The sequence below is a fragment of the Nelumbo nucifera genome, chromosome 5 (assembly GCF_055504915.1).
Source record: "Nelumbo nucifera cultivar China Antique chromosome 5, China Antique-T2T, whole genome shotgun sequence".
Classification (NCBI taxonomy): Eukaryota; Viridiplantae; Streptophyta; class Magnoliopsida; order Proteales; family Nelumbonaceae; genus Nelumbo; species Nelumbo nucifera.
Genome location: NC_142653.1, coordinates 10,012,464 through 10,084,552, shown reverse-complemented (window position 1 = coordinate 10,084,552; position 72,089 = coordinate 10,012,464). Strand labels below are relative to the sequence as shown.

At 37.6% G+C, this 72,089-nt stretch overlaps 2 protein-coding genes and 1 long non-coding RNA gene across 4 annotated transcripts; 1 reads left to right on the top strand and 2 right to left on the bottom strand.

Moving 5' to 3' along the window:
* Positions 1 to 3,314: 3,314 nt before the first annotated feature.
* Positions 3,315 to 5,030, bottom strand: LOC148791226 (uncharacterized). The gene is made up of 2 exons (XR_016076733.1): positions 4,180 to 5,030; positions 3,315 to 4,088 (listed from the first exon to the last, which is right to left on the bottom strand). It is a non-coding gene; the product is annotated as an uncharacterized LOC148791226 (long non-coding RNA).
* Positions 5,031 to 5,121: 91 nt separating this feature from the next.
* LOC104606930 (SUMO-conjugating enzyme SCE1) lies at positions 5,122 to 15,561 on the bottom strand. The gene is made up of 5 exons (XM_010272381.3): positions 15,368 to 15,561; positions 15,140 to 15,223; positions 5,824 to 5,976; positions 5,613 to 5,726; positions 5,122 to 5,508 (listed from the first exon to the last, which is right to left on the bottom strand). Exons 1-5 carry the CDS (start codon positions 15,434 to 15,436, stop codon positions 5,446 to 5,448), a joined length of 483 nt encoding a protein of 160 aa, XP_010270683.1. The 5' UTR covers positions 15,437 to 15,561; the 3' UTR covers positions 5,122 to 5,445.
* Positions 15,562 to 37,296: 21,735 nt separating this feature from the next.
* LOC104606939 (kinesin-like protein KIN-4A) lies at positions 37,297 to 66,004 on the top strand. Of its 2 annotated transcripts, none has more exons than XM_010272392.3 (26): positions 37,297 to 37,877; positions 40,842 to 40,988; positions 41,089 to 41,238; positions 43,266 to 43,519; positions 46,196 to 46,383; positions 46,473 to 46,597; positions 47,109 to 47,145; positions 48,218 to 48,309; positions 49,062 to 49,175; positions 49,279 to 49,392; positions 50,115 to 50,208; positions 50,387 to 50,502; positions 51,400 to 51,498; positions 51,597 to 51,710; positions 51,799 to 51,915; positions 52,010 to 52,090; positions 60,925 to 60,996; positions 61,875 to 61,968; positions 62,042 to 62,073; positions 62,172 to 62,269; positions 62,368 to 62,466; positions 62,661 to 62,882; positions 63,355 to 63,517; positions 64,032 to 64,187; positions 64,282 to 64,594; positions 65,536 to 66,004. In XM_010272392.3, the coding sequence occupies exons 1-25, from the start codon at positions 37,761 to 37,763 to the stop codon at positions 64,492 to 64,494; spliced, it is 3,108 nt and encodes a 1,035-aa protein (XP_010270694.1). In that variant the 5' UTR covers positions 37,297 to 37,760; the 3' UTR covers positions 64,495 to 64,594; positions 65,536 to 66,004. The 2 variants fall into 2 exon arrangements, with proteins under 2 accessions (XP_010270694.1, XP_010270691.1); XM_010272389.3 differs by having other exon boundaries at positions 50,384 to 50,502.
* The last annotated feature ends 6,085 nt before the right edge of the window (positions 66,005 to 72,089 follow it).

The window sequence follows — 72,089 nt, the reverse complement described above, 5'->3', positions numbered from 1 at the left end:
TTAAGATTTTATAAGATATAAATTAAATTTTGTTTATATGAATAAAAAAAAAATAAAGCATCTAATCTAATAGTATTCCTAAAAACTTTTTTAAATTGTGGGTTTATAGAATTATGTAATCATTTTTCAAGTTTAGTATCTTCAGCTAACATAAATGGTTGTTCAGCATGTACAATGTATTTTACTAATTCTTGTCTCTTTTTTTTTAGAATATTTAAAAATACCAACCCCCACCCAATTTGTGTTTATGTTGTTTCTCTCCCTTCTTCTTCTTCTTCTTCTTTCTCATGGGTGAGCAAATGTCTGTCCAAATGGCCAATACCACCTTCCTACAATAGCTAAAGTCATTCCTACATTTTTGGCAAACAACTCTTTTTCCCTTCCCCTGAACTTCATCTATTTTAAATATTTTCCAAACTGAGCTAATAAACTTAGTGGCCTTATTTTTCTTTCCCCTAGTATCAATACTAGGGGTGGAAGTTCCACCAATATCAATAGCATCCATATCGGTACTAATACTACCATGCTATGATTGAATATCGTCGACGTTGAACATGTTGGGGAATTGGTTTTGTGAGGAGCCAGCATTTTTTCAATTTAAAAAAATAAAAATTAATTTAATTGCACTTACTTGGATTACCGGTTCGGAATCTCAATTTAATTTCAACGATTAAAGCCTTTCAACTCCAAGAGTCCAAGCCTCCCAAATTGCTAACTTGAGAGTTGAGATAGTTAAGCAGTTGAGCAAGCCTTCTTGTTGAAATTTCAATAAAGTTGAGAATTAGAGAATCAGAGAATGTATGAGAAATTGAGAGATTGAGACTTGAGAGAGTATGTGAACTAAAGAAGGAATTAAGAGAATTGTTAAATTGGAAAATGGTGGAGGATAGGGTTATTTATAGGAATTAAAAATAATTAAATTGCCTAAAATACCCTAAAACTAGCCATTTTTTAGTTGTTGGGAGGGGTATTTTGGTTATTGTAAAATTATTTATCACTTTACCCAAAATGCCCCCCAAACTAGTTGTTATATAACTACTGGGGGCATTTATGTCATTCTTTCTCCCCCAAAACTAAAATACATAAATACCCCCTATATAGCTATTGAGGGTATTTTTGTAAAAAAAAAGGTCCAAAAGCTGAAACTAGCCATTGGGGATCCCCTGCGGCAATCGTGCCATGAGATACCAGCCCATGGACCTGAAACCGCAGGCCCAACATGACTTGGACCATTGCATCAGACCTAGCATGCCCCACATGCCATTGTGCCATGCCAGGCTACGAGTGACACATCCCGATTTACACCTCTAGACCAGATCACCCGATCCGACTTTCGACCCATGGATTCAATTGCAGTTGGGCATCGAGGTCATTCATAAATTTGTAAACACTTAGGCCCAAATCTTATACCTATCTTGGAGAATTTGTGAAGATGCCTTTTTTTTCAATTTTATTTTTTGCAGTATTATATATATTTTGGAAGCTAAAATAAAAAAAAAAAGTGTTTCATAGGCTTAGAGAGGGATATTAAAGGGTAGAGAACTTCTAAAAAAAGGAATTGGTTGGGAGATTAGCAATGGTAGATCAGTGAACTTCTTGGAAAGATGGATTGGAGAAAAGGTAATAACCAAATTGATGCCACAAGAAACTATTGTTAATGAGGAGCTCTTAATTAGTGATGTTATTGATCAAGAAAGGAAGGTGTGGAGGAGGGAGAAAATATGTAGTCTTGTTCAAAACAATGTTTGGTTGAAAATCAAGGCTACATTCATCCCATCAAACCAAAAAAGAAGATAAGTTGATTTGGTGGTTTAATTCTAATGGCAAGTTTTCTTCCAAATCTGCATACAGTTTGAAGTGTAACCATTTATCAAATCCCACGAGTGGTTACAATTGGAATAATATTGTTTGGAATCTCAAATGCTCTCCAAAACTACAAGTTTCATGTACCTTCTACTGAATATTAGACTTCCCACAAAGTCTCTTCCAAGATTTAGAGAGACTAATATTTGTGGGAAGAGGATGTGAATCATATTTTTAGAGGTTGCTCCTTGAAGAATTGTTGGTCGATTATTAATCTAGCTATCCAAGGTTTGGATGATTTGATGCATTGCATTTAGAAGGGGGTATATGCACCATTGCTATGTTAGCTAGGAACCATCTTGGTGAGGTGTTGGATTTCAAAGCCTATAAACTAGAGAATGGTTTAGCTGAATGCTTTGACTGTTTAGCGGGCTGTGAAACCATTGATAAGGTTCCACGCCAGTAATAAAATACATGGGGCTTGCACCTTTCACAATGAGGTCCATGAATTTATTACTGGCGTGGAACCTCATCATTGGTCCCACAACCAGTTGAACAACCAAAGCGTTCGGATAATCTGAATTCTAAAAACTGGACCTTGCTTCTATTAATAAAGCTGAAGTCTGGGCTGCTTGGGAAGCCCACAATTTGGCATTGAATTTCAAGAATTATCCTATCATTGTAGAAGGGGACTCTAAGATTATGATCTCATGCCTTAATCGTGTGATGCCTTGCCAATGGAACCTGTGAAACGTCATCCATGATTGCTGGGAGTTGAAGGAGAGGTACAAGAAGGGAATCATCTACAAACATGTCTACTGTGAGGCGAATCAGGCTGTAGATTGATTAGCCAACCATGCACATGAAGTCCAGACGTTAGTTCATGGTTTCGATTCTTTAAATCTTTGTAAGCTTCATTGGTTTTTTGCTTTTATTTGTTCCAGTGATTTGTGGGGATATGTTACTCCCATCGTGTGTAACCCCTTCTAGTCTTATAAAAATAAGAAAAAAAAAAAGAGAAAAAGATATCTTTTGAATTGATTGGATCTTGGACGAGGTTAAAAACATCAATATATCGGGCATCCATTCTTCCTTTTTTGGGTTCTATGTTAAAGCAAAGCCTTAAAGCTTGTTCCAGTAAACAGGACGGGGAAATTGCATGCTAGAGCCGTACCATAATTCCGATTAACATTGGTAAATTGCAGTAATGCCCCTAGATGACCATATATGATGCTCTATTCAAATCATAATAAGATTTGGCAAAGTGCCAACTGACTGGTTGTAGCGGAGGCTTGGGTTCCATCGAATCCCCACCAGTACCACAGTACCAGGGTTGAGAGGGATCATGGTTATGGATTGAGGATGGGGCGGAGATCACATTTCCTGCAACCCACATCGTACGTCAACCCCGAGACCCTCCAGTCATTTTTGAATACCAGTGCTTGATGAAAAAGATAAAATGTCACATCAAATTAGTGTTTGATTAAAGGGTTTTTAGCGGGCAAGGCAACTTTTTATCTTGAATATCAATAAAACATAATATTTTTATAAAATAAGGTAATTTTTTTTGAAAAATATCAAGGAAGGGCAATGGCTTCATCGTCTTCCTCTGCCTCTATGATTGTTTTTAATAGGTGGTTGAACAATACACGCTGCCAGGTGCAGAGCTAGTGTGTGATAAAGCGGTGACAAGCCAAGATGCGATGGCAAAGCTAGTGCGATACAAGTCAGAATGTGACGGCGATCAGAGTGATTCGGATGAATATAGAGGCCACCCATCCCTTCCTTCTCTTATCCGTGCAAAACATAAAATGGATTCACCAAGGCTTTAAATCCAGTGTATTCGGATGAATACAAAGGTAGAGGAAGACGATGAACAATTCCCCCTTCGTTCTTTGCTCTCTCGCACTCAATTATCTCCCTTTCCAACTGCTGAGCGATAGAAGAGCCTTTGCTTGAAAAGGTCGCTCTAAAGAATCTTCAACTTCATTTTACGTTGAAGGAATCCCGATTCTTGAATTCTCTATAGCCGACCGAACATTTGATGAAGTAGTTGAGCTCTGGTGATGGAGGCCGGAGTTCCCTCAAATTTTACTTACCTGACGGAGCTTTGGTGATCTGAGCATCGATGATTCATCTTTAGCTTCCAATGACTGCAACAGCGATCGGGTGAATTCCTGACCACCTCCGCGCATAGCTGTCGCCTCCTGCTGACTTGCGCTTTTGAGAATTCTGATGATCTGATTCATCAACTTGCCTCCAATCTCGAATTGGGCTTGCTAGACCTGCAGAAGCAGAAAGCCATGGAGCTTAGACTCCTCGCCAAGAACAAGTAGGAAAACCACCTCAAGATTGCTCGTGTTGGGGTTGTAAGACCTCTTATCTCTCTTATCTCCTCTTCCGATGCTCAACTTCAAGAGAACGGTGTCACCACGATTCTGAATCTCTCCTTATGCGACGAATACAAGGACCTAATTACCTCCTCGGGAGCAATTAAACCCCTAGTGAGAGCTCTCAAGACCAGAACAACAACTGCGAACGAGAACGCCACCCATGCCCTACTCCGACTCTTGCATGCACAGTGTATTCGGATGAATACAGAGGCAGAGGAAAAAGATTAATAGTGACATTACTCCTGGTATTTAAAAAAAAATTATTTTATTTTTATCATTTTATAAAAATATTATCTTTTATTGATATTCAGGGCAAAAAAGTTGCCCTTATCGGCTAGAAACCCTTGATTATTAAAACACTGACATGTTCAAAACTCACTCGCGGTCTCGGGGATTGTAATGTGATCTTACCATTGTGTAACCCCCTTTAAGCACAACAGTCAACAAAACATAAGAATTCATGGTTCGATTGGATAATTTGGATTAACTAAAGAAAATGCTAGAAAAAAAAATGGTTGAATTAAAACAGAATTTAGTATATTTGTACTTTTATTGTCAACAAACCAGCTATTAGCAATTTAGCATGGCAATTCCCATGCGAGTAGTCGACTACTGTCATTCCTTTTTTTTTTTTTTTTTTTGGAGGGAGGGGTGGTAAAAACTGAAAAAAAAAACCGAAAAATATAATCATCAATCAAAAGAAAGTTAAAAAAACTCTCTCCTTCCAACTTCATGGGTTGGCTATCAAGTTGAAAAAAATTGGAGCCTTAAAGCTAGTTACGTGTCCATCAGAGAGCTTGGAAGGAGAAATATAACTCCAAATGACAAAAGAGTTTCAAGTCATAACATGCAAGGGTATACAAGGTTTTGATGTCCTACCTGTTAAATAGTGCAGCAGTTCTATAAGCAGTCAAAGACATTGGGATTTGATAGAATAAATCATCTTTCATGAAAGGGTTAACTGTTAGAGATCAACCATGGTAATCATGAGAGGCAGGAGTTTTTTTTCAGACCACAAGAGATAGAAGAGTTCACAAACCACAATAACAATGGGAGAACAGGAGATTTGGTCTCCCTTCTAAAATGAACACCAATTAAACCTTTTTCTTTACCCTAATGTCAATATAGTTTGTCCACTGAGCTTTTCATATACCCAAAAACAAAGCCTATAATGCAGCCTTCAGATACATTACACGCAACCGACAGAATGTAGATAATCTTTAATGAGCAAAAGTCAGCTGCAACGGCACTAGACAAGAGGTGGATACTGCTTTGCCTGTTGTCGGACCCTTCTCTTGTACTCAGCTGGTTCCTGCAAATATAACCAGAGTCGATTAGCGAAAGGAGTAGTTCTCTCACGTAGTTTTAACAGAAATTGAAGCAAGAGGAAAGAATTTTGAATTTGGTGTAAAATACCTGGATGAAGAGGTGATATCCATCTGTTTGGGCAGGATCAGCAGGATTTGGCTGGTCCAGCAAATCTTGTATGCCCACAAGAATTTGCTTCACTGTGATAGCTGGTCTCCACCCCTAGACACAATACATAAATGTGTCAGCAAATGACAAGTTGATTGCTTCCTACCATATAAATAAACAATGGTAAATATGTGAGACTTTGGTTACTTACACTGTCTTCGTTGAGAATTGATAGGCAAACAGTTCCAGAAGGGTAGACGTTAGGGTGAAAGAAACCTTGAGGGAACTTGCACTTTGGTGGTTTACTAGGGTAGTCTTCACTAAATTGAAGCGAAATTGGAAAGTAGCCACCTTCCCAGTCAGTCTGGCATTCAGTAAAGCAGTGTTGTTGATGCCACACAAAACCAAAGGAAAAAGGCATTTACAGATATAATTATGGAAGGAAAAAATAAATTGAATGAGGCATAGTAATAAATATATCCATTAAAAACGTGTATCCTCAAACATGTCTTATTATATATGCTTTCCATGAGAGAATACAAAAAGAGACCGCATTGTCTTCAGGTAAAAAAAAAATGAAAGAATGGGAACAACGTTCACCCACTAAGACAGATAAGAGAAAATGACACTTCAGGCAGATTTTAGCCAAATTTAGATATTTACCCAGGGAACCATCAAGCAACCCATTCCGTTCATTGAAGAAAAGAAATGGAAGAATGGTTCCAATATCTAACTCATTGAGCTAACAATGTAGTCAACAGGACTAAGTAAAAAATAACCCCTGTTTCGATTGGCCAAAAGATTTAAAAAAAAAAAAAGAAGCAAAAAAATCCTGAACCAGTAATGTTATTTAAGAGCGAACCAGCAAAGATACAACACAAACAGCCTCATGTGAAGATTGAAAAAAAAAATTACTGCATCTTGCATAATAACAACATTTTCTTGTTTACCCAACCACGATTTGGGCAAAAAAACAACTTTTTGGGTTACAACAGCTTACCTCAATGTTCAGAGAACTGTACCAGACATAGAACCAGAGAAGGGAGAGGTGGGTCAGAGGTTCAACCGAGGTCGAACCATGATGACATGGCATATGCATATACATACATACATATATATATACAAGTCATATAAATATTATATAATATATTTTACAACTTTTAATATACTTAAATATGGTGCTTAATTTTTAAAACAAATAAGGTTCAAGTCTCATAATTTACATTTTCTTTAAAATACATGCATAATAAAGTAACATGTATAATAAAGAATCATTAATTAACACAAGAGGTGGACTAATGGTAATTAAGCGATATATGAAAATAAGAGGCCATGGGTTCAAATCTTGTTAAACACATTTTAAAACTTCATTTGCTTAAAAGAAATTAAAAAAAGGTTAAAGACCTGGGGTGGTTTCATTAAACCGAGACCGATTCACCAGTTTTCTGGTTAAATGGATTGGTTAGTCGGTTTTCACTGTTTTTCTAACAAAAGCAGTTATTGGGGTAAGACCGAACCTAGGGCTGTCAATGGGTCGGGTCAGACACAATGGAACCGGACCAATTGGGGTGGTTCTGGTTCCAGAACCTGTCCCGATGGGTCTGTTCCGGTTCTTTAAAAAACTCGATTACTATTGGGTCGGAACCGGGTCCACCTTGTCCCAAACCGATATGAACCTGACCTGACCCAGCCCCTATATATATAAATATAAATATGTATATACACACACTGTATACATTATTATTGTTTTTTATCAGTTTCCTTTTCAGCAGTTTTTTTTTTTTAAGCAGGGTTTTCATTGTATTTTAGGTTTTTATAGGGGTTTTATTGCATTTTTAGCAAGGGCATTATTAGCACACATATCAAAATCAGGTCCATTGAGTTGGACCCGATTGTCCCAAGAACCAATTGGTTTGGTTCTGGGTCCAGAATTATAGACCCTATAGGGTCTGGGTCGGTTCCGGGTCCACGAGTTCTCCTATTGGTTCCAGGACTGGTTCTACTTGGTTCCGACCCGTTGACAGCCCTAACCAAACCAGCCCAAGGGCCCGGGTTACGACTCAACCAGTCCAACTGGCCAGCCCGATCCGGTTTCCTAAACATTGGCTTACCTTGCTCCAACAAGTGGAACCTTCATATTTGAAACAAATTTATCAGTAGAACTGCTTTCTCTAGTGCCACCGATATATTTATATAGATTTTTATTTACAACCAAGGCTAAAAAAATAACACGTATTGGCCCGTATCGGCTGATACGTATTGTATCAGAAGCTTCCTGATACGCCACTACAGAGGGTGTATCAAGGTTTTGACCGGTTCAGGGGGTGGACGGACCTTAACTCGGCCCCTCTGAACCGGATTTGAAAAAAAAAAAAACTAATCGGCATATCGGGCGTATCGATATTTTGAACCTTGTTTACAACTATGTTAAAGCTTAAAGCAAACAAAAAAACATATGATGCATGCTGACTAGACCTGTTCAAGGGCCGGCCTGGCCCCTGGACGGGCTTGAACAAGTATATGGGCCCGTGGGCTTAACCTCGGGCCAAAAAGCCCGGCCCGCAATAAATTCAAGCCGGGCTGGGGATTTGCCAAAATAGCCCGGCCCGACCTATAAATAAACCTAAAAACCCTAGTCGAATACCCCTCTTTTTTTCACCTCTTTCCCTTATTTTTCCAACTGAACCCTTCTTCTCCACATCCTTTTTCCCTTCTTTATATTCTTTTTTTAATGTAAATAAAATTTGAATTTATATTCTTTTTTTAATGTAAATAAATTCTAATTTATATTGATTATTGAATAGGGAAAAATTCTAATTTTTTTTATTAGGTCGAGCTTCGGGCTCGGGCTCGGGCTTCGGGCTTTTTATCAGGGCCGGGCTCGGGCCCAAGTTGTAGGCCCATTGGTCGGATCGGGCTCGGGCCTAACATATTTTCATTAATGAAGAGTAAAAGCCTGGCCCGGCCCGGCCCATGAACAGGTCTAATGCTGACCAGGCACAACTTAGACATGGGGCTCAAATTGCTATTTCATCAACATACAAAAGTTAATCAAGAGAGGATCCTCAGTCATGCAAGTGTAGATTGGACCCAAAAGTCGGTAACTCAAGCAGTTAGACAAAGGCCCTATTTGATGATTAAGTACTTGTTAAAAGAAGTACTTGCTACTATTTTAACAACGCAAGTACTTCTTAGAAGTACTTATTTTAACAACCACTTAAGGCTGTTTGGTAACCCACTTTTCAAGTCACTTATTATGTTTTTAAGCACTTATTGGGGTGGGGATGTTTGGTAAGCTACTTTCCCCATAAGTGCCTATATTGATGCAAATGACAATTTTACCCTCCACTGTAGATTACTCAGATCTCTCCCTCTCCCTCTCATTTTCTTCACTGGAACTGTCGGAACCGCCAGAACTGTAGATTGGACAACAGAAAGACTCCTCCAATTAACAACCTTCACAAAATTCTTGGATTCCCATTTCTGCCTCCCGAGTCTCTCTTGACTCCCTTTCCTTCTTCCGTTGTCTTCTAGCTTTATCCCCAGCTAGTCTGTTTGATATCTTAGCATCTGGTTTGCCTCCAACTTCATGCCTGGGAGGATTCCGTTGCTTCCAACTGATACCTTACAAGGTCCAACTCCCGGTGCTCAAACCCAGAACCATGGATTTTGTTGTCATTCAACCAGAATCATTTTCGTATTTTAGAGGAAAATGGAGGATTTTGTTGTCTCCGGTTGATATCTTACAAGTCTCGGTGCTCAAACCCAAGACCATGGAAGCTTTAGTAGAGAAAATCTTAAAAAAAAAAAAAAAATGTTGTTTTTGTGAGCAATCAAAGAATTTTGATAAGGGTTTTGTAGAGGACCATGAATCCGACCTGCCCATTTCCCCATTTTTTAATGTTGGTATTGGAGCCCCTTCCTACAGCCGTTCTTACATGTATTGTAAGAACCTCCACCGCTTTTCCCTTCCTATACTGAGAATGGGGTTGGTTGTTGTCGTACCTCCTCTCATCTGAAAATGAGCATTTTCAGGGTAATTCTCTCACAATCTCTCAGTTTCTTTCCCATAAATTGTAGCTTCAGATTTTCTTTATTTACTTTTTTCTTTTTTTTTTTTTTTTTGCAGTTGGGTTGAAGGAAATTTTCTGGTTTCAATAGTGTTTTGAATTTTTCAGCTTTTGTGTTAGTGTTGATCTGTTCACTGCTTACAGGACCTATAAGAATGGCTGTAGGAAGAGAAAAGCGGTGGTCCTGTAAGAACGACTGTATTAACTATACACCCAACTCCGCCGGCTGGCTTTTGCTCACCGTGGAATGTTGCCGGTGGACCTGCAACCAAACACCACCGCTGCCTGTTGTTGTAGGGTTTCGAATGGAAGATGATAAACTCGAGTGGGGGTAGTTTTGTCATTAAAGAAAAAAACAGGGACAGGCTTGTCCCGTTCAAATGAAGCACTTCTTCAAAAAGTGCTGAAAAAAAAGCCACATCCATGTCACTTTTTTAAAAAGTACTTTTTTAATAATAAGTACTTCTTACCCTCTTTTTTACAAAACACCCATAAGTACTTAAAAACCACTTAATGTGTGGTCCCATGTGTTAAAAGAAGTATTTCTTTTAAGTGTTCTCAAACACTACCAAAGCCCAATAGAACAGGTCAAAATAATAGGAATACATTCACCATCCTACTATTTGTATGCAACAGAAAATGAATATCAATGTAGCAAAATAAACAAAAATTAGCCAATGACTCCAATCCAATAAGAAAATTTATTTGCAAGATACAGGAGTAGAAGTGATCTTCAGAATTTAATTATGACGTCCAAAGATATAGTTTTTTTCAGTAATAATGCTTTTTGAGTAGAATTATGATGTCCAAAGATATAGTTTTTTCAGTAATAATGCTTTTTGAGTAGAATTATGGTGTCCAAATTCTAGGACCTAGGCAAGGCGCATACCCTAAAATGCGCCTCGCCTGTGCGCCTAGGCGTGCCTTTTAAATCACTGGTTTGTTGTGCTCTTTCCATATGCTCCAACAGACAGGTTTAAAGCCTCTCACTGGCCAGGATGCAATCAGCATGGACAGGTCTTTAGAAGTAACCCAACACCTTCCAAACAGAAAAATGAAGTGGACGCAGGCCGAAAGGACAAAGAATGAAGAGGCGTGTGTGTGTGTATAACAAATAGCTACATGAACTTGTTTCTTTAGTAGCATTCCTTTGTACTAATTCGTGATTTTAAATTTCTTATATTTTCTCATCATAACATTAACTAAATTTCTCATATGACTGCTCAGCATGGAAAGACATTGAAAGAACTTACTTGAATTTACGAAGGGGATAAGATACAGCCTAGGTAATGATTTTAGGGTGAGGTTTTGGAGGAACACTTGGTGCAGCAACCACCCTCTGATGGAGGAGTCCCTGTACTGTTCCTGGTAGCTAGAAACAGGAATTCTCTGGTTGCTAATTGCTTGGAGATTCATAGTGGACAGACTTATCAAACCCCAGACTGAGAAGAAAACTGAATATTGGGAAATAGACAGCATGACGGAGAGGATGAACTGTTAACCAACCAATGACAGCTCAGTGATACCAGAATATGAGAATGGGACAGCCTGGGGTCTTTTCCTCAAGATCCTTTTTCAGATGGGTCAATCATATAGCATTCAATGACTTCCCATGCTACAGAGTATGGGCCTCTCACACCCCCTCAAAGATTTCTTTCCTAGTATAGAGAACAGTCTAAGGAAAGTGCCTAACAAGAGATAGCCTAATCAGAAGAGGATTACAGATTGACAATGATCAGTCTGTGATGTGTGGGGTAGCAAGAGAGTTGGCAAACTACATGTTCATATTATTGCAAGGTGGCAGGATCATTATTCCAGCAGCGATCCTATGGAATATTTGAAGAGAAAGAAAATCACACAACTTAAATACAAAAAAGATTTCATTGGGGTTTCATACAGTTCACTATTGGTCTTTGAAAATATGTTCAGAGATCATAATAAATGGTACTGAGACTATTATTTCTACATCCCATTGTACACAACTTTTTGAATGCAGGTTCCATACTTTTTGTTAGTTGTTTCTTATAAATCAAATATTCTTTGCCTTTTTTCCAAAAAAAGATTCTTATAGTTCAATTATGTGTAATTTTTTTGATAAATAAAATAAGTCCGATTATATGTAATAGGTTGTTGTTTATGGAATATTTAAATTTTATAATTAAAAGTGATATTTTAGCCAAGGTTCAAAATATCGATACGCCGGTAGAGGCGTATCGGTTGTTTTATTAGTTTTTTCCAAATCCGGTTCAGAGGGGGCAGTTTAAGGTCCGTCCACCCCCTGAACCGGTCAAAACCCTGATACACCCTCTGTAGGGGCGTATCGGGAAGCTTCCAATACGATACGTATCAGCCGATACGTGTCGGTTTTTTTAACCTTGATTTTAGCATATCTTGGTATTTAAATTCATTATTTTTTATGGGCAATATTAAAAATTTATTAGCTTTCTGTTAGTATTTTTTCAAGAGAAGATAAATAAAAAAATGTAAATGTTGTACACGTCAACATGGTATCATGTCCGATAAGTTATAGGCTGTATTTTCAAAAAATCACTGCCTCACTAGTGCCTACATGGCACTTAGATACCCAACTAGGCATGTTCAGGCAATGCAATACGCTGTTGCCTACTCTAGAATTGCCTCCCAAATAAGTGATAATTGAGAAAGGAGATTAATAAAGATGTTGATAATATCATAACCAGATTAGGAAGCAGGATCATTAGCCTTAAATTTCAAAACCTTCTTTTGCTTGGGTCCTCATATCAGTAAATATTGTCTGATGCCCTTGCTAAGGGTTGAGTAAATCAACATTTTTTGTATAGGTGTGGACTGAACGGACAATTTTTATCACCAACATTAGAAATGATTCTTTATATGTGGAGATGGTGCATGCCGGAGGAAAGTAACAGTTGGGACTAGCTTTTACTTGTTCTTTTGACAAGGTTCAATTGAGTTATGGACTCGCCTTTTCTTTTACATCTTCTTTTATTCATTTTAATAAATCTCCTCTGATCGGTTATAAAAAAAAATCACATCAAAAGGAGCACCAAGCAATCCACTTAGAAATTCCATGGGTTCCCCTCCAAGTTACATCATGATCAATGATAAGCAGAAGTTATTAACTATTATACCCCAGAGATTATGAAGATTTTTCAAGTGGTTGTCTTCATCATTTTCCGAAGGGAAAAATTCAGGTCCATATATTCCTTATCCACCTCATCCTCATGTTGATAAATGCTTCATCAAATAGACTAAGGATCTGCACCTTCTTGCTGTAAACTACTTCTTTGTGCCAAAACCTAAACTCTTAAAACCATATTCAGAAAATCAACAAATTCCCTTGGCCATTGGTTTGATCTGAAATCAGGTATTTCACAGTAGGCATTGTCATCTAAACTTGTCCAAACTATATGGTATCGTCCATAAGAATCCTGTTCTGCCATTCCATTCTGTTACTGCCATATCCATTGTTAAATTAACCCCAAGTAGATGTCACCAGGCCTATTGAGAAACCAAATAAACCCATAAATGATAAATATGCACTTTTCCCCAACAGACTCATTTCATGGAGTACACTCTCAGGAGTCATAATCAACAAGTTAGAAGTCTAACTATTCATACTCCCAAATCATTAAACAACTAAGGTTGCATTTGGATAAGCTTCAAGGTTTGTGCTTTAAAATCCCAAAAGCACAAATCCCCAATTTTAGGCATTGTGCTTTGGGACTTAAAAGTATTTTGGCTTTGGACTATAATGTTTTTAAGATCAATTCTTATCAAACACTTTTGGTCCAATTTTGTCTTTCACAGCCTAAAGATCAAAAGCAAAAGCTTATCCAAATGGAGCCTAAATCTCTGCATAATGGACTGTACTTGCCTTGTTCCATCTTGGGCTCCATGCAAAAGTTCAACATGTTATGCTTTTCCAAAAATTTTCAGTTCCACCAATAGAATTGGCATGTTCACATATTTATAAGGGGCATGGACACACATATACACACAAACAAACAAAACAGGTGGGTGCAAAGATGACGATACAAAGAATGACATGTAGGACCCTTACAGTTAAAATACACATTACTCAATTCAAATACAATCAGAGATAAGAAACAGTTTTCTATTAGCAAAAATAAAGGGTTCAACACAAAACCACCTGACACCATTAAATGATTTTTTATTATCCACCTCCTGGAAATACTATGAACCGCTTTTCAGGTCCATAGTAACACCTTAATATCTTGAGTTCATTTTATGCAGTCTAACCAGGAGAGGTTTGTCTTATATGGTCCAAACATAAGACACCCTTCTTAATTTATTGAAACTTACAATTCTTAAAGATTGAAAATTAGTATGTCCTACATACCATATATAGAAAGGTTATAAAAAATAGTTATTAGTTAGAGGTACAAACAGGGCCATGTTGGCTTGGGTTGAGGTGAGATCATCAACCCAAGTCCAGGCTGATGTGTCAAAATCTCAACCTAACCTTCACCCACCCTGTTGACTTCTGACTGCAACTCAAAGTTCAGAACCCTAATCCATCCCAACTTTATATCAGATTGGCATTTTCTGACCTAACTCTAACCCAATTCAACCAAGCCAACCAAATTTTGGGGTTGGGTTGGGCTGGATTTAGGTTAGCCCAGCCCAAGTTGCACCCCCTATAAATAGTCAGTTGTCCCTCAACATAATGGAAAACAAGGAAGGAACTCGAGTAAATAAGCATATCACACATCTCTTTGTTTATCTAATTAGTGGCTACTGATTCTGCTCTTTCTTCATAGTTCAAACTCTAATTAGTGGCTACTGATTCTCACTCAAACTGCTTTTTTTGCACATAAATTTGATAGTCATGATGATTTTTCCCCACCAATTATCATGATTTTGATAGAATATGGGATTTCCTAATCTAATGAAGGCAAGAGCTGAACTATCATAATTTTGTACACCATACTGGATGTAAACAAGGCAACAGTGCAACACAAGGGTGACAAAAAATGGCATGAGTTGGAAACCCAATCTTGTCAAAGGAGTGGAAAATGCTTCCTTGCATTGTCTAACCATAACAGGAACCAACAACCTTAAAGGGGGCAAAAAATCCAACAAAACACTCCCTAGTATTTAATTTAAAAAGCTTTTGGCATGTCATTGAAACCGGTACATTCAACTCTATATATCCTTCAAGATGTGGCAGATACTGTCCACCCAACTCCAACCCACCCACCCACCCACCCACCCCCAAAAAAAAAAAAAAACGAATGGCTCAAGCTCGTAGGCCCTAAGGGAACATCAGTAACAACTCAACACAAAAGCAATTCTGGCAATCGTAAAACAAGTAAAAGAGATATGTATAGACAGGTCGAAAAAAAGTGAAATCAACGATAATGAAACAGCACCTTAAAAAGTTAAATAAATGGAAGTTCCAGGAGACAAGAGAAATAGAGAGGGATGACAACTTACCCCAGGCTTACCAGGGATTGTGCAATGCCATACCATCAAATTAACAGTACCATCTGGTAAAGTCTCTGGCTTGGCAACGAAACCCTAGAAAGAAATTCATAAACAAAAACAATGAACAAACAAAATCAGTAAAGAAAATCCAAAATATTCAAAAGAAATGCATACGATACAATTAAATTAAAAAAAAAAAAAGAACAGAGGTCCTTGATGAGAGAGAAATATACGGACATGAGGATGATTCTTACGCCAGGCTTTTCGCTCCTCGGCTAGACGGCCACGCGCTATACCTCCCGACATGTTGGCGCTATATTTATTTCTCAGTCTCCCTACCTCGCTATCGGACTTCTGCGTGCTCTCGATGGATGGTGAATGCTTAAAACCTCCCGGCTCCCATTCCCCCTTTAAGTTTTATCTGCCCTTCCACAATTTGGTAATTTCCCACCTCTCTCTTATCTATTCATCTTGATTTTACTATTTGATATAGGCCTATAGAATTCAGAATTATGAGGTGGAGTGCAGTGTAAAAATCGGGTTTATTTCCTTCCCCGCGAAATTACAAAGCAATGGCCACGCCCACGGGCCCACCGCAAACGAACATTATCATACATCTTGGATTATTATTATATGAAAGGAACCTAATTATAATATATTTTTTCATTGATTTCTGATCAAAAAGTCAATCGCATCTTGAGCGTGAGAATCACGCTACCATACCATCTGTCCCTAGATGTGACGGACGGTTTGCGACCCTTGTGCAGCTTTACGAATTACGATTTCTGGAACACAGCACAAACGGACTGTCCGGTGCCGCTCCAAACTGAGATCGTATTGACGCCTTACATTAGGAATATCTTCCGTATTTATCATGGGAGATGTTCTCAATATACGGGTGGGAGGAGCGGCCGCTTGTGGGGCGCCAATCTGATCTCCTCGAAAGTACAAGCGCGAATCTTCTTATAACCGCGAAGTCCTGCTACCAATCGGAAGGTCAAGAATGAGAATCACTTTTCAGTTTTTTGTTAAGATTCCGACTGTTATAATTACTACAATGCCCTTTCAGTCTCATTAATGAAGCTGAATTTTCCCACCGACCGTGGAGCGTGTAAGGCGCCTGCGAGGCGCCAGGTGTGAGGAGCAGATCCGGTCTCACCAGCTCCAGTATCAGTTGACATGGCATTTCGTAATTGGCCCCCTATCCTCCCATTTGTACAGAGGATTCTTGGACACTTTTTATTCGCCACTTCCCCACAAGTGGCAAGTATAACTGTAGGACGCAGTTTCCCCAGTTATTCTGGACCGAGAGTGGATAGAGCGAGGTTCAAAACAAGTTTCATTGGAATTGGTCATGTGAAGGGATGATCAGTTTTATTTTTAGCCCGGTCCACCTCGGCCCAGGCAATGTGCTATTTATATTATATAAATTTTATAATATAATATTTTATATTATATAAATTAAAAGATATGCTCATACGTATATATTCACCTAATATAAAATATTATATGGTTAACTTAATATGTTTAAAGTTTTAGGCCTGAAAGCCCAGCCCAACCTGGGCCCATGTAAAGCTGGGGACGAACTAACAAGGGTATGGGCCGGATTGGACTGATGACTTGATGAGTCCTGGTTCTTCACTCTCCATCCTGGAACACTTTTTACATGTTAGTTTCAAAATTTCAATAGCAACGATAAACGTCCCACACCTGATTTCGAGAAACCACTTACTAAAATAAAAAGCATCACCTTTCGAAATAAAAATATAGAAAACATGCTTTTGATAGTGTAATTTACCAAAAATAAAAAATAAAAAGTAAAAAAAAAAAACTATTGTTTTCTCTACTTAAAACAGAAACACTTTTGAATAAACCATGTTTGATAGTACGTTTCATTTACAGCTCTATTGTCCTAACAAGGACCTAACTAAATGCAACCGAGAACTCTCATGTTCATTACAATTGCCACATGTACAAAATTATCAACAAAAAAATGTTAAAAACATTGATGATTCAACATTAGTATCTCTCTCTCATTCCAATGAACTAAATAATTTAATATCCTAAAATTTCTCATAAACAAACTCCCTCACTATCCCCAACTTCCTCCCAAATAATCTCTAATTTAGTAGAGAGTTTCTCTCATAAATTTATCTCTAATTCTTATTTATCTTCTCCCCTACTTTTTATCTACATCTACCTAAAGAAAGTTTGAATTAAAAAAAATAAGAATTATTTAAATATTCTAACAAAATTATATAATAACTTTAAAGTATTTATTAAAAAGATAAAAAAATAGTTATAATCTATTTAATAATATTCATATTATTAATAATTATATATTTTTACAAAATTTATCACGAAATTATGTACAAACAATATAAATTAAGATTTTCTAGATTATTCAATCTAAATGTTATTCAAATAATAAAAATATAACATTAAAAATGAAATATTATTTAAATATTTCAATAACTAAATATTTTAAATAAAAATTTATTAAAATTAATAATTAAAATCAATTAATAATATATTTTCAATAGTTACTGAATAACTTTCAAGTATAATAAATAGATTAAGATTTTAAATATTTAGTTAAATAACAAAATATTTAACATAACTAGATTTTAAATAGTTAAAATAACAAAATTATATATTAATAGTACTATAATTTTATGGATTATTAAATTCAACATGTAATTAATATTTAAAATTTTAAATAATGATATTATTTCAGTAAATAAATAATATTATAAATAACTAATTTCATTTATACCAATTAATAATTATAGAAAATAACTTTCAAAAAAAAATGTTTATTAATAATAATTTTAAAAGCTTAATCTATATATACTAAAATTAATATTTAGTGTACTTCAGTAATTAATTATTGTTTTTGTGATAAATACATTTTCAATAATTATGTATAAATCTATTTTTATTTTATTGTTTAATAGAAATTTTTCAATAATTATTGGAGTTTAAACTACTGTTATTTAGCTTTTTAAATTTAATTTAGTGTGTATTTTCGCTATAAAATTTTAATAATATTGAATATTAAACTATTGTTCACGGTTTGGTTCGGTTTAGTTGTAGGTTGTTTGGCCAACCAAATTGACCTGGTCAAGTTGGGGAGTTGGTCACTTAGGTTATATCAGTTTGGGTCAATTTTCGGTTTGGTCGGTTCAAAAGATTTAAACTTAAAAAATTAAATTTAAAAATTAAGTTAAAGTTTTAAAAAAAAATTACAATGGAATTATTAAAAATTAAATTTAAAAATTAAATTTATGATATAAAATATTTTAGCCTAAGAAATATTGGAATTTTCCACTTTATTGTATTAAAAAATATATTTAAAATTAGGTCATTCGATTTTAGTCAATTTACAAATGGCCAAAGTGAAACTGATCCAACCCAATTGGGTTGTGAAGTTATTGAATCAAAGACGACTAGAAATACTAGAAATCAGCTTGGTCAGTTTCATTAGCTTAATTAGGAATGGCAACGGGGTGGGGTAGGGACGAGGAGCCTCTCCCCATCCCCGTCTCCATGGGGATCTCCACTCCCCGTGATTCTTTATAATGTCAACCATTATGTTTTTATTTTTTATTTTATTTAAAAATAAAAAATAAAATAATTAAAATTTATAATCCTATTAGAAAAATTCGAACATGTTCAACCATATTTTTAAAACTATTAACATATAGACACATGTATACATATATACATATATAAACATATGCGTATATATACATTTATATTAGTGGGAATCCTATGGGGTGGGGATCAAGGTCCCCGCGGGTGTAGGGAGTGCTCTCCTCGTCCCCGCATTGTCCTCGCCAACAGGGATGAAAATTTTCCCATCTCCGTCCCTATGGGAGGAAAATCATCCCCTTCCCTACCCCATTTAGGGCAAATCCCCATGGGGATCGAGGAAATGGGGAAAATTGCCATCCCTAAGTTTGACAAACAACCCTATCTAAAATTAATTATTGTTAATTTTTTATTATAAAAAATATTAAAAGTAGTATATAAAATATAAATGATTATTAATTATTATATAAAATAATTGTATATTCTTACATGTTTCTATTGTTTATATTTAATTTAACAAATCTTGTGCATCACATGGGTCCCCGCTAGTAAGTTTATATAGTCAATAATGTACAATGCATTTATATTCATCCAAGTTGATGATTACCTTCTCCTTTTCCCTTTTTTTGTGACAAATGATGAACTGAATTTAGAAAATGAATAATTCTCTCTGTTATTGCAAAAAATGGTTGAATATACATGTATATATATTTTTACAATGTCGACAATACACACCAGTTGTCAACTTGCCTTCCACATGGCAAGATTAGTTATAACAAACTATCAGCTAACACCACCCCCCTTCAAGTTGAAGCATGGGTAATGTCCAACTTGCCCAAAAGAAAAAAGAATTGGTCAGCCCCAAGGGCTTTAGTTAACAGATCAACAGGTTGTGACATGGTGGGGACATGACAAAGTTCTATAGCCTTGGATTGAACATTCTCACGAACAAAATGACAGTCGATGTTGATGTGCTTGGTGCGTTCATGAAATACCAAGTTGGTGTCAATGTGAATTGTTGCTGCTTGGTTGTCATAGAATAGATGAACTGGTTGAGAGCAAGGTAGATCGAGGTCACGAAGAACATGCCATAACCATAAGACTTCACTGGTGGTAAGGGCCATGGCGTGGTATTCTACCTCCGCAGAAGACCAAGCAACAGTAACTTGTTTCTTTGTTTTCCATGAAATGAGTGAGTGATCCAGCATAGTGACATAGCCAATTGTTGATCTTCTTGTGGTGGGGCAGGAGACCCAATCAGAATCACAATAGGCCCTTAATGTAAGATCATTTTGAATAGAAAAAATATACCATGACGAGGGGGCCCCTTTATATATCAAATGACTCATTTGGCGGCCTGCATGTCTTCTTCACGTCGAGCACTAAGGTGTCGAGTGAGAACATGAACAGGGTAGCTTAATTCAAGCCAAGTGATAGTCAAGTAAAAAAATCGGCCGACAAGTCTTCTATATCGAGTGGCATTAGCAAGTGGTGAGCTTGAGTCATCAATGAAGTGACTTGTTCCATAGGGTGGGGGACTAGTTTGCATTCAATTATGCATGTTTCAGCTATGATATTAGCATCATACTTGTATTGATTAACATAAATTCTAGAAGAAGTCCTTGTGATCTCTATTCCAAGGAAATAATGAAGATGGCCTAGGTCTTTAAGTCAAAAACATCCATCAAGATATGAATTGAGAGCTTGAATTAGTAAAGGATCATTACTAGTAATGACCAAGTCATCAACATAGACAATAATGGCCACAAAGGAGTTTCCCTGAGTTGATGTAAAAAGAGGGAAATCAGCAATAGACTATACAAATCTAATTCCTTTAAGGGCAAATGCAAACTTTTCAAACCAGCAACGAGAAGCCTGCTTTAGGCCATATAATGACTTTTGTAGCTTGTAGACTTTGTTTTTCTCTTGTTTGGGAAATCTCGAAGGAATGGTCATATAAACTTCTTCGGATAAGTCTCTATGTAGAAATGCATTGTTAACATCAAGTTGGTGTAGTTCCCATCCTTGTACAACAGCTATAGATAGTATGCACCGAAGAGTGACAAGTTTTTCCACGGGTGCATAAGTATCATGATAATTATAGCCTCCAATTTGCGTATAGCCTTTGGCTACAAGGCATGCCTTATAGCGTTTGATTGTGCCATCAGCTTTATACTTAATTTTGTATACCCATCTACAACCAATTGGGTGCTTGCCAGGTGGGAGGTCAACAATAGACAATGTGTTATTTTGTTCCAAAGCAGTAATTTCTTCTTACATGGCATGACACCAATTTGGGTCACGAGAGGCCTAGCTATATGAGGTAGGTTCCACATGGGCTTGCGGGCTAGAGATGGAAGTAGGTCCATGGCATATGTAGTCATGGAGATGAACTGGTGGGCGTCGAATCCGTTGAGGTCTAGGTAGAGAAGTGGATTGGTGATTTAATGGATTTGATGTTGTGGTTGGCCTAGACTCAATTGTGTCGATCTCAATAATGATAGGCTCATGTTCAATAGGTCGATTTGGCTCATCTTGAGCTGGCCCATGGTTGAGCCCATTATCCCTATGAGGAGTGGAAATGAAATTAGGCCCATTGTTGTCATGAACATAAGGATTAAGGCTATCACCGTGTTGAGGAAGAGGGACTACAATATTAGGACCAAGTTTGGGTTCTTGGTTTGCTGTTTGGGAGGCATAAGGAAATATCTTCTCATAAAAGGTGACATCATATGAAGTAAATAGACATTCTGTAGTCAAGTTATATACCCGATATCCTTTTTGGCCATATGGGTAACCAACAAACAAGCAACTGACTGCTCTAAGGGCAAACTTGTCACTGGAAATAAGAAGTTATTGGGAATAACACAAACACCCAAATGTATGTAGATGGTCATATGTGACTGGTATACCAAATAATGGCTCAAAAGGGGTTTTGCCATTCAAGGGTTTAGATGGAAGGTAGTTGAGTATATATGCAGCAATTAGTACACACTCTCCCCAAAATAAAATAGGTAAGGAAGCATGAAATCGAAGTACCTGAGCAACCTCTAGATGGTGACGGTGCTTCCTTTCAAAAATTCCATTTTGTTGAGGGGAATCAACACAAGAGTGTTGTTGAATGGTTCCATTGGAAGAGAAAAATTGTTGTAAGGGGATAGAAAAAAAAATCCTTTTTATTATCTGACAGAACAACCTTGATTCTTTGGCCAAATTAGACATGAACCGTCTTGTAAAATGATACAAGTAATTGATAAGTTTATGATTTATGCTTCATGAGATAAAACCAGGTGCAATGGCTAAAATCACCAACAATGGTGAGAAAGAACCTGGTGCCATGGATCGAAGGAACACGATATGCTCCCCATATGTCGTAGTGAATGAGATCAAAAGCTTATTTTTGTTCGATTTACCCTTCTCCCAACCTTCTAGGTAGCTAATTAATTCATAGCAACGATCTTTGGTGTGGCCTTACTTCTTGCAATGGTCACACTTGTATTTTGATTCCTGATTGTTCGTTGAATAGAGGTCTTGAAGGCAGTTGCTTTGGAGTGAAAGAGCTTTTCTATAAAAGCAACGCTTGATGCTTCTCTTCTTAGATGATTAAAGCATAAGCTTGGTTCACACTGGAAAGAGGATTAGATGCAAGTATGTTTGAACAAACATTGTTGAAATTGTCGTGAAGCCCCACTAAGAATTGATTCAACTTGTCTCTTTCATGGTCGGCGAGTATTTCTTTAGTAGCCCCGCAAGTACATTCAGGGACCGATGCTAAAATTGCAAGTTGAAGACCTTTTAATCTTGTGAAATAAGAAGCCATTGAGAGATTACCTTGATGCAAGAGAGAAATATCTCATTTTAACTCATAAATTCGTGGCACGTTGCTTTGAGCGAACCATTCTTGAAGATCACACCAGATGTCTCTCGTATACTGCACTTTCATATAATTCTCGAGCAAGGGAATTAAAAATCCAAGAAACGACCATAGAATTACATTTAGACCATGACCGTTTCTCTGTTGAAGTAGGAGTAGGTCGTGGAAATGTCCCATCAACGAAGCTATATTTGTTCTTGGCATTCAAGGCATTTCGCATAGCCCATTGCCATGTGAAATAGTTTTCTCCTATTAATGGACATGAGACCAAGATCGTCCCTGGGTTATCGGATGGATGAAGGAAATATGGTGAGCTTTGATCATGATCTATCATGATGTGAACTGTTGGAAAGAGAAAATGTCACAAAGAAATAGAGCAAGGATGTGAAAAATCTGCCAAGAAAAATTGCAGTGGCAAGAACCACCAAACAATGGCGACTGAATCGGCAAGAACCACCAAAATAAGGATTTGCAAAGTCAAGTTCCGATGAAAAGACAATGAGAAGTGGTGATTAAAGCTTCGCTCGTATGGGCTTTGATACCATGAAAAATGGCGAATTGAATTCAGAAAATGAATAATTCTCTATGTTATTGTGAAAAACGATTGAATATGCATGTATATATAATTTTACAATGTTGGTGGTACACACCAGTTGTCAACTTGCCTTTAACGTGGCAAGATTAGTTATAACAAACTATCAACCAACATTTTTTACATGTGTATATATACAAATTTTAACTCATTTAGCGAGGTGCCAACTCGCTGGTGGGTAAGGTCTCCTGGTAGTAAAAAAAAAAGGATTTGTTTCATGATTTGAAGTAATTCGATCAGTTTGATATGCTTTTATTGAGAACCTTTGTTAAATCTCTTAACATCATCCACTTATTCACTCATTTACATTATTATTTTATTTAGAGACAAAAATGAAGCTTATAATTCCATTTATTTTTCTTGTTTAATTTCTTCTAAACTGTTCTCCAAACATCATATTTTTGCTAACATGGTAGACCTTTTAATTTTCATGCTACTTATATTTCATTTGGGGGGGGGGGGGTGCAAGGGGGACTTCTTTCAATGTGATAGGATTTTGTTGATTCCAAAACAAGGTTTCTTTAATTTGAAGTTATTTCTTTGTAGAGTAAATTGGAGGCATCCCAATTTGTATAGAGGGGGCAAACCTGTGATCACAAGATAACAAGTGCACGCAAAAGCACTCCATGTTTTTCCAGAAATAGTAGCTTATTTGTCTCTTCACTAAATATCAGCCCCCTCTTCCCTTTTCCTTACAAAACCATAAAAAAAAGGTGCAAGAATGCCAATTGTGAACTGCCTATCAATATGCCATGTTGCCTAATTTTCTACCTTATTTTATGCCTAAAGGAAAATTCATTATGAGTGCTCATGTTACAATGTAGAAAAAATCAATAACAAGAAAGTAAAAAATACAATTGCAAAACCAGACTAAACTTGTTAAGACAAAAGCAAGTAATTGAGAGTACCAGAACAAAAACAACTCAAGAAATCTCTATAAACGGCACAAACTCAAGAAAACACCAAAAAATCTGGTTATGTGCCCCCAAGTCCCAACAAAGATGAAATCAACAAGTTTGTCTCCTTATATATGTTTGGATGAGTCTCTTTAGATGTCAAATTGTCAGGGCTAGTTATATGTCCCCAACAAAGATAAATCAGCAAGTGTGTCTCCCTATAGATGTTTGGATGAGTCTCTTTAAATGCCAAATTGTCAGGGCTAGTTATATGCCCCCAACAAAGATAAATCAGCAAGTGTGTCTCCCTATAGATGTTTGGATGAGTCTCTTTAGATGCCAAATTGTCAGGTCACTCCTCCCTCCCTCGCAATTCCAAGCTAGGATTTTCATGAGACCTATGGTGGCATATTGTGGCCTGCCACCTTAGCCCCTGTGTATAAGTCCCCACCACCTCACAATTGAGTCTTGTTGCATAATCTAGCACATTTCTTAAAGCTAAGTTTGACATCAAAATCACCACAGTTATGACTACTAGATGCCAAATTGCCATGTCACTCCCCCTTGGCAATTCCAAGATAAGATTTTCATAGGACCTATAGTGGCATATTGTGGCCTGTCACCTTAGCACCTATGAAGTATATGTCCCAGCCACCTCACAATTGATTCTTGTTACATAATATGGCCTATTTCTTGAACCTAAGTTTGCATTAGAGTTGCCGCAGTTGTGACCACTAGAGACCTATCCCATCTTATAAAATATTTTAATTCCTGATAGAGATAGCTAAAATAAAGAAGAAGTCATCTCAACCTGAGCAATGGATTTGGATATGCTAACCACAAAATACCAGCCACATCATGTGCACAAGTACAATTAGAACGCGGTATTAGGCTAAACCCTGTCCTCCCCAACCTCATATATAATAATATTTTGAATTTTATATGAATGATAATTGATAATTTGTGTTTTTCATGTGTTTTAATCAAATAATTAGAAATTTTGATGTTTGTTCGTATTAGTTTATTTATCTATTGCTTATATATAATAGGATTTTTTTTTTGCAAAAATAAGCAACCTTGTATTAATTAGAATGATCTTACATGAGAAGTGCATGATATATCATAGTGCAGTGATAGATGGCCCTTACATGAGATGTATGCAAAAAGATGGGCCACTTGATTGTAGTTCCTATTTATATGTACAAGCCGAATAAAAGTAAAAGAAGATATTAGTCTTCGTAAATGATATATGTGGAGCTGATCTATCCATTGGGTTGAGTTGTTTGTGTTTGCAAACTCCAGTAAGGCTGCGCTATCCAAAAATACCAAAAAGATAATCTATACCATGAGATAATGCTGCATCCAAACCTCCTAGGAGAGCTCTAGCTTCAGCATCATAACTGTTAATGGCTCAACATGGTTTGCCTTCTGCAATGGAGAGCTGGCGTTGGCAACCCTCGTCCTGCATGACCTGTGTTAGGATCAAAGGAGCCATCGATGTGAAGGGTTGGCAGGTTTTGTGGTGATGAAGATGGAAATTAGATATGGGGTCTGGACCCAACCTGTGAACCAAATTCACCCTGCCCTCAAATGCCAGGAAAGCAGGCTCAAGGAAGGTTTTGCATGTTCATGTATAGTGAAGGTTTGGATTATGAAAATCCAACCTGCTACAAATTTTAGGTAAGGTAAGAGTTGGGAGGTATAGAGAGGCAAAGAGGGTTTATAATTTACAAAAATCTCCCCAAACCCACACCCCATTGCCATCCCTATGTGTGTCTCTAAGGTCTTGCCCACAAGGCTTTGTGGTCAGCAAGTCTGGACTCCTAAGCAATTATTACCCATAGCAATTGTCATTCTTAATAGCAATTTAGAAAGGGAAAACGTTTAGCATTCTACGTCCATAGGGCTCTCCCGATGTGACATGTAAGGCCCCATTTGGTTCAATGGAAAAGGGGCCTGGAATCAGAATCGGAATGGGTCATTCCAATTCCAACTGTTTGGTTGGGCGGAATTGGAATCCCATTCCCATTCTTGCTGGGATGGCATTCCCCCATTTGAGGGAATGGCCATTTCCTGCCCCTCCCTTTGGAATGAAATCTCATTCCTACTGATTCTAATTCCCATCCCCATTCTTGTTTGAACCAAACAGACTATGGGAATGGACCACTCTGATTCTGATTATAAACCAAACGGGCCCTAAATTCATATGAACTCCATGAATCATGTGAATAGCATAATGTGGACAACCAAATTTTCTCATTTGAAGAATTGTATACAAATACTTGCCGAAAAAGATAATAGAATTATTCATCTTTTATCAATTAAGTGGTGCTCTTTATAGCAAATAGAATGTTGTTCTTGCAATAAATAAGTCACAATAAATGTTTTTTTTTTCTCAAAAAGAAATTTGTATTATATAAATGGGATACTTATATATGCTCTATATATTTGAGAATTACTTATATATACCCCCAACTTTTAAAAACAACTTATATGTGCATTATTGACCTTTCCAAGGTTAAATTTAACAAATCAAATGTAAAAGACAAAAATAATGATGCAAACACCACTACTAATACACTATATACCTAGTTTGGCTGCCGATAACATGTGTGTCTAAAAAAAGTCCCCGAATGCACAGACCGGTTACAAGATTGAAGATGTTTTGTGTAAATCTAAATGTACTTACTAATTGGATAGACACATGTTTGAAAAATCCTGAAATATATGAAACACCACTATAGTATATTGTGTACCTGGTTTGGCCGCCATAACCCAAAAATTTCAAAACAATTTTGACACTTTTGGCGTTTCACTAAGATAAAGGAGTTTGACTTGGGGACGAGAATCAAAGAAGCAGGAGTTTGGTGACATAACAAATGGTTAGGGATGATTTTTAGTGTTCAATCCACTTCAGAATTGGGAAATTGTTTTCCTAAATGTATTTATGCCTAGCTCCCCCTATAAATATCATCCCCCATTGAATTTAAAAGAGTGAGCTGTTAATGGTATATAAGTAATTAACCCTATATAAATTTAAAAGAGTGTCATAGGCTTAGTTTGTTTGCATTGCATTGATGCAAATGCATGGGGTGTAATGGGCTGAGTGTGAATTCTGGTTTACTTTTGCTTCAGATTTGATTTGTGAAAAGTCAAATAGGAAGTAAAACAATGTGGTTCCCACCTTATATGAAATAGAATGGAGGTAGGAAGAGAGTTATTTTATTTGGGAGTGAAGATGATGTGTTCCCAATTTTATATGAAAAAGAATTGATATGGGAGGAAGGAGATGCAAAATTTGCATTAGTTTCTGAGATACAAATTTTATACCGTCAGTGCAAATCATAGATACAAACAAACAAATATAGAAGTGAACCAATGCAAAATTTGTAAAGGAATATAGGATTCAGACTTTCCCTGCAAATAAAATTTTTATCTACAAAGAGAACATAAATAATTATCTTCTGCTGAATACAATTAATAAGCCCAACCACATTTTGTTGACTCGATCTGGAGATCATCCCAGTCTTTACATGTGGAATTGGAAACTGTTGGATGTTATTTAATAGGCAAATTGATCCACTATGTTATAAACCATCTCCATCCACATATGAACTATGTAAACGGATTTGTCTTAGCCAATTTGGTAATAAAGAAAGTGCTTACCTACAAATTATGAATGTATTATATAAGATGATCATTTGATCAAACAACCTCATTGATGGAGGATGGGGTGAGTAAGAAAGGGAAATACTCTGAAGAGGGAGGAGGGAGAATAAAGAGAAGCCACTTTGCGGCATATATCCTTTATTTATCAAGTAGTCACATCCTGTGGAAAATGGTTCCTTGGTACAGGAAAAGAATCAATAGATGGAGTGTGTTCTTTTTTTGCAATTGACCAACAGTTAGGAGTATGGTCGCTTTGTAATAAAAGGGGTTATGCTCCAATTATTCCAACAGGAAATAAAGGGGAAAGCTCCATATTAAAGGTTTAAATGGTTGTATCGTTTATTATGACAGTAGCTGATAAGCTTTATTATCAAATGTTAACAGAAATTGTTTTAGCAATAGTAAAATATGATTAGGCATGCAAAGTTTATAGATAGTGTGCACGTTTTCAACTATATGCTTACTCTTTTTTTCTTAATAATTCTAGTACAAGGTTTCAGGATTTAGATAAATAAGGAAGGGTTCCACAGAAACCCCACCCTACGGTGGGTGGGTTCAAAAAACAGATAAGTTTCATGTGATACACTCGTATATGTATTGATGCTTTCAATTTTTAGGATGTGTTTGGCTTTCTTTCTCTTTTTCTTTTAAATCAAACATAGCCTTAGGTTATGATGAGGATGGATTTGGCCCTTCAGTGACATTGTGACACATGGCTCTACAAAATTGCCAAACGCAAATTCAGCACCATGTAAGTAGACTTTGGAAGCACGACAGACATCTTGCCCATGTCGTAGACTCCTCAGCCTCACCTCGATAGGTCGACTTGCAGTTAGATCGGACGATGTCAGGTCAGCATAAGAGGCGACTTGTCTTCGCCGACCTGGTAGTGACTCAGTGGTTTGTGTGATGTGACAAGCGAGCTCCTCCTTGAGTGATCTGTTGCCTCCAATTTCCTCGAGATCATGACGCCACGTCGGAGGAGCTGATTACCGCCCCGCCCGCTTCGGGCATGACTAGATAGGCACTACCCGCTTACACGAAGTTCACTTTTGAGTGTGAAACCACCTCCGAACCAAATGGGCAGGCCGGAGATCTCGGACGCGCTTCGTGAAGCTCACTGTTGATGGTCCATATAAAGGCATTCCCTTTCACAGAAAAGGTACGCACGATTTAGCTCTCTAGTTCTTATACAATCAAATACCATTTTGCTGACTTAAGCATTGGAGTGCCCACCTTGGGTCAGGCAACCTGAACACTTTGATCTATTCTTCTTGCAGCTCGACCAGACAACCTCACTAGCTCGACAATCGAGTTGTTTGCCAATAGGGAGCACCGGATCACGCACAATCATGTTCTATTTGTTTATAATGCCCTGAATTTGATACAAATTTTGTTTCCAGTTCAGTTTTGAATCAGCTTGTTTGTAATTATGACTTGTACTCCTACTTGATAGGAATTTTGTATTTTGTATCTCATTTGCACTTCTCACCTCAATTCTCTTTCATATAAAATAGAGATTACATAATCTTGCTTGCTACAAAACTCCCAAACAAACTCTCTTTCATATAATTAAGCAGGAATCATTTCATTTTGCTTCCCATTTTACTTTTCACAAACAAGTAATACAAATCAAATATAAAGTAAGGGTAAATCAGAATTTACACTCAGTTTATTTGTAATCCCATACATTTACATCAGGTACCCTTTCTTTCAAACCAAACACAGTCTAAGGGTAATATAAATTTCATATCTTGTTCTATTATTTCAAACGCACTGAAAGAAGTTGAGATCATACCTATCAAATAAAAAATAAAAAAGGAGAAAGGTTGCGAGTACAAAAGAATCTACTTGGTCAGTTTCACACATATTCTAGGTGAAGACCAAAGAAAATGTACACAAGAAGTCAAGAAAAAAGATTAAGAGTCCACTTCAAAATAGCTGAATAGGCTGAACTATATGACTTATTGACTTGTTCTTTTGGTAAATAAATCTTAAGTAGGTTGTGAGATCCTTAAGGGTTGAGAGGCATGCCGAGTAGATTATTATACCCATATTTTTTAATTTATATGTTTATTATTTCATCCACCGAAAAGCACAGCAATAAGTTATGCAGTTCAATCACTTCAACTTCAACTGGTATCAAATGGCTATGGAAGCAAGTTTATATGTTTGTCTTCCTCTCTCTAAATCAACTTCTTTGGCATATTTCATCTCTATATAATTGCAGGCTCTTTCGTAGTAATGCCAATGCATGTCATGTGCAGCCCACCTGCCTCCAATCCCTTAGTCCTTGTAATGTGTACTATGTAATATAAAAAAAAAGTTAATCTAAGTGCCAAATTTGTATTGTAAACAAACAAAACCTATTGATACAATTAGGGGGCATTCTTTTTTTGGATCTTGAGAGGGGGGAAGTTGGTCAATGAGATTTTGATTCCCATTGACTAAGAAATTCATGTTCTTTTTTCACGTTTATGTGGAGACTAAGGAAAGTTTATTTTCCTAGGTGTCACTTATTCGGGTAAGTGATATCCATCTCGTAAGTGGATAAATAACTTTCTCACCTGGGGAAGAGTTGTCAACACTTGAATGGGACAAAAATACCCCTTTTAATAATTGAATTTTATGGCTAAAATGGTCATTGCCTTATTTACATGGGAAAAAATAATTTACCGAAAAGCGAACGGGGCCTTAAAGGATTCATACATAGGTGATGGATGAATTATGAGCAAAGTTCAAAATTTTGATATGTATTGGGCCGTATCGGCCGATATATATCGTATTAGGAAATTCTCAATACACTTCTATAAGGGGTGTTTTGGGGTCTTGACCGGTTCAGAGGATGGACAGACCTTAAACTGACCCCTCTGAACTAGATTTGAAAAAAAAATAAAAAAAAAAGTATCGATATTACCTGATATGTCTCTACCTGCCTATTGAGTGTATCAATATTTTGAACCTTGATTAGGAGGTAAAACATGAAATTCTTTGAACCTAATACTAATAATATCAACATTATATTGATTATTAAGATAACCCATCAAAGTTACTATATTATTTAATTTAAAGTTCTCAATTCATAATTAATTTATTATTGCTGTGATAGGGATGCAGATGGGGAAGCCAACTCAGTGAGTAAGGCTTATTAACCTTTGGCCCGGTTAAGGTTTGGTTTATAGGTTAGGCAAAACATTGATTTTGGAATGTTATTTGTCTCTACTTCTTACATTGATGAATTTGTTATTGGATTGCATATACATTCATTCCCCAAATACAATTGAGCCTTGGATGAGAAATTTATAACCAACAAAGTTAAAGATATTAAGTTGAGGGAAAATTTTGTATGTATAAAAAATGCTTGTCATACACCCTTCGGTTCGGTTAATGACTTAAGTGACTACGCCGGCCGTTTGGATTTACTTTATGCTGGTTTCCTTACCTTATTAACCTTTGGCCGTCTGGGGCCTCTGTAATTTGCCACCTCTCTAAATGTTTCAAGACAGTTTGGAATGATGACTCTTAACCAACTGGTAAGCATTACTTGTTTTTTGGGTAAAAGGGTTTCCAATCCATTAGAAGTAGAACCACAGAAGAAAGAACAAAAAGGACACAACAAAGATCGACACGCAAGAAAGAAAGAGAAAAATAAAGGAACTACTAAAACAACTACCCAACAATAAATTCAGCATTACTTAAGTTATGGTAAAACTACTTTTTGACTTTACGGAGAAACTTCTCCGAAGCACCCATTTAAATCCAGTAATATTAGAGAAATAGCGTTGTATTGCAAGCCAAATTTTGGTTGAGGTGATGAGTGGTGTCTATCTGCTGGTGATTCTGGATCTCTGACGTTTGAAACATAGGATAGGTGGCAAGTTATGGGAGCTTGTGACATGTATATAGTTCCAGGGTCCCCAGTCCTCGCGCGGTTCAACCTTTACCAATTATTGAGACTTGAGAGAGCCCATTTAGCATGGCTGGAGATTTGAGAAACCATTAAAGGAAACTTCAGGCTTTCAGCGGAAAGCCATATCTTGGTTGTAACTTGTAAGAAAGTTATTTTGGGCTTTCTGGGGGTTTTCACACAACATTGCTTATGGGCTGGCTGTCTGAGTGAGGCCCACCTCACGAAACCAGAAGCTGCTAAGTGAGATGCCTCTCAATGCACCAAGCAGATTTGTATAAGCTTAGGACTTTACACCAAATGAAAATTGTTTGCAAATTATCATACGTAATCAATTGATGGTATCCGACATAAAGAAGATTGAATCAAAATCACAACCCTTAAAGACAGCACAACATTGACAACTCATCACCATCAAAGAAGATTGTACCGTAGACTGGTTGTAGCCTTTGTAGGCGAAAATTCTTTTGTTTGGCAAAGAGCATGCTTTCATGGTGTACAGCTAAAGTATTACTCATGCCTATGTCTCCACTAATTTTCTTTTCTTCTCCGCTAGCTCCCCCCCTCTCCTTTATACTTGAGCTCCAAACAAGGAAGAGAAAAAGACTAAAGGTAGTGCAGTTTTTATCCAGGACGCATATGATATCATATGGAGGACAAAAATAAAGTGGCGTTTCAATTGCTTTGGTATGGCAAAGGACCACAATGATAATTGAACCACGTATGAAGGGGGGGGGGGATCATTCATTCTCTCTTTTCTTAAATGTTTGCTACCTCTATTTAATGAGGGGACTGATCAAGGAAACTGCATTTCATGTCTGTAATAATCTTTGAATGAAATGAAATCACAAAAAAGAGTTTATGCGCGAACCTTACAATCTCCATTGGACCACATGAAGAGTTTTTAACTCAGTCATTATAAATATGTACTTTTATAATATAGATTTAATGAAGGGAATAGGAAGTAGCTTAAATTGTGTGGAATGATCGGATGACAAGGGACAGAAAGAGGATGAAAAGAAGGATGGAATAATATGGAATGTAAAGGAGGTGGGAGCATGCATGTGAGATAAAGGGATCGCATGGGTCGTTGAAAGCTCATGGAAAGGAGGAGAGGAATAATTAATTACAACTAGCACTTGCCTGGAACTCTTTGGAAAAAAGCTTATCCCGGCTATTGAAAATGATTTTTTTTTTTTTTTTATTATTATTATCTTCAACATGTGACTTCTCCTGCTCTATATTCTCATGAATGGACTATTTTTGTTGATTGTCCAGTAATGATGATCAATACATATCAATCGCCCATGTCGGTTTCAATGCATGGCCAGCTATAGTAGAGGAATAAGCAATTAAATTAAGAACAATCTTCCTGTTCCATCTGAGATTTTATGAATAACAGAAGAGAGAGAAAACCTTTTGTCTTTGGGGGATTAAAAGGAAGAATGGGGCTTTAAATCAATAGAGGGTGCTTAGCATATTATCCCAAGTCTGGATTAGCTGAATTTGTAACAAATAAATAACACTTCAATATGAGAGCTATATATATATATATATATGGTCCACAACAATTCAATCTCTCACTTTGCATGTATGGCTGACATGGGCCAGGGGTGAGTCAGGTTCGTATGGAGGCTAAATTCTAATAAACATAAAATTTGGGGGGTGGGGGGGGGGGCAAAAATATAAATGGGATATCAATGGGGTTGTAGGAATTTTCAAGGCATAAGGAGCCATGGCTCCCCTCAGCCACGAGTCCGGCTTTGGTCAATGCAATGCTCGCTAGAACAGTCTTACATTGAGAATATTTTCATACTTATATTTAATGGAGAGATATTCCTAATACAAAATTGCAAGAAGCTGTTTCAATGGTGTGAACATGGGCTTACACTCACCAAGCCAAACTCCTCCACCGCTGGACATGGGGCATTATTATTGGTTACATTAGCTACTAACACAGCCGGCCAACAAGTTCAGTTCATCCACCCTCTATGTATATATAATTGAAATTAATTAGAAGATCCTAGCTAGCTAGCTAGCATCATCTTTCTTTATGGGAAATTCATGATGAAATGAAGGCTCCGGCCGTGTCAAACATATTAATGGCTATGGTCCGCAGTTGTAATCATTTTGATCATATCAGTTGGTCACCTCTCCAAGGGACCAGTTAAAACAAAATAAGACTACGCAGACACATAAATTAAATGATGAACGGGCTACTGCTTCCTTCAATGCAATTGAGTTCTATGGTCAACCAAGTTTTAAAACCACTACTAAGATTGGGTGTTTAATATATCTACAGGGACGTTCTTGTTGGATGCATGTCTCATCCAAAGGTGTTGCACCAAAAAAGCGGTTTAGATCGACTGAGGGTGCTTTAAATTGCAGCTTCTGTCGTATTTATTTAGCGTTAGTTGTGGCTGATGCTGACTTATACTGGTGTGATTTGGCTTTCTGTATATATAAAAAATGAAAAATTTGTTCCAACCAGCCATCACATGGGTCTCTCTCTCTCTCCCTCTCCCTCTCCCTCTCCCTCCCTTTCTCTCTTCACAATGCAATCTATATTTGCTTTCAATTATGATCATCTTAGATTTCAGATCGGTGAGAGAGCTCTACGTACCGTCCAAGTCTTGTAAATAAAGCTACCACAAAATACTCAGACAGTACTTTCAAGGAATAAGTAAATAACCGAAAGTGTTCCCTTCCTACTAGTAGTAGGATCAATATATATACCCTCTCTTTAGAATTAGTGCTCTTCTGTGGCACCCATTATATTCCTTCAGAAATCAAATTGGTTATTCCAAACGCCCACTCAAATTAATTCATCACAAACCTTGTAATACATATCTTGATGTATTTGTAAGTGATTTCTAATAACCTTTTCTGAGACTTCACCAATCATAGTCACGTTGAGTGTTTAAGATTTCTTTTGCTTCCAAAGGACCTTCCGGAAAAAAAGTCTAAAGTTGAAATGAAGCGACATCAAACTAACAATGAAATGACACAACAAACACGCACTATGAAGTGATTAAGCAGTATCATCCTTACAAAAATATTTTTATTCTATTGGTAGGTAAGTTGGGATGAAGATGTCAAATGACCCCTGAACATACTAAAGAGCAAGATCAACAGATATGAGATTTTTCATGTTTTTGTATATGTCTATACCAACATAGTTCTCTTAATTAATTAGACCATCATCATTTAATTCTTTTCCTAATTATATGGGATTGGCTACATGAATCCTGTTTATATATATATATATAATTGTGTTTAAATCATTTCTTATTGGTCCCTTAATTAAATACTATAGTCTATGTCACACGATATCTATAAATTGTTCGAAAATGGGTCTATCTTAATTGTATTGTTAGAAGGTCTGAATCCTCGCTAACGGTAGACTTGGGAGAACCCAAAGAGAAAGAGGTTGGTAGGAGAAAAGAAAATTGGGGTTCATATCATTTTGTCCTCTCTTTCTCTCTTACTTTCTTCCTTCCAGATAAAGAAGAGCAGGAAGAGATAATAGTCGGGGTGGGGGGTGGAGGTTTGCTTAGCTTGCATGCTACCGCATTACAAGGAAACGTTGAAACATGAGAGACATGTGGGGGCATACATCAATGAATACCATCATCTCTCTATATATAAATATATATATATATATATATTTCACACTTGTTGCCAAAATAAATAAGCTTTATAAGTAAGCGTCGTCTTTACCCTGCATTAAAAAGGACAAAAGATAAAAAGTCGGAAAAAGAAATATTTTGTAGTTGATAATAGCGGAAGAACCAAAACGATAAAAAGAAAACTGAGAGCTTTGTGTTGTAGACTTGTTGTGTGGCAGCTGCCTCAGCTTGTAGAAAAAACTTCCAAGATATCATATATGGGCCCAACGCCCCAACCCCCAACCCTTGGTTAAGCTCATGCTCATAGATCCCAAGATCAATTCGTTCCTTTCCTTGCATCAAGCCATCAACTGATTTTTTTTTAGTTTCAGGTCCAACGCGAGGCGAGGTCCTAAGCAAAGATGGTGGGCCGATGGTACCATGTGATCTTTTGATGGTCTACCATAGAGAGATAATTGCAATCCAGGAGTGGGACCACGTGTATGGCCAGATTCAATTATGTAGGCCCCAAAATTTAACCGTTACTCACGGCGTTGCTGCCGGAGAAAAGATGGTCCGCATTAACGGCAGATAACGGCGGTCATCGAGGCTGGAGGGTGTGTTAGGCCAATCCCGTGTGGTTAAGTTAAATAACAGAAGGCATGTGAGACAGGTAATGTGATGAGTCATGAGACCTTTTATTTTAGAGAGCGAAAAAAAAAAAGAAATAAAGATTAAAAGTAATAGAACATGCACGACGACAGCAACGGAATAAAGGAGCTACTCCAGATTGGATAACTGCTTCTTTCTTTTTCAGTTTTTCTTGGTGGCACTTCACTTGCGGAAAAAAAAATAATAAAAACCGTCGATTATTATAAAATTAAGAAAAAAAAAATATTAGGAAGAGGAAGAGGAAGACTGGAGGAGGCCTCCAGTGCCCAGTGGAGGATTGGGCTCCGGGGGCACAGAAATACTACAAAGAAGGAGGTAAGACTCGGAATCGGGAGTGGTGAAGATGAAGGAGAATGTGAGGGGGGGGGTCCACTTGGGTAAGAAGAGACTGAAAAACGAGAGCATGTGAGGGGGGAGCCCACCGACTGTTTGTTGTTGTGGCGAAGGGTGGGGCTTGCTTTTCGGACCTCTCGCTTTACTAGTTTCCTTACCTCCCGTCGCTATCCAAACTTGCTGGGACGCTCCTCCCCTCACTCCCATCTCTCTCTCTCTCTCCCAGCCCCTCATCCCAATCCCAATCCCAACCCCAGTCCCCGGATCCCGGCAACTAGCGAGCGTCTTCTTTATAAAGTGGAGCTCATGGTGTTTATATGCCTAGGAATCCATCCCTGCCATCTGACATATTTACCACAATTGACACCCTCCTGCCGTAACTAATTTCTTCTTCTTTATTAAAGTTTAAAGCATTCGCATTCCGTAATCGGTATCTTGAGAATACTACGATATACGAGTACATAAATAGCAGTCAGCAATCTGCCATCATACTCTGTAATTCATGATCCATCGACCATCATCACTATTGTACGTATATACCAAATACCATCATTTCACTCTCCCTTCCCTGTACAGTGTACAACACTTCCATTTAAAGCCATATATTGTTTATATTCATATAATGAGGCAGGAAGCTTACTAGATTCCGAACCATGTGGCTTGTCTTTTACTTCATCCCCCATTTTTTAATTTATTTAATTTAATGCTGCATTAAAAGGTTCTATTTTTTTTTTCTTCATTTTGCATAAACAATAACAACAGCAATAACACTGCATTTCAGTCCAGTTTGAAACAGAAAGGAAGTGCTTAAAAAAAAGGACTTTGGCCAATAAAAAAAAGCTTTGTTATGTACTATAAATTATACATGTATATGTTGATCATCTCTACAGTAAAAGTTGAGAAATTGAGAGAGAGAGAAGACGGATGGAGGTAGTGGAAGGTGGTATGTGTTGGGGTGGGGGAGCAGTAAAAGCGTAAAAACAGTGTTACAGTAATAATGGGGGAATGGAGGGAGGAGGGAAGGGGAGGGGATGGGAGGGTCAGAGGTCACTTTAATATTTTTTAATTGTTTTAATTGGGAGGAGGGAGGAGCTTCTTGGGTAGTGCAGAGTGCAGTTGAGAGGTAAGAGGGCATTTTGGGAAAGAGTGTTGAAAAAGTTTGAGCACCAGAATGAAGACTACCACCAGCGCCACCAAGTCAGGCTGGCTGACGGGTGTGCAGTGAAGACCAAGGAAAATGATAGTGGTTGTTGTCGTTGCAGTTACTCGCCTCTTCTTCCTCTCTCATTAACTTTAACTTTTGATGAGCTCCATACCACCCTCTCGCTCTCACCCAACTTCTCTCTTCATCGTTTTCTTCTCCTTGTATCTCTGATTTTCCGGACAATGGGACTTATTTTCTAGGCGTAGTACTATAGTGTTTCAGTCTCTACTCCCTTTCTTTCTCTGCTTGTCCCTCTCTGTTGTACACTGGTGGTACTACCTATGGATACTGCGGAGGATTGCTGCGTCAAGGTCGCCGTTCACATCCGTCCGCTCATCGGTGATGAACGGCTTCAAGGATGTAAAGATTGTGTCACCATCGTTCCCGGCAAGCCCCAGGTACTCACATTTGCTCGAATGTGTGTGTGTGTGTGTTCACACTCTGCTTTTCTCCTTTCCCTCGGTTGGAGCCTTGTTAGATCGGGAGAGTTGCATTCCTCGGAAGACACAAGGAATTGAAGGCATAATAAAATCCTTGGCTTATGGTTTGGTCTCCTCTGGAAATTTATGTGTCTTTCTCATGGCGCTGCGGATCAGCAATGTTTAAGGAGATCTGGATCCGAGGAAGCATAAAGACATTAAGAATTCTGAAATTTTTTTCTTTTCTTGTCTCGGAAAACTACATTCCCCTTATAGCAAACTGACAGTCCTAATTTTTGACTCACCCGTGCTTTAGTGCCCCGTACATGAATGCTTGCTTGCTTGCTTTGCTACAATGATCCTATGTTTACACCCAATTAAGCCCGTCTTGTGTTATTGCATGCTCTGATTCTCGGGATGCAATTAAACCTCGTTCCTTCCACTCTCTCCTCTCTGCGGATGTTTGCCTGGAACTGTTTGAAAATTCGTACGGTTTTCTGGTTTTTTTCTTTCTTAATTTCGCAATGTATCAATTTGCAAACTCATAAAATTTCCTTTTCTTTTTGAACGTTGTATTTGTGCTTTTTTTTTGGGGGGGGGGGGGAAGGAATCGGAAAATCAAAACTCGTTGCGTTACTGTCCTTCGTTTTTTATAAGTATTTTGGGTTAATCAGTTAATAGTTTCCATTCTGAGTGCACTCTGTTACCTCCCGGTTGTTTGTATCTCTTTTCATCTTTCTTTTCCTTCTTCAGTGGATCCTGGCTTGAATTTTTGGCCTTCAGATTTCTGCTATTTCTAGCCACAATTTGTGTTCCATGTAGGTTCTGGCAGTTCTCTTCCGAATCAATTTCAGGCCTCCTTGTTTGTTTAGCCCTCCGTCAACTTGTTTGGCATACTAGAAACCTTGACAAACATGCTATCTGTTCCTAGCTATCACATTGAAAAACTACAAACAATACATCAAAGCCCTCTAACAGTTCTGAACCCTTGTTGAGAATCTAGGGCCTCCACCTTGTTGAAATTATAGATGTCCATACAGCCCTGAAAACCTATTTCATCCCCCATCGCTATAAAACATTGCCAAACATTTAATTAGAGAAATTGTGGTGGGCTATATGGATAATTTCATTGCTATTGGTGTTATAATTAAATTAATCTTGACGGATGATGGGGATTAGTTTCTTAGCCACTTGGTCAAGTAAGAATTCTATGCTGCTTTGTTGTATGGGCGTTGTGAAAGGTATTGGTTTGAATTAGTGAATGAAGACAAAGAAGCAAGAGCAATTGATTTTCTTTTGTTTACATTTCAACTTCTTCCACTGCTAGAAATAATATCAGTATTAGGTGGATGCATTTGGCACAACACCTCATGAAATTAAATTTTGATAGACATAGTTTGGTAATCTAGGTAAGTAGGGTATTGGAGGAGTATTTAGGAATGATTGGGGATGGATAATGACTATATTCTCAGGGCCAATTGGGATAGGAGAAGGACAAAATTGTTAGCACTGTTCCGAAGGTTAAGATTAAGGAAATCTCTCAGCCATAGAATAGTAGTGGTAGACTGGTAGAAGGAGATTCCAAGGTGGTAGTGGGCTGGTTCATAAATGGCAGTATGAGACCTTTGCAGTACTGGGTATACTATCTGTCAAGTGAGGAAACTAGTAAGGATGTTGGACATGAAATTCTATATGGGTAGTAAGATCAATCAATTGCCTAGATGATCCTTTGTTTAGATATGGAGTACAATGAAACATTCTGTTTTGGGGAGCTGTTTCCCCATAAGACTGAAGAACATAAATATAGTGTAATGAGGGCTATATGTATTTTACCAGCCTAGATTACCTGGAATGCTGGACACATATTGTTCAATTGTAGACTCGTGTTTCTTTAAGCAATAAATCTGAGGGTGTTACCAGTAAAAAATTATTTTCTGTTTTTTTTTTTTTTCCTGTTTTAGTTCCATAATACCTATAGCTGCTCCCAAATAATTGGGTCTTAGGATTAATTCTGATTTGACTTGAGTTGAGCTGGTTCAGTAGTACCTAGATTTTTTTCTTCTTTTTTTTTAAGAAGCAGCAGATTTTAGTAGCGTTCTACTGAGAATTTTCTAGTGGTATTGATTCTACAACCCCCCTCCAGCTCTCCCCCGATAGCTCCATCTAGTTTTTTCAGAAAAAAATTACTTCAAGATATCTTCACAAAACCCTTGAGGCAGTTATACTTCACCATGAAATTTTGATTGTGCCTCTAACCGAATTTTTCATCTTTACTTTTTCCAGCTATTCTTCATGCTGCATATAGATATATTTCTCCTGCATCAGTGATCAAAAGTGGTTAATTAGGTCCAGTTTGCCATTCCTTTCCCAAAAGAGGATTTTAGACTTAACCCAGTTAGTTTATCTAACTGAAAAACTTTAATAAAATTTAGGACTTCTGAAATGTAAGGTTAGATTTACTGTCATGTGCACTCTATCTAGCCCTTGCCAATTTCTCTATCCTAATGGGTAAATAGAAGCCCAGAGAGTGGATTTCTCATGGATGTGAAATTTTCAGATGCAGGAAATGAGAGTGGCCACTTTTTTCAACTTCTTTGGATGACAAGTGTAAAATAAGGTTTGAGTCTGAGAATGACAACTTTGTACAAGAAAAACGCTAGAATTAGATCTTATCCAGTTCACCCCTGCCAAGACCTGGGATAGCCATGACCAACATTGGATAAGGCCCTACATTTACATATCTGGGCTAAAATGTGATCTTGAAATGGATAGGTGGATAAGTGTGGAGTGTGGATATATATATATATTAGTTTTATGAACCTTCAAAAAGACTGATGCTTTGATGTCTTTTTTACTTGAAATGCAGTAGTTTATTGCAAATGCTGAGGGTTTTCTGAATTCTCATAAAAGAAATGTTTGCTGTTAATTGTAACCATGGGACAGGTCCAGCTAGGCACCCATTCATTCACTTTTGATCATGTCTATGGAAGTAGTGGTTCTCCATCATCTGCAATGTTTGAAGAGTGCATTGCTCCACTTGTTGATGGTTTGTTCCAAGGATATAATGCCACTGTTCTTGCCTATGGTCAGGTAAAGCTTTCCACTTTTCATTTGAAAACAAATTAAATGAAACAAAATCTGCCTGAGGTTTAATTTCCCATTAAGTATTTGTTGTTTCAATGTGCTGTAGACGGGGTCTGGAAAAACATATACTATGGGAACTGGCTTTAGAGATGGTTGTCAAACAGGATTAATCCCTCAAGTTATGAATGCACTGTTCAGCAAGATAGAAATGTCAAAGCATCAAGCTGAATTTCAATTACATGTCTCCTTCATTGAGGTTTGTGAAATCTTTTTTCTTTGCAGCTACTGACTTCATGAACTTTGTTGATAGAAATTTATTGTCAACCAAAATAGCAGTATCCATATCATAAACAAGGCAGAATGCTATATAATTCTCTCCTATTGACTTTTTTTTTGGTTCTCAGCATAGGACACATTTTGGCATCGATATAGCCCGTAACTTTTATAATTGGTAAATAACTTAAATACATTATACAACACAGAAAGAATAAATTTACAAGCATCAAGATGGATATATTTTCAAGCTCATATGGTGACATAGAATGGGTAGGATTTTTCTATAATGGGCCCCAAGAATTGTTAGGTGTCCATGGAAAGAAATTGTAATGTGCAAAAGAAATAATATGAACTATGGTAATTGTCCAAGAAATCTAGAATCAAAGACTTGAAATGGAACAAAGATAACCCAGTAACTAGTACCTAGCAAAACTTTGAAGGAATCAATAACATCAAGACGCTTGGACCATTCAATTTTATTGATCGATGAGAAAAGGTACAATTGCAAGTGAAGTAGAAAGGACGCTAGCTTTAGATATTCATCAAATACAATTCCCCCTGTTAAGAGTACTGGACCCCATAAAGCTGCTCCCTCTCTACCCACTATTTTGCCAAGCCATCTGCTAGCCTGTTTACAGATTTGTGAACCCATTCAACCTTTCGGCCCAATTCCTGCACGAGAGCTTTAATTTCCCATAGCATATATCTATGCTTCGACAATCCCTTTTGGTTGTTTTGGCAGCCACCTTGTTACAACTTGAGTCCCCCTCTATGATTATGTTCTTGAAGTTTAGCAGCTTTTCTCTTTTTAATCCTTGCCACACTGCACATGTCTCTTCCCTTGTTGAATCCCCAACTCATATAGGACCTGAAAACAAAGCCAAAATATTACCCTTGGTGTTCCTGATGACTCTGCGCACCCCTCTTTTTTTTTTTGAAATGCACTTTGTCCACCCCTGAAGCTCCTGGATTGCAAAAGAAAAGCCAGAGGTGAAATTCCTGAAGTTTAGTAGCTTTGCTCCTTTTAACCCTTTCCCCACTGCACATACTTTTGCCCTTGTTGAATCTTCAACTCCAAAAATATTACCCTTGCTGTCCCTCATTACTCCACCCACCCCCAAAGTTCCTGGATTGTAAAATAAAAGCCAGAGGTGAAAATTTTAAATCCTGAGATTCATAACTCCTACTTGTAACCACATTATGAATCTAATATATATTTGTTTTTTTCCAGACCTAATGTCCCTTAACAACTCTTGTTGGTTACAAGAAGCCTGCCCTTATGCAGTCCTATCAAGTCATTCCATACTGGTACCAAATTAGTTGTGTCAAGTTTTGGTGGCAGTGTTGGGTTAGCTGTACTTGGATTCAGTTTGGGTAACAATTGGATGTGGATCCTATGAAGTTCAAGACAAGTGCAAGTCACGGCATGATATGAATTGGTCTATTCTGACAAATATAAATTACGATGCTGTGCCTACTAGATCTTGTAGTCCTCCAATTGGCTCAGGACACGAGAAAGGAAGAGATGCTCTAAACAATCTAATCCACTATATGTGGTTTGTTAAATCACCTAAGCTGGAATGAGAACTTTAGATTGGATTATCTTTATTAGATTCATTCTGCCCCTTGTGCCACTTGTCTTGTAAATGGCAAGTATGAGACTTCCATGTGATTTTTGTTTTGATGCTTGTTGTGTGTGATGGCTTGCAACACATGGCTAAATAAGTCTGGAGCTCTTATGTTTTTGATGACTTAATTACAAGTTCCCTAGTTTTACTTTTATATGTATAATAGTGTGTGTTATTATGCTCCTTTAACCTCTTTGCCAAACTGATATATTTCTGCTTTAATAAGTCTACCATCATGCTTCATGTTCTCATTCACTAGGATATCTATGTTAAGTTATATGTAGATGTCCCTTGTATTCCTGTACTGGCTTGAGAATTTGTTCTATATCATGCTGTCTTCTTTTATTATAGAAAGTAACTAGAAGGTTTGAATTTGAAGATTCTAAAAGAAGAAGTGCGAGACTTGCTGGATCCAACATCTATGGGCAAACCAGAAACTGCTAATGGACATGCTGCAAAAGTAACAGTCCCTGGGAAACCACCCATACAAATTCGTGAGAATTCAAATGGAGTTATTACACTGGCAGGGTCAACTGAAGTTGCTGTTAGTACACTAAAAGAGATGGCTACTTGCTTAGAGCAAGGATCATTGAGTAGGGCAACTGGGAGTACAAACATGAACAATCAGTCCAGGTTAACACAAACTGCTTTTTTTGTTGTAATTTTTTCTCAAAAAAAAATTATTATAATTGTTTTTTGCTTCTAAATAATAATAAATCACATGCCTTGATGAGACTGTTTTCCCATTCTTGGAATGAATTTGATTAGTGAACTCTGATGTAAGGAAAATATATTTTTAATCATCTTTCTTACTTATGTGGTACAGGTACCAGATAAGTCTGATTAATGATACATATACATCTCTCTCTCTCTCTCTCTCTCTCTCTCTATATATATATATATATATCAACATCAAGAAATTTTTTAGCAAAATAAAATGCAATAAACTATCCAAATTAGGGTAGCCAAAAGCTACAAAGTAAAACAGCAATTTGCTGATTACAGTACAGCAGAAGTGGGAGTTTTTACAATTCAAACCCTGATCCAGGCATTCCCCTTATAAAATTTTCACTAGTATGCTAGACTGTTAGCTGTAGACCTGAACAAAGATTTTAGGCTTTCAGCCAAAGTCTCTAGCTTCTTTAACCAGAAACCTGAGTTTCCGTGGATACTGAAAAATGTATTCAACAAATCTGAATTCTGAATAATTGTAATTTTCACCATAAAAGCTGCGTAATTTCATTTATTGTAGTGCATTATATTGTTCAAGTCAGCAATATTTTATGGATGAATCCATATCTGGCTTGTTTCAACTACATTGCACAGTTGCACCTTCACCTAGTGATGGTTCTAAGATGCCATAAAATTTTTTTGAGTCTTAGTCATGTGCAAGACTTTCTGGCTAAGGATGAAATATTATGTGACTCTTGCTGCTTTTTGAAGCACTGTATTCTGAAAGAAACAAAACTGCATGGGATGGAATTTTTAATAATTATGGGCACTCTTGGAACAGCAACCTTAGGCAGGTTGCCTCATTCTTTGAATCTTGATGAATATAGATAAGACTATATGCAATTTTAACGGATTCATGTAGATCATTGCTTGTTTATTTTTCTTAAAGCTACGACTTTAGTGGCATTGAAACATAAATTGAGTTTCCTTTAAGTTATCAATCCAATGCAAGTCTTAAAGGACTTGTTGCTAAACTTTGTTGGGGTGGAGCTCTCTTTCTCTCTCTCTGGTTCCAACAATTGCCACCCTAAGAACCTAAGAAGAGTGGTCCAGCTCCATCTTCCACAAGCATTCTTTCTGATTGCTTTTCCATTTTAGGTGCTCAGCATATACCTGCCCCCTTTTATAGATAAATCACTGTCTCTCCTATCCATGCTCCAAGCTTCCAAGTTTCTTATTCTTGTATAACATTTGGGTTTTAGATTATCTTCAAGTTGCTATTGTTTTCCTTCAATGGATCCCTTTTCCTGTCCATTTGAACTTCCAGTACAGTTTGGTGCATGCTTACAAAAATATATTGTAAACTAGGGTGCAATAATTACTTACTGTTTAACTTGGATGTAAGAGTCAAACACACTGGATTGACATAAATACTCATACAATGGTACATAAATAATTGTTGAAATCGGGGCTTTGATAAATTAAAATTTGTCTGTGTGGAATTGTTAAGTTGTGTCTGATACATGAGTATCAATATGTGTTTGGCACATTGATAACTTTCTGCACATTCAGTGAGCAGGAAGCTGAGAACTCTAGCCACCTTTTTCTTCACTGAAGTCACTTGAGTAGAATATGGCAACATTTCCAGCAGGTACCTCAATGGTGTCCTCTGGCTTGATGTCTGCTCTATTCTTGGAATGGCATATCAAGGGTATGAACAAGAGGGCAAAGTTCTGTTGTCTTCTGTTCCCTTGGCCATTCTTTGGGCAATATGGCTAGAGAGAAACTCTTGAATTTTTGAAGTGAAAAAGAACCCTGTGGAAGCTGTGATTAGTAACTCTTTTTGATTGACGCAGAAACCATGTACAAAGGGCCTTTTTTGTATATATTTTGTTTGATCAATACAATCACACCTTTCCTTTCAAAAAAAAGTGTTTGACATGGCCAAATTTCAGAGATGGAGTGTGCTTTTACTTGGAATGTGGGGCTCTGATAACTGATGTACAATCTCCAATAAAAGAGTCAAATCACTTTGATGTCATGTAGGACCATTATGCAGTGTTTTGTCCTGGCAATCTGGGGTCTTGGGAGCAGTGGACTGGATATGGACCTACCCTCTGGCATTTTTTGCATGAAGTGGCTGCTCTCAAGCTCAAACCTGTATTCTCAGTCTTCTCAGCCTGATATTTTACCACTGCACCAAGCAATAGTGCAATTAATTGTTTAGGTTTGGAGAATAAAGAGCTTATGGAATTGAATAAAAAGGCCACTACCCATTGTTGGTCCCAGCTTATGAAATTGAATACTGTTCATATTTTGCTGATAAAAAATACTGTTCATATTTCATAATATTTCTATAGGAATTAGGTGTGATGTTAGGCAGGGAAATACTACTGTCCTTGTCTGGTTCAGAAATACTGGGTCTCCTTTTTCTACCTGGATATCATGCCATTGATGCTAAAGCATATCTTTTTTTTTTTTTTTCTTTTTTTTCTGGTCTTTGTTTTGGGATGTGAATTCAAGAGATGAATGTTAATGTCGTATATGTCTATTTCATGTTATGACTGAAATCTCACTCTTTAATCTTCAATTGCTACTCTGACTTTACTTAGCTTCCCTATTCTATTTTTGTAAAAGTCGTTCGCATGCTATCTTCACAATCACATTGGAGCAGATGCGCAAAGTCCATCCGGCTTCACCTGGCAATGCTAACCCAAATGAAGATTTGGCTGAGGAGTATTTATGTGCAAAGCTCCATTTGGTAGATCTTGCTGGATCAGAGCGTGCTAAAAGGACAGGTTCTGATGGTCTTCGTTTTAAAGAAGGTCAGTGGATATTTGAAAGATTTAATAGATCTAAACGTGCTCTTTGGGTCATAAAAGTGTCTTATATATTCTCGGTTCTGTTTTAACAGGAGTTCACATTAACAAGGGGCTTCTAGCACTTGGCAATGTTATAAGTGCACTTGGAGATGAGAAAAAACGGAAGGAAGGCATGCATGTTCCTTATAGGGACAGTAAACTTACTCGACTCTTACAGGTTTAATATAGTTTTAAAATTATAAATGGCCAGTTTACACACACAATGGACAATAGTTTGACTTTGACATACTTACTGCCTCATCCTGACTGTTTGGGTTGTCTACACCGATTCTGCCTGTTTCTCTCTCTCCACACATGCACAGACACCTCATGTGACATTTAAAAATGAAGTTGCATACCCTATATACAAGAAAGTTCCTTTCAAGAAGCTCTTAGTGATCACACCCACTAGGGTCAAGGCTTCAAAGTGTATGTTATGTCCTCTCTGTTTGTCCCTAATGTAATCCAAAATGTTTAGATTGTATGCCTTAGAGATGGTCTTGTTAGGTTCACATAATGTGAAAATATTAATTGGAACCTGACTTATCAGGTTTGACACTTGCACAGGATATTTATTGGCCTTTACTAATAGAGATAAAGATACCTCTATTTCTTCAGGAAGTGTTTGAATTGTCAACTTTTTTTTTATTTGGTAAATTTCTAAGTTTCAGTTATGCATTTTTTGGCAGGATTCACTTGGCGGAAATAGCAGAACTGTTATGATAGGTATTATCTCACTATTTTTGTTGTTAAAATTGTGCTGTAGGTTAAATGATAAAAAAAGGTATGTTAATGTGCTAGTTGTGCTAGCAACAGTAATTGTTAATGGAGAAGGTATATAAAGAGTAGAACACTACTCTCCAAGATGCCTTGGAAGACAGTAAAATACTATACAACCATGCTGACAGTGTCAATGCAATAAAATGTAACAACAGTTGAGCCCCCTGGCCCTGGCATAAAGTGGATCACTTTGGTACCCCATATACATGTGCCTGTTAAAAAATTAACATTTGCATGTTTGATGCCCCATAAGAAAAGAGAAGCATTACCCCCCCACCACAAAAAAACCAATTACAGTTTACTATCCTTTGATCCATCCAAATAAGAGCATCCAAGTTCCAAATTGACATGATACACTCATCAATATGCAATTTAAGGCCTAATTATAAAAAAAAATCAATTTAAGGCCTCTATGGAGTCTGAATTAATTAGTCTTTACAGAGTTGGCACCACATTATGAGGAATTTCTTGAAGAAACCAGAAAATTTAATATATTTTATTGACTTTATAGATATAGCTATTAATTCTAAATAGAATGAATTTCCTGTTACAAGTTAGAATAAAAATAGGAGCACTTTATACAAGTTCTACCATCAAGGAAAAGCATCTATGTACTTAAAAAAATGGCCCAACTGTTAAAGAAACTCAAATAAAATAGACCTTATGCAACCTGACAATTGGGGCTCATATGTTCTTTAGAGCAGCATGACCACCTATTTTTGAGTTTTCCTTAAAAACACTTTGGAGAGTTTGACAGAAATTAGAGATAAAGCTGCCACAGCTGTGGCACCTGCCTGTGAATCTTACTTATCAACTGCAAGGATTTGTTGCCCCTTATGGTGGGAGGTGTTCATTTTGCATTTGATGTTTCTTTCTTTATTCTCTTATTGTTCTTCTGAGAGCCATGTGTTTACTCTTCTGCATCAAAAGATTGTTACTTGCTTGCTGTAGGTTGGTTTGGGAAAAAAGATGATCTATCATGCTTTTGTCTTATTCTTACAATATGTTCTTTTTCCAGCCTGCATCAGTCCAGCTGATATTAATGCTGAGGAAACTCTTAACACTCTCAAATATGCTAACCGTGCTCGCAACATTCAGAATAAGCCTATTGTAAGTTTTTCTTTTGACTGTATTCTCCTAAATCATGGGCAGGCTATTTCTTGGATTACCTGTCTTCAAGGTATCTTATATGTGAGGAAAAAATGGTTGGTACTTATCAAAAAAAAAAAAAGAAAATGAAAAAGAAAAAGAAAAAAAATGGTTGGTACCCTAAAGGGCTTTTGCCCTCTTCCCTCTCCACTAGCTATAAGATGCAAGTTTTAGTTTTAACAGCACCTACCGTTCAAGGTTTAAAGTATTGATGTTTCGATACTTTAAGACATTATTTATTTTGACTCTGATATTTTTACAGGGGGGGTCGGTTTTAAGGGTATTTAACACTTAAAAACCCAAGTTTATGGAAAAGCCTTCAAAAAGGCGTTTTGGTCAGCTAATGATACAATACAATATGCCTGATACGGGGTGTATGATGTATTGTATTGAAATTTTTAACCTTGCTACCATTTGTCTAAACTAAGCCCTTTTCTTGGGGTAATTTCAAATAAAATGATTAGAGCTTTTAACCACTAATATCACATGGAAAAGGCTCAACAAATGGTGGGTACACAATTCATGGGGACTGGAGAAAGTGAGCACATACAGATGACCTAGATTTACCATATATATGTAGATAGTGAGCACAATTCTGGATCTGCTGTGTGTGTGTGTGTATTCTTAGTACTCTATATGTAGATAGAGAGTTATCTGGCCTGCTCTATGCAAATTCCAAATGCCTTATAGGCATTTCTTACTTTGCTGTACAGGTTAATCGAGATCCAATTTCCAGTGAAATGCAAAGGATGCGTCAGCAACTTGAATACCTGCAGGCTGAATTACTTTGTGCTCGTGGGGGAGGAGCTTCATCTGATGAAGTCCAGGTATCTAGGCTCTATAAATATTAAACTTGTATTTCTTTTGTTAGGCAATGCTTATAATACAGTAATACAATCTGTAATTCCTTGGTAATTTTTGGTTGTGTAGGCTCTCAAGGAAAGAGTTGCTTGGCTAGAGTCCACAAACGAGGATCTTTGCAGGGAGCTTCATGTGTACCGCAGCAGATGTGCTTTAGTGGAGCAATGCGAAGGAGATATTCAAGTATTACAACAGTTTATTTTTGGGTCATTTACTAAAATACCCCCTATTCATGAATTTACTAAAACCTACCCTATAGTTTGTGTTTTACTAAAACATCCCCTATATTTTGCAATCAATTTACTTAATTGACCTTCCATTAGATGAAAGTGGAAAATGACAGTTTTAACTCTAACGTCCATTCAAATCAATTTAATCAAAAGAAACAAAAAACAAAAATACCAATTTTGCCCCTAATAAAACACAAACAACCACTCTATTTTTCTCTATTTGGTCAATTGTCAGGGGTACTGGAATAAATAACTATAGATCCATACCCTTGAACATTTTCCACTCAGTTTAGGGGTATTTTTGGAATAAACAACCATGGGTCCATGCCCTTGAACATTTTCCACTTAGTTTAGGTGATCATGATACTATTTTCAGATGGCAAAACAAATAGTTTTTAATGAATGGTCGATTAAGTAAACATGTTGCAAAATATAAGGGGTGTTTTAGTAAAATACAAACTATAGGGTAGGTTTAAGTAAATCTGTGAAACTATAAGGGATGTTCTAGTAAATGACCCTTTATTTTTCTTATCAGCAGTTACCATTATTGATTTTCCCAGTTTTTTAGTGATGTTAGGAAGTTAACTTTATTTAACATATCCCCATTTTCTTCCAATCAGTTTGGACTTAGTTATGTTTTTCTACATGAATGTTAATTTAGTATTAACATGTCAGGATGGTAACACCTGTTTTGTGAGATACGATGGACTAAAGAGGGGTTTGCAGAATATGGAGTCATCTGATTATCAAATGGTTGAGACCACAGCATGTATGCCACTTAATCTGTTATCTCAATCTAATCTAGCTGGTCCAACCATGTAGATCCATTGGAAATCTGAAGAATGAGCACTTTTTTAGTTATTATTGATCCTTTTAAAGTCTTGTCTATTGTAACATTCATTTTTGGTGGTTTATAAATTTAATCCTTTATATGCCAATTTCAGCAGGTGAAAATTCCAAGGAAATTGATGAAGAAGTAGCAAAAGAGTGGGAGCATACACTTTTGCAAAATACCATGGACAAAGAGCTGAATGAATTAAATAAGCGCTTGGAGCAAAAGGAGGTAATGTTGAAAAGCTTTTCTACATACGTTTTTTTATCTAAGCTACATGCAATTTAATGTTGTAGATATACATCTAAATCTTTCAAGGAACATTTCTCAATAGCTAAGTGTTGTAAAAATATTATGATTCAGGGAGGTTCTTGTTATTATTGCTGTTACATGCTTTATGCTTAAATTCAAAATGGCAAGTTAATCTTGTAGTTGGGAATTCAAAGTTTATGTAGCAAAAGAGGAAAAAAATGAATAAGAGCATAATATCAGAAACATAAAAACAATTTCTGTGAAACATTCTTCATTTACTTTTTTTATTTAACTGTTGACATTTTGAATTTCCATTCTTCATTTACTATTTTTTATTAGGTGAGTTTGTTTTTTTTTTCTTCTTTTTTTCTAGTTCAATAACAAGGTATTTTCTTGAGAGGCCAGTACCATGATCTATGAGTGAGAAAACTACAAGAGTGACATTTGATGGTGAACAATTTTAGAAGATATGAGACATAAAAGTTTTAGCCTGTAGATTTTTGAATTAAGATACCACCAGTCCTTCTGATATGGATCCCTCCGTTTATGTCAATATTACATGACTTATTTGGTTCTTAGAGTTCCATGTGGTTTCCATGCCATTGTTACCTATCTGCCTATCTGTTCAAGCATGTCCATAACACTTAAGTCATGTGATGCTTTTTGGTCGATACAAGTGATGAGATGCTTCTGTTATCATGTCCTGTTACTGTAAATTTGTGTTGTTTCTGATTGAGAGGCATCTACAAATTACAATCCGGTTTTTCTTTAAGAAAAACTGATAACTTTTAACCTTCAAGATTCATAATCTTTTTTTTTCCTCTTTGCATTCTGCTTCTATCTTTCTAAGTTTTTTTTTTTAATTCAATTTTGCAGTCCGAGATGAAAATGTTTGAGGGATTCGACACTGCTACACTTAAGCAGCATTTTAGTAAAAAGATCATGGAACTTGAGGATGAGAAAAGAACTGTGCAGGTTACATATAATAGCTTGGATTCTATTCTTGGTTTTCTGTGCTTATTGCTTCTCATAAAAAATATGATAGCTTTGTTGTTACTTGTACACAACCACAGCAAGAAAGGGACCGGTTGCTAGCTGAAGTTGAAAGCCTTGCTGCCACTTCTGATGGACAAACACAGAAAATGCAAGATATTCATGCACAGAAATTAAAGGCACTTGAGGCACAGGTCACAGTATGATTTCTCTAAGATTGTTGACAATCTTATCATGATACCATCCAAAAATTTGAAACAGTTAATGATTTATGTACTTCAGATTTCGGATCTCAAAAAGAAACAAGAAAGTCAAGTTCAGATTTTAAAGCAAAAGCAAAGAAGTGATGAAGCAGCAAAGCGACTACAAGATGAAATACAGTTTATCAAGGCACAGAAGGTTGGCCCTTATTTTGGCCTCCAATCATCTTATTCTCATTTAGTGTAATTTTTCATATGATTTTATTCTCTGCTAATTGATCCTGAAACTGTAGGTTCAATTGCAACATAAGATAAAACAAGAGGCTGAACAATTTCGACAGTGGAAGGCCTCTCGTGAGAAGGAGCTGCTGCAGGTACTCAAAAATCACTATTTTACTATTTACATAACCATGTTTCTCAATTATTATTAATATTTGTAGCAACCATTAGGGATGTTGAATAACTGAACTTTGCACTAGCCAATATTGTCAAAATGCCTGGATGAGCCTCAGTGTTGGTTATGGCTGTGTCTAATCATGCACATAAACACTGGTTTCCTTATCTACTTGAGGAAGCTCAGAGATGACTTATAAGTTATAAACTTTGTTCTGTCCCTAAATTTTGACAGTTTTATGAGATAGTTAGCAACTGAAGTTGCAGTTATGGATGCTTCTAAAAAGTCCATGTCAACCTCAGTATTGGCCTGCTTCTGCAATAACTTAAAAGATGAAGATTATACAGTTATTTATATTGTAAAACAGCCTATATGAACGTATTTGTTGACTTGATTCCTATGGTAACAACTTAAAGGCAATCCCAACAGGCACTAGCAGTCTAGCATACATATATCACTCTTTTGACATTGCTCCTTTTATTTCACATGTCCTTTGAAGGTCATTCTCTTGTCCCAAGATTTTCCATTTTGACCAGGTTGTCACCTCATGTCTTTGCCAGGCACTTTAGCAATTTAGGAACATTTAAAAGTCTTTCCAGTATACAAGTATACCTTGCATCATCTCAAAAAAAAAAAAAAGAAAAGAAAAGAAAAGAAAAGAAAAGAAAAAGCCTTTCTAGTGTTGTAGTTCTACTTCTGACCCTAGCCACATGTAGAATTTTTTGTCCATGACATTTCATGTGAAAAATTATGTGTGAAATTGGGGCTTTCAATGACAGAAATTCATAAGAATTAAATTCCATTTCCAATGAAGTTACTTTTCGAGATACAGGATATCTTTGGCCTTCTTATTCTAGAATAACATGTCTTCTCCCATTGAACATGCTTTTAGCCATACCAATATCATGTATGCAAAGACTTGTGGACTTCTGCTTTTCTTTGGTCAACCTAAGTGGAGTTTCTCAAAGGCAAATTGCATACATTATAATGAAATTCCTGGGTCAATATAAATCTTTGGCTCCCATCTTGGATGTTTTCTCCTCATGTTTAAGGCTGCAATTCACCGAATGCTACAAAGCATCACATTTCATGTGGATTCTGTGAAATTAAAAGGTTTATGCTCTAAATAAATGACATGTAGATCAAACTCCAAAGTGGTATGGTGAAAAAAAAATGAGGAGCACATATCTGGCAATTTCTGAATCTTAAAGTAGAAAATCCTTGCTTTAAATTGAGGAGTGTTTCAGGATGTTGGTCAAAAATCAAAATCCATGTTTTAAAAGGCACTGAAGGCATTACCTCCAAGCAAGGAGCTAAGAAGATGCCTGGAGGCATACAGCAGAGGCATATGCCTCTAGCCTGGAGACACTTGGCATATGCCTTATGTGCTCTTACCTTTTATGCCAATATTTATAATAAAATATTATAAATAAAAGTGGGGGAGATATTTCATCATGTTCCCCATTACATATTAACATAATACAAGGGAGGAAAACCCTTCAACCTTGTTTATATCTGTAATAGAATACTATAAATAGAAGTGTGGGTACTATTACCTTGATTGCTTTCAATGCTATACATTCATTTGAATATGAGATGACAAACTTGTTTATGCAATTTATGCAAAGTGTTAATTCTTCAATTCAGATTTACAATTTGGTAAGTTATGTATTGATGGTTGCTCATATGGATTGTGATACTTCTTGTGTTGATATTTCAACTTTACATTTAAATGTAATGGTTTTATCATTATGAATTGCAAATATGAAATTTTCTATTGTCTCATAATTTTTCCTTTTTTGGGATATTAACTATATTTATTTATCTATCTATTTATTTGTTTTAATTATTTATTAATTAAAAAAATCCATTCTTGGGAGGCTTATGCCTCTTGCATTTGTTTTAAACCTCATGCCTTAGAATGGTGGAATGTTGTCTCATGTCATGCCTCTGCATTTTAAAACATTACTTAAAAGTAGTGATATTTGAAACTTATGATCTGTTGCAAAGATGGAGGGTACCTTCGTCATTGCTTGACCCCCTTTAAGAGAGGTGTATCTGATGAAGAGAACTATATTGTGTTACTGGGGAAATGTAATAATGTTTAAAACTCGGCTCCTGTTCATAAGATGAAGAGCCAGCTTCATGCAGTTGTACCCATAAAGGTCTGATTCTCGTCAATTTTAAAATAAATCGTGAACTTCTAATGGAGGAAAACTTTGAGCATATTAGGAAAGTTGTCATATTTGAAACTCACCACCTGCTCAAAAGGCACAAGGAAATATTCACCCACCTAAGGAAGGTGTACCTGGTTTCTTTCATTTCCAATGATTATATAAATAGAGGAATACTTTGGGGTACTAGGAAAATGTCGTGGGAATTGGATTCACATTATGCTTGGTAGGTGAGAGGCTTTCTTCATAAAATATAGAAGATTAAGGATGCTCTTTCAAAATATTTTAGTCTCAACCTTTTTGTTTCTTTCAACTCCTCCAGTTTTTGGTTTAAATCTGGAAAAGAGCCTGACAACTTTAAAGCATTGGGAAGGGCTTTAAAATTGTAGTAGTTCCAAAGCAATTTCTTTTAACATTTGAGAAATATTTGAAGAAAATTGAAGAGAGGAGAGCTTGAGAGTTCAGCAATGAGGGTCTCAGAATGAGAGTTTCGAACCTTTACTCTCTCAGCACCCTAACACTCTTTTATTAAGATATATTTGAATAATTACAAGGAGGCCCTTAGTTGGGCAAGAATTTACACAGAACTTAATATAGACAGGATGGGCCCAGAATAAGGCCCATTACAGAAAAGAAACATAAATAACAGGAAAGACTAAACAACCTATGGGCCATTCGGCCCATCTTCTCTACACTCCCCCTCAAGCTGAGCATAGATGTCAATCATGCCAAGCTTGCTGGTATCATGCTGAAGTTTCGCCTTGGGAATGCCTTTGGTGAGAAAATCTGCCAACTGTCCTTCAGATGTGATGAAAGGAAGACACACTTCACCCGAAGAGACCCTTTCCCTAATGAAGTGTCGATCAACTTCAATATGCTTGGTTCTATCATGTTGCACTGGGTTGTGAGCAATGTTGATGGCAGCCTGATTATCACAGTACAACATCATTGGCTTGTCATATTCAACTCCAAGTTCTTCCATCAATGATTTTAGCCATAATAATTCAGAAACTCCATGTGCCATGGCCCTGTATTCTGCTTCAGCCGAAGACCGAGCAACAACCGATTGTTTCTTACTTCTCCAAGAAAGAACATTACCAGCCACCAAGCTGCAATACCCAGAAGTAGATCTTCTGTCATCAATGTTTCCAGCCTAGTCAGCATCGGTGTAGGCTTCAAGTTTCAGATGACCATGCTTGGTAAACAGAATACCCTTTCCTGGGGAGCCCTTCAAATAACATAGGATTCTCTCTGCTGCTGCCATATGAGTGTCTCGGGGAGCATGCATGAATTGGCTAATGCAACTGACTGCATATGCAATATCTGGCCGAGTCATGCATAGGTACAAAAGTTTCCCAAGAAGTCTCTGAAAGATTCCTTTGTCTTCTAACAATGTCCCTTCTGAGGCTGAGAGTTTATGACTCATATCAATAGGAGTAGCAACTGGTCTTGCACCCATCTTTCCACTCTCGGAGAGCAAGTCAAGAACATACTTCCTTTGGGAGATAAGAATCCCATCCTTGGATCGAGCCACTTCTATACCAAGAAAGTATCTCAAGTCCCCCAAATCTTTAATCTCAAACTCTGTATGGAGAAAAGATTTTAGATCATGAATTCCTGAAACATCATTACCAGTCACTACAATATCATCTACATACACAATGAGGTATACTGCCAGAGGTCCACTCCTCTTCACAAAAAGAGTATTGATCGGACTGTGTCTGCACATAACCAAAGTTAACAAGTGCTGTTCTAAATCTCTCAAACCATGCTCTAGGGGACTGTTTCAGTCCATAAAGAGATTTCTTCAGCCTGCATACCTTCCCCTTCATATCAGTTCCATACATCCCTGGAGGAAGAGACATATAAACCTCCTCATGTAATTCACCATTCAAAAATGCATTCTTCACATCCAATTGATAAAGAGGCTAGTCAAAGTGAGCAGCTAAAGATAGAAGAACCCTCACAGATGTCATCTTAGCAACAGGTGCAAAGGTCACTAAATAATTAATCCCATATGTCTGTGTGTAGCCTTTTGCAACCAGCCTGGCCTTGTACCTTTCAATGGTGCCATCAACTCGGTATTTGATAGTAAAGACCCACTTGCAACCGACTGGATCCTTCCCTTTAGGCAAATCCACCACTTCCCATGTGCCATTCTTGTATAGGGCATCGATTTCAGATCTCATAGCATCCCTCCACTCTGGAATCTTAAGAGCTTCTGACACAGACCTGGGAATAGGATGAGAAGCAACAGAAGAGAGATAGGCAAAGCATGGAGGTGAAAGCAAACTGTAAGAAAGGTGCTTTGAAATGCAATGTGTAGTGCACTTCCATTTTCCTTTCCTAACAGCAATGGGAATATCAAGGTCAGGGAAGGATGAATCCAAAGGTGCTAAAACAGTACCTGTTGTCTCTTCTGTGACTGGAAGTGTATGAGGCTCATGTGTTGTAGGAGAAACAACCTGCACATTTCTGGATCTTTGCCTTTGATACACCTTGGGATTGAGGATAGGACGAGGAGGTAGAGTATTGGGACAAGGAGAAGGAGACACATCAAGAGACTCAACAGGGACAGGAAGAGGAAGAGCAAACACCTGTGACAAATCCTCCCCCTGTGGACAATGCCCTTCTGGAGAGGAACCATAAAAGGGGGAAAGCTCATCAAAGGTGACATCCATTGAGACATACCGATTGCCAGACTTTGGATCAAAACAACAATAACCCTTCTGTGTGGGGGAATAACCAAGGAAGATACACTTTTGAGCTTTGTGTTCAAATTTATGCCTTTGGACACTTGGAACATGTACATAACAGGTGCATCCAAAGACACGAACAGGAACAGGAAAAAGGTCCTTGTTTGGATGAAGAAGATTGAAGGGAGACTTAAACCCCAAAACCCTGGATGGCATACGGTTTATAAGGTAGGTAGCAGTAAGAACAACATCACCCCAAAACCTGGTAGGAACATGTGAGGCAAATAAGATACTTCTTGCAACTTCAACAATATGCTTGTTTTTCCTCTCAGCAACCCCATTCTGTTCTGGGGTCCTAGCACATGAGCTTTGATGAATGACCCCCATGTTAAAGAGCTAGCATGATAATTTTTCTCAAAGCATTCTTTTGCATTGTCAGATCTGAAGATTTTAATCCTGGTATCAAATTGGGTTAGAACAAATTCATGGAATTGTCTTACAAGTCTTGGAACTTCATCACGGGATTTCATCAGGAATATCCAAGTGAACCGAGAAAAATCATCAATAAACAGGATGAAATATTTATAGCCACCCATGGAAGGTAAGTGGTAAGGCCCCCACACATCAGAGTGCACAATATTAAAAGGAAAGGAAGATCTTTTATTACTCAAAGGATAATTGTTTCTACAATGCTTTGACAATTCACAAGACTCACAATGAAGACTAGACAAACTAATTCCTTTAAACAGCTCAGGGAAAAGATGACTCAAGGCAGAAAAAGATAGATGACCAAAACGACGATGGCACAACATAATTCGACTAACAGACTCAGAAGAAACATATCCAAGAGTAGCATTCCCAAGATGATCAATGCATTGTTCCGGGGTATCAAGCAGGTATATTCCGTTCGCTTCATGGCCACTCCCAATCACCTTCTGAGACTCTAGATCCTGAAAAACACAGTAAGAAGGAAAGAAGGTTACACAACAGTTTAGTGACTTAGTTAAACTGTTTACAGACAACAAATTTGTATTTAGTTTAGGTACATGAAGGGCAGAAGGTAAGAACAAGGAATCCGTAGCCTTGATGGTTCCCTTACCAGAGATAGGGGCAAGTGAACCATCAACTAAAGTGATTTTATCCCGTCCAGGAAGCAAGTCATATGAAACAAATAAGGTAGAGAGATTGGTCATGTGGTCAGAAGCACCTGAGTCAATAATCCAAGGGATCTTGAGATTACCTGAAGTGGTAGCATGATTGGCAGAAGCCCTTATACCTGAATGAGCAAATGCTGAAGCAACAGAAGAATTGCCTGAAGGGTTGGAAGAAGAGGTCACATCACTCAGTTGACTGATCATCTTCCCAAATTTTTCATATTCTGCTCTCATGGCTGCCAACTGTGCAGAAGCAGACATTTCTTCACTATCTGGCCCGACAGCTACATTTGCACTTCTTGATCTTTTACTATCATGCCTTTTCTGAAACCGACTGGGAACAAGATTAGGATGTAATTTCCAGCACTTGTCTTTGGTGTGCTTCGGTTTCTTATAGTACTCACATATAACTTCTTTCTTTCCTATGCCACCAGAAGTTCCAGCATTCCCTTTGGGTTTAATCCCCATATTGGCAAAGTGATCATTAATATCAGCCCCTTGAACCTGAACAACCCTTCTGCTCTCTTCACTACTCACCAATGCATAAGCTTGTGACAAAGAGACACACTCCTTGGAAAGAATATTCTGTTTTGTGATATCATATTCTGGGTTTAGTCTAGTTAAGAACTCAAATACCCTGTTCCTTTCAACCAATTTTCTGTAGGTCTCTGCATCATTGGTGGTGTCCCAAGTTACAGCTTCTATTAGGTCAATCTCTTGCCATAGGGACTTCAGGGTTGAGAAATATACAGCAAGAGGTTTCTCCCCTTGCCTTAAATTCTTTACATCACTTCTCAATTTATATGTCCGGGCCACATTTAGTTTTTGTGAATAGGTTTCCGCAACACTGTCCCAAATTTCTTTTGCTGAATTCATCCATAAGTAGTGTTGGCTGATTTGTGGTTGCATTGAGTTCACAAGCCACCCAATGACAATGTAATTTTCTTGCATCCACTTCTCGTAGGATGGATCATCTTCTGGGGGAGCCTTCTTACTCCCGGAAATGAATCCCCACTTTCCTCTACTACAAACATGAATCTTTACTGATTGTGACCATGCTAGATAATTAGTTCCATCGAGTTTAACTGTGGTCACAGTCAATAAGGAATCACTTGGAGTCCCCTGAATCAGTCCATATTCAGCACCATTTTTGTTTTCAACCTCTGAGGAGTACATCATGTGCACACTTTAAATATGATTTCAGATGACTTATACAAGTATACTGAATGAGGACAAGCAATAACAGAGTTCAGCCAACCACAAGAGGACAATATTCTGAGTTCAGCCTTCAAGAGGTAATCAGAAACTCCTAGGCACTGTGCACTCAGCCGAAGTACCTTTTCAAATACCAATCGGTATTGCTGAACAGGCCTTTTTACAAACACAGTGTGGGCAATAGAGACAACCCCACTGTCAAGGAAGAGAAAAGACCCCAAAAACAGTTCGTACAACCCCCTAAAACAGCCAAAATATGAGTAACAATACACAGCCTTGTTACAAGGATGTTTCGGCAGGTTTTAACAGTCCAAGAAGAAGAGAAAAACAGCCCAGAAATTTCTGGGTTAAACCAGATTTAATGCAGTCGAAGATAGTACAGAACAACTAGGATTTTCGGACACTTCAACAGTCCAAACACAGTCGAAGATAATACAGAACAACCAGAAACTGAGCACAACTTACAGTTCGAGCTTCAATAGTCCAAACACAGTCGAGCTTCAAAAACAGAACAACCAGAAAACTGAGCACAACTTACAGTTCGAACTCCAACAGTCCAAACACAGTCGAGCTTCAAAACAGAACAACCAGAAAACTGAGCACAACTTACAGTTCGAACTCCAACAGTCCAAACACAGTCGAGCTTCAAAAACAGAATCGAGCTGTTCCTCTTCCCCTCTTTCTTTCTCTGATTCTTCCTGGCCACCGAACCACTTCACCAAGAGATTCTAGTCTTGGGCTCGTCCAATGACCTCCAAGAATCAGGCAGTACGTAACTAAGCTTCCAACCCTAGGATATTCAAGTTCAGATATGCTCTGATACCATGAAGAAAACTGAAGAGAGGAGAGCTTGAGAGTTCAGCAATGAGGGTCTCAGAATGAGAGTTTCGAACCTTTACTCTCTCAGCACCCTAACACTTTTATTAAGATATATTTGAATAATTACAAGGAGGCCCTTAGTTGGGCAAGAATTTACACAGAACTTAATATAGACAGGATGGGCCCAGAATAAGGCCCATTACAGAAAAGAAACATAAATAACAGGAAAGACTAAACAACCTATGGGCCATTCGGCCCATCTTCTCTACAATATTGTTTCCTGTTATCCGGCATTTGCTTAACTGAATGATACCCAACTGCGTGTAGTTGTATAGCTGGCTTCCTGAAAATGAGACAGTTGCCTAGTTCAGGCTCATCTAAGCACTACTGCATAGGCTTGAATAGCTGATTTGTTCCTAAGCTAATGCCTCTGGTAAAACTTTTAAGTGTCTTTTCTTTGTTTTGCTTCTTTCCACAAACTGGTTACTGGAATTGAAATACAATCCATTCCACTAATAAATTTACTAGTCCCCAGGTAAAGGCTTAGATTGGACAAATGACAAGGGCTTTAGGGCAGGGCTTCCAATCATATTGCCACACTGAAGATTCCTGATCATTTTGGATTTCTATAAATGAGTTTACTAGCAATATATATGTTACTTATGCAATCATGGCATGAGCATGTCTTGATTTCATGTATGATGTTATTCCTAGAATTATGTTAATTTTATTTTTTATGATAATTTTTCTGAACAGTTGCGGAAAGAGGGAAGGAGAAATGAGTATGAACGGCATAAACTGCAAGCTTTGAATCAACGCCAGAAAATGGTGCGCTTTCTCTGTTGTGTGTGTGTTTTTGTTCCTTTGTTCTTCTTCTTTCCAAGCACTTGGAGAATAAAATAATGAAAAAATTTAGCAATAAAGACAAACTGTTTTTTATTAATAACAGAAAGATTTTATTAATGAATAAAACAGGTATGTCAAGATGCCAAGCATCCCCAAAGGGGGAGAGATTCCCCACATCTAGAAGAAAAGAAGAAACACACAAAACAAATCCACTTAGTTTTCATGTTATTACATGGACATCCCGCAACATTCCCCGAAAGAGTTCAGTCCTGCCTACTGCTTGTTTTGTATGGCTGCCTATACACCTATGACCAATGAGCCTTCTTATCTATATATTAATTTCCGAAGAACCGCCGTTGTCCTTGAGCTATTATAATTTTCATAGGGTTGTTTTACACTGGATAGCATGATTGCTGTATTAGTCCAGACAATCATTCATCATGTTCATTTTTCTGGTGCTACAATAATCCTTGTTTTAAGCATTCATTTCTGAACTAATTCTCCAAATCTCCATCCCCCTAAACCTTAAATGCACAACCATTCACACCTGAGTGTTCTTATATGCACATGCTTTTAGGATTTAAAGACCTTTTATGTTTTTATGGTCTAGAATTTCGTTTGGTGTTTCTTTTTCCTCACAAAATGGAGAATGTTGTCTTTTCTTTGTTATTGGTATTATATTTGTATATTGGGACCATGACTATGGCATTGATGTGCAATTTTCATTCAGTTCAGAACTCTTCGGTGCAGATATATAAAATCACTTCATCTTGATTTTATATACCATATATACAACCATTAAGATGTTTCTTCTCAGAGATTTAGTGTCTCAGAGTTTTCTATATTCTTCTCTCATATAGGTTCTTCAAAGAAAGACAGAAGAGGCTGCAATGGCCACGAAGAGGCTAAAAGAATTGCTGGAAGCACGCAAGTCTTCAGGACGTGAGAGTTCAGGTAAACAATTTTTCTTGGAGTTTTGCTTTGTCTTCTATGTTCTAATTCCCTAATCATTTGCTGTCCCTTCCAGGTTCTGCCAATGGAAATATGCCAAATGGCCAGGTAATTCATTTTTTTTAAGGATTTCTCATCTTTCTTGATTATATTTTACATATTCTTTGCCTTGATAAGCAATGGTAAACCTGAGTTGCATTTCTTAGAGCAATGAAAAATCCTTACAACGGTGGCTTGAGCATGAGCTAGAAGTCATGGTGAATGTTCATGAAGTTCGTTTTGAATATGAAAAGCAGAGCCAAGTGTATGTATTCAAAATTCAGCTTACCCAAGTATTTCCACTATTTGGTAAATTTAATTGAACATCCTTTGAATGTCTCAGTTGTGTAATTTACTCTCCAGGCGAGCTGCGCTAGCTGAAGAATTAGCTGTATTGAAGCAAGTTGATGGGTTTGCTTCAAAGGGCCTCACTCCTCCAAAAGGAAATAATGGATATTCAAGGTATCCAGACGAGGAAAATCATCTTTTAGATCTACTTCAAATCTATTCTTTTCGTTATGTGGGAGTTAATGGAGAAGATACTGTGGAACTTCTAAAATGACAAGTTGCTTTAATGGAGTAGAATGCTTCATTTGAAATGGGTCTTTTTTTATCAGTACATTTGAATGGGTCTTTCCTTGTTTCTGTTTGCTCAGAGTGTCCTCCATGTCACCAAATGCAAGAATGGCAAGAATTTCTTCACTTGAAAACATGCTGGGTATTTCTTCAAATACACTTGTAGCAATGGCATCACAACTTTCAGAGGCAGAAGAGAGGGAGCGCGCATTTACAAGCCGTGGACGTTGGAATCAATTGCGAACAATGGGGGATGCAAAAAGCTTGCTTCAGTACATGTTTAATGCGGCTGCAGATGCAAGGTGTTTATTTCTTATCTAGTATTGATCTCAATTACTTCAGTTCAATTTGTTGGTCCTCTGGACTTTAATATTATTGTCATACCATTGTCCCCAAAATTGAAATTGATCTGAGAACTGATATACTGATCTAGGTACACTCAGCGCCTGATGGATGATTAAAAACTCTACCAAATGGATTAAAATTGATAATGTTTATAGGAAATTCCATCATACAAAATTATAAAAAGAAAAAAAAATCAAATTACAAAATAAAATAGAAGAAATGGATTATTTCTTGACTTAATTACTTGGGGAAGATGCATTCTTTTTTGGGGTAAAAGGGAACATGGGATGCATATTAGGTATTTTGCATGAATAAAGATGAGTTTCAGTAACTGAAATTAGCAGTGAAAAGGTAGTTCTTTTCTGTATGTTTGATGCCAATTTCCTACTCCCTGTTCAAATTCTTATGTTTTGGTTTGTGTGTCATCAGGTGCCAGTTGTGGGAGAAGGAAATTGAACTTAAGGAGATGAAAGAGCAACTGAATGAACTCGTAGGCTTACTACGGCAGAGTGAAGCACAGAGAAAAGAAATTGAAAAGCAGCAAAAGCTGAGAGAACAAGCTGTTGCCATTGCATTGGCTACGTCAGCTTCGGTGCGATTATATCTGATAATGGAGACCTGTCTTTTTTTTTCTTTATTTAATCATGTGACAGACAAATACATTAGTATCTTAGGCTATAGAATAAACAGTTATTAAAATTTTCAAACTGCTTAACATTTGAGCTGGATGTATCATAGGGTGTGTTGCATTAACCACGATTAAGAAATAAGGCATTCATATGATAAGTATTGTCATTTTACTTGTACAGCTAATTTGATTAGACAAAACAAATTTTTGCCTTATTTTCACCAAAATCAGCAACAGAATAGAAAACAAAACATGCCCCTGTTCTTTTTGGGAAAAAAAGAATGGTTTCTCAACAAAAAAAAAAAAATGTACAAGGAAAGGAAAGAAAAGAAAAATCATTTGATCTCTTGAGACCATGCTTAAATTTTAAGACTAATTCATCATGGTTTCTTCATACTCATGCTTAAAATCTTCAGATCAATTTATCCTATAATTGTGGTTACTGTCCTACTAACACTTTCTGGATTAAAATGAACAGGGGAACTCACATGGATCATTGAAACACTTTGCTGATGATACGAGTGGGCCTTTGTCTCCTATGTCAGTTCCAGCACAGAAACAGCTCAAGTATACTCCAGGTATTGCTAATGGCTCGGTTAAAGAGTCAGCAGCATTTCTTGACCAGTCACGAAAGGTTAGTCTCCTGTTCCGAATTGTCTTTGCATTGGATTTTTAGTTTCTTACTTTCTGTTTGGTTTAAAAGAAATTGTTGTTTCTTGTTTTTGCAGATGGTTCCAATTGGGCAGTTGTCAATGAAAAAGCTGGCAGTTGTAGGACAATCTGGGAAGCTTTGGAGGTGGAAGAGGAGTCATCATCAATGGTTGTTACAGTTCAAGTGGAAATGGCAAAAGCCATGGAGACTCTCCGAGTGGATCAGGCACAGTGACGAGACAATTGTAAGGGCAAAACCTCGTCTACAGGCTCTAGCAGATATAATGTGAAATCTTTAAAATTGCCAGTTTTTCTTTGCTGCAAATTCAGCTGTATCCACCACATGCCACGCAATATTATGGCACGGAGGGGAAATCAGAAATAAGTGAGGTATTCTTTCTGAAATTTAAGTTCTTTTTTGATTTTCTTTGTTGTCTCCATAGTTGGAAACTTCTTTAATTCTGACCTTAGTGTGAGTAAATTTCAAGAATTACCAAATGGAAACGTAAGTGGCTCAGTTTATTGTTAAATGAATGCCTGGGCTCCTATGTTACCCAGATATGACAAGACCACAGTGTGTACACTATCAGATGCAAATTTTGCACTAAAAATTTAAAGTATAGGACAAGACACAACACCTTTTACAGGTAACTGGGTATCATAGCTGGGAACACATTATTTTTCCATCTTTTACATCAATTGGCTCTCTTCTTACCTACTAGATATACCTAAATGACTCTTATACATGTTTATAAAGGATTGAACCACTCTTTTAACATTACACTACATTTGGTAAGATTGCAAATGCTGAACCAAAGTAAATTTGCACTCTGGTTCAGTTTTTCTGGCATTGGTAAGATACATTTTTGTACTGAAAATGATGATAAATTTGTTTTTTCTGACATGTTTTGTATTTAAAATGGGAGCAAAGTTTGATCAGTAACTCTTTTGTGGCTGTACAAGTGAAGTTGAAGTCTCTGTATTTGAAAGACATGTTTCCAGTATGTGGGGATGGATAGGTGCCAAGACTGGGATTGGCCAATTAGGAATGCTTTTTTGGTGGAACTTAGTCTGATATTGGTAATTTGAATATGAAGATTAGTGGTATCACAGTGATTCATTTTAAGTCTATAGAAGGACAAGGGAATGGATAAAAAGGTATAGGTTGAGGTATTAAAGAAAGATTTAATAACTGAAATTAGATAGAGTAAAATGGCCAAACAGGTTTTTCAGAGCTATCTCCATGTAAGCTGGATAAGGCTTTGGTGACTATAAGATGATGGTCAGGTAATTGTCTATGAACCTGACATGACATTTTTTCATGAATGCAGGATTGCTGTAAAGTGGTGGTGGGAAATCGATGTTTTCAGGTCTTGTCTGAGATTAGCAAATCTGAAACTGGACAAACTCTTTGCAATCTTGGATTTTGGCAGTGTTTGCTGCACCGGAAGCATATTGTAAAGTGGTTTTCATGTTACCGTTGGGCTTACAAAAGTAGTCATGGAGGTCAGAAGAATAGGGTGTTTCAAGTAAAGAATGATATTGGGGGAAGGGGGCATGGTACAAGAGTAGGTCATTGTCTTGATTTTTTGTTTTTAACAACTACAAGGAAAGAGAGGAAATTCTTGTGTGTTGCAGCATTGTGTATCAAAAGTTCTTTGTAATTTTTCTGTCATTTTTTAGCATGGCAAAACTTGTTACATGTTTATTGTGGATAAGCACAATACTGATTTTGTTTGAAGAGGTTTGTATTCAGTAACATTTCATTTATAGTGAAGGGAAATTCTTTTACATTTGTCATTTCCTTTGTAGATTTGAAGGTAAACAGATCAGCTCTTCGTTTAACATAAAAACAAAGTTTATGAATGCGGTTTTATGAGTAAATAGGAATTTTTTAGTAATTAACTAAGCGTGTGTATGTAACTGTAACATCCGTGAGGGCAAATCTTGAAAGCTTGTACTAAATTATAGGGGCTGCCCTGGGACAGAATCAAACTACTACTGATAGCAAGAAACAGTGCAAAGCCGGTGGTAAACGTTATATTTTGAAATGAAGACTGGAATGCCTTTTAAAAATCCACTGCTCAGATTCCTCCACACCATAACAGAGCTTAAATGTTGACCATATAGTCGCAAAAAATCAACCTAAATCAGAACGCAGCCAAAAAAAAAAAAAGATCCCACTTTATTATCAACCATTCCACCATCACCCCTACAAACAACATAACCACAATCCACTCTATGGCTTATGGTAACACCCTAGTCCCTGATTTACACATTCGCCAAAAATATGAAAAAAAGGGACTCATTTAGAACCCTACAATAAAACATAATTAGTGTCTTAAACAATACCTTTTTGAACAAAAGTATCTTAAATATCCACAAAACCACGAGCAATCCTCCACAACAACCTAAATCTAGGACGAACCTTTAGTTTCTAAGATATTTTAATCCACTTGAGTTGCTGATCACAAATACGATTTATGCGATTCATGGCTTCCTTAAAACAAAATTCCTTGACAGAAAGTTTGTTAGCCTTGGCTTTTACCCAAATGGTTTTTGTTAGCCTAGGGGTATTTCTATCTTTATATTTGTATTAAGGTTGATGATCTGTAATATTATGTTAGAACCAGTGCTCCTTATTTAAATAAGGGCACATATGTCTTTTCCATTAATTTAATAATAAAAGCACATGCTTGGCCGAATAGAAGTTAGGTTTTTTGACTTCCAGTTCGAACCAGACTTTCTCCTTCTCTCTCTCTCTCTCTCTTTCGTCCACCTTTCTACCTCTCTCTACGTGACTGATCTTAGACAAATAGAACTCCAAGGCAGACCGAATCATAACATGGTATCAGAGCTATTCAAATCTGTCTAGATTTCTGTTTGCCTAGATTTCTATTCTCTACGCACCCAATCTAGGGTTTTTCTTGATTTTCTTGCATTCAATTGGAGATAAGGGAAAGGGCTGAAAAGGAGTGATCGCTCTCTCCCCTTGGAGGTTTCTATGCCTCCAATCGTGTCTTGTGTGGTCGGTTGCTGTGGTTTCTAAGATCACCCTCCCCTAATCGATGAAGAAAAGAGGGCCGATCTGTGTGGTGCAATGGCTGTCTTGTGTGGACTGATTTTCTGCTCGTGTGGTTGTTCATTCAGTGATAAGGTAAGAGGTTTCTATGCATGATTTCTGTTATGGATCAAATAAGAAGTATGTTTCAGATCATATGCTGGGGTTTCAGACAGTAGCGTGCTAGGGTTTATGCTGCTTTTGTGTATTTTGAAGGAAGAGTTGTGATCATACAGTGGTGAGATTTTAGGTAGCCATAGGAGTAGGGTTTGTGGTGTAAAGAGTACAATTTTCAGCAACAACAAGTGTTGAAATCAGTGTGATGAGTGTGATCTAGTCGTGTGCAGTGTGCAGAATTCAGTGATAATAGAATTCAACAAGTGTGCAGAATCAGTGATAATAGAATGAGAGATAACAGTGATTGTAAACCTAATGTGATGGTGCCTACAGACTACCTGAATGTTCAGATGACCTCCATTAAACTAAATGGAGAGAATTATGTGCCTTGGGCTAAATCCCTCGAAGTCTTTCTGAACGCAAAGAAGAAGGTAAAACACATAAGAGAGGAGAAACCATTCACTGACTCTCATGAGTATGAAGACTGGGAGCAAGAGGATGCTCAGATCATCACATGGTTATGGAATAGTATGGAACCCATGATTAGTGTAAATTTCATGCTTCTTGACACTGCCAAAGATGTGTGGGACCATGCGAAGAAATTGTATTCGGGTCAGGACAATACAATTAGAGTGTATAAGCTGTATCAGGAGTACTTTAATATGCAACAGGGCAATCTGAGTCTTGAGGAGTACTATGCCAGTATGAGAAACATATGTAATGAGTTGAATGTCTATCACCCTCTCACTTCTGATGTCAAAATTCAGCAACAATAGAGAGAACAGTTTGATGTGACTCAATTTTTGGTGGGACTGAAATTTGAACATGAACCAGTACGGGCTTAGATACTAGGAGGATCAACTCTCCCTTCTTTAGAAGATGTATTTGCTCGACTCCGGAGGACTTCTATCGGATTTACTGAGAACTCTAATATCTCAGATAGATCTACCTTTGCTGTGTCGAGAGGTCGTGGTGCTAGAGGTGGAGCCCGGGGAGCTCATTCTGGCTGTGGTGGTAGTAGTGGTCCAGTGAATGGCCGAAATGGCAATGGTGGGCCTACTGATAATCGTGGTGGTGGTCGTACTGGGGGCAGAGATTTAGGGGGAGCTCATGGTAGAGATCGTGGCTCAGGCCTGAGGAGGTGCACTCATTGTGGTATGGATGGACATACCATTAACTATTGTTATGATCTACATGGTCCACCCTCAACCTGAGCCAATCATGTCGTGACTAGTGACACCAGTTCCAGCTTTAGACAGGAGAATCGTTCATCTGATCAGATACCTCCTACATTCACAGATGGTCCCGTGAAGGAGATGGTGAGTGTTCCCCGTGATGAATATGAGAGGTTTATCCAATCCACATCACAACAGAACACGACAACTTTCGCTCACTCAGGTATGACTTGTTTGGCATCCACACCCAATCACTGGATCATTGACTCTGGAGCCTCTGATCACGACTGGAACTCCAGGTGTGTTTTCTTCCCTATCTCATTGCTCAACATCACAATCTGTCACCCTTGCTAATGGTTCCACATCCTTAATTTGTGGTGTTGGCAATGTTGACCTTGACCCTATATCCCTCTCCTCAGTTTTGTATGTTCCTAAATTGCCTTTTAATCTTATGTCTGCTAATAAACTGACCAAATCACTTAACTGCTCCATTACTTTTTATCCTTATATGTGTGTTTTTTAGGATCTCAAGACGGGGATGAAGACTAGTGGAGGGCATGAAGCTGGTGGAAGAACTTCGACAGCTCTCCAGTCATCCCTTTCTCCTCTCCAATGGCACTACCGATTTGGTCATCCGTCGCTAAAAGTTTTGAAGTCTTTGGTTCTGTTTTTGAGTTAACTTTCTGTTTTGGATTGTGAGTCGTGTCAGTTTGGGAAACACCATCGTGTTCCCTTTAATTCTAGGGTTGATAACCGTGTGTCGAGTCCTTTTTCTTTGATTCACTCTGATGTTTGGGGTCCTTATAAAGTAATGCCATATAATGAATATAGATATTTTGTCATTTTTGTAGATGACTTTTCAAGGATGATGTGGCTCTATCTAATGAAAGAAAGAAGTGAATTGTTTACCATTTTTCAGAAATTTTATGCTGAGATTCGTAATCAATTTGGTATTCACATTAAAGTTTTCTATTCTAATAATGGCCGTGAATATTTATCCTCATCATTTCAAGAATACCTGGACCAACACGACATTATACATCATAACTCATGCACCTACACCCCACAACAAAACGGGGTGGCTGAGAGAAAGAATCGCCATCTCTTGGAAACAACACGATCCCTCATGCATCACATGAATGTTCCCAAACCCTTTTGGAGTGATGCAGTGCTTACCTCTTGCTTTCTGATTAATTGGATGCCAACGTTCATCCTTGATGGTCATTCTCCATTTACGATATTGTTTCCCGCCTTGTCTCTATTTTCTCTTACACCTAGGGTATTTGGGTGTGTCTGCTTTATCCATAATCTAGGTCCCGGGAACGACAAGTTTGATGCCCGTTCTCTCAAGTGCATCTTTCTTGGCTATTCTCGGACCTAGAAATAGTATAAGTGTTACCATCCTAGTTCTCGACGGTCCTTTGTGTGTGCTGATGTCACCTTCTTTAAGTCTATTCCGTTCTTTTTGGGATCCGGTGATGCTTCTTCCTCCTCGTCACCTCCTCCTCTTCCACTTCCCATTGTCAACCCTCTTCCCCTTGTTCTAGTCATGACCAAATCCTTGCCTCCGGTGCCACCACCTGTTGAACGCTCACCTATCCGTCAAGTGTATACATATCGCCCACGCATACCAGCTACTACTCCTCTGGCTACATCACCATCGACAGATCCGGCTCCAGACCCGAACCCAGCATCTGAGCTTGATCTCCCCATTGCCCTACGAAAAGGTAAACACACTTGCACCCTTCATCCTTTTTCTAATTATGTTTCACTTACTCACCTTTCCGTCTCCCATCGCCAGTTTGTCACCTTGTTATCATTAGTTGTTGTCCCTAAGAATGTCCAAGAAGCCTTTGCCTCTCCAGGGTGGTTCCGTGCGATGGAAGAACTTTTAGTCCTTCATCATAATCATACTTGGGACCTCACCGTTCTTCCTCCTGGGAAGCAAGCTATTGGTTGTAAATGGGTTTATACAGTTAAGTATCTGCCTGATGGTAGTGTTGAACGTCTGAAATCGCGATTGGTTGCAAAAGGGTACTCCCAAACCTATGGTATTGACTACACAAAGACCTTCTCACCAGTTGCTAAGATAGGGTCAGTTCATGTTATGATCTCTCTTGCAGCTATGTATGATTAGCCGCTATATCAGCTTGATATTAAGAATGCCTTTTTGCATGGTGACTTACTCGAGGAGGTCTATATGGAGCAACCTCCAGGGTTTGTTGCTCAGGGGGAGGATGGTAAGGTGTGTAGACTAAGGAAGACTATATATGGGCTTAAACAGTCTCCTCGAGCATGGTTTGGTAGGTTCAGTGAGGTGGTAAAGAAGTTTGGTATGAAACAATGCCAAGTTGATCATTCTGTATTCAATCATGACTCTCCGAGAGGAAAAATACTATTGGTGGTGTATGTAGATGATATTGTTATTACCGGGAATGATAACATGGGTATTGACAGGCCGAAGACTTATCTACAGGATCATTTTCAGACAAAGGATCTTAGTAAACTGAAATATTTCTTGGGGATAGAGGTAGCAAGATCTAAGTATGGTATTAATCTGTGCCAGAGGAAATATGTGCTTGATTTGCTTGAAGAAACATGCTTGTTGGGTGCTAAACCAACTGAAACACCTATGGACACAAATACTAGGCTAAGCAGTGATATGGGTGAAGTGTTTGAAGACCTTGGCAGATACTGACGACTTGTAGGTAAACTGAACTACCTAACCATTACTAGGCTAGACATCTCATTTGCGGTTAGTGTGGTAAGTCAGTTCATGCAGAAACCTCTGATTCCTCATTGGAATGCAGTTCTGAGAATTGTGAGGTGTTTAAAAGGGGCCCCGGGTCGCGATTTGATATACAAAAGTGGTGGAAAACTTGAAATAGAAGGGTATTCTGATGCTGACTAGGCCAGTTCTATGTCTGATAGGTGGTCTACCACAGGCTATTGCACTTTCCTGGGGGGTAACCTGGTGACATGGAAGAGTAAGAAGCGGACAGTCGTGACAAGAAGTAGTGTAGAAGCAGAATATAGGGCTATGTCGCATACTGCTTGTGAATTAGTGTGGCTAAGGAATTTTCTACAGGAAGTAGGGTACAACATCAATACTTCAATGAAGTTCTATTGTGACAATCAGGCTGCAGTTCATATTTCTTCTAATCCGGTGTTTCATGAAAGAACCAAGCACATTAAGGTTGACTACCACTTTGTGAGGGAGAAGGTGCTGAATGGAGAGCTAGACACTGCATATGTTAATACAGGAAACCAGTGGGCAGACTTATTTACAAAAGGCTTGAGTCAGGGAAGAGTGGATTACATATGTAACAAGTTGACCTGTTCATGGGCCGGGTGGCCCGATGGGCCGGCTCGGCCCGGCCCGATCCCCGGACGGGTTTGAATCGGCTTTTTGGCCCGCGGGCTTAACCTCGGGCCAAAAATCCCAGCCCGCATAAAATTTGAGCTGGGCTCGGGCTTTGCAAAAATAGCCCGGTCCGACCTATAGTTAAACCTAAGTAAACCCGGCCCGACC

What these genes read in the sequence shown, in the direction of transcription:
- LOC104606930 (XM_010272381.3), bottom strand. Translation starts at nt 15,436, where the DNA reads ATGTCGGGAGGTATAGCGCGTGGCCGTCTAGCCGAGGAGCGAAAAGCC. An exon ending in CAATCCCTGGTAAGCCTGGG is followed by an intron (nt 5,977 to 15,139) that starts GTAAGTTGTCAT and finishes ACTGAATGCCAG; the next exon opens with ACTGACTGGGAAGGTGGCTA. An exon ending in GATATCACCTCTTCATCCAG is followed by an intron (nt 5,509 to 5,612) that starts GTATTTTACACC and finishes TTATATTTGCAG; the next exon opens with GAACCAGCTGAGTACAAGAG.
- LOC104606939 (XM_010272389.3), top strand. Translation starts at nt 37,761, where the DNA reads ATGGATACTGCGGAGGATTGCTGCGTCAAGGTCGCCGTTCACATCCGT. An exon ending in ATGAGAAAAGAACTGTGCAG is followed by an intron (nt 51,499 to 51,596) that starts GTTACATATAAT and finishes ACACAACCACAG; the next exon opens with CAAGAAAGGGACCGGTTGCT. An exon ending in AATGCGGCTGCAGATGCAAG is followed by an intron (nt 62,883 to 63,354) that starts GTGTTTATTTCT and finishes GTGTGTCATCAG; the next exon opens with GTGCCAGTTGTGGGAGAAGG.